We start from the raw sequence: 72,089 nt of genomic DNA, 5'->3' as shown, positions 1-72,089 counted from the left end.
GTGCTGGTAAAATCTCATGTTTTGTGACTGGAGTATTCACTGTGGAGCGACTGTGCAGAATTGCTGTTTTAAGGACAAACAGATGGCCGAGTTGTGAGAAAACTCTTGTTTTTCTCATTTTATTGACTTCTTTGTTCAGATGGAGACTCCTTGTGTGGCTTCGTGGATAGTAAAGATTTTTTTTCTTTCTTTTTCTTTCTTTCTCCACAGAAACACATCTGCAAGGCGTTTGTTTTGCCCACAGCTCCTGGAACCATACTGTGATTAAACCGAAGGATAAATAGTGATGCAAGGGCAAAGTTGTTGTCAGAGAAAATAAATTATTTAGTTTTAACAACCAATAAGCAGATGGCTCATGTCAAGTAATGGCAGTAATACAACATGTTAAAATGAATTTTTGACAAATGATCCATAACCACCTTTCAGAATGGCCAAACCTTAGATGTGATTAGATATCTACTTCACTGTGGACTCATTCAGAATGTACAACTGTACTATATAGCAGTGACCCTGTTTACACATGGAATTAATATGTGTCACACAAATTCCTGCGTCAGTCGAGCGACTGCCGTTGAAATTAATACGAATTGATGGATAGCCTGACAGGTATTATTGACTTTCTTGGTGTCATTTAAGCACTTGTGATCAGATCACCCAAGACGGATGTTAATGCCAGGTGTAAACAGGGCCAGTGATTAGTTTAAGGAATACTATAAGTAGTTATTAAAGAGGATACAAAATTACATCTCTCAAGGTTAAGTATTAATGCTTCATTTACCAACAAACTTTTTTTTTCTTGTTTGATGAATCCCTGGCAGTGTTATTGATTTATTCCAGCACCCCTGAATACACCTGCATCTCCTTCATATTTCATCCTGGGTGCGAGCCATATGATGACTGTGAGCCCCAGTCCAGATCCAGTTGATAAATGGAGGTGCCAGTAATCAATGGGTTAGTACTTTGTCAAATTTCTGGATGAGACATCAACATACCTGGGAAAGAATGCAGGTGGTACAAAAAAAAAACCCACTTCTTAAAGGTGCACTACAGAGTTTTGGCCTCTTTCTTCATGTTTGTTTGAAACAAAAAATTGCAAGATATTTGCGGAGTTGCTTTTCTTTTACAAGTTTGCAGCACTAGTAATATTTTATTTACAATAATTGAGTAATTGAATTATCAAAAGAGATATTTTTGCAATTTCTTTAACAGAAAAAAATCTGTAGTGTCCTACTGTAGCCTACTGTAAACAAATTTTACCTACAATAATATATATCATGACCTCAAAACACTTTTTACCATAGTGCATGATTTGTAAATGAATATATTTTGGAGTTCGCATTACTTAAAGGATTAGTTCACTTTTAAAAAAACTTTTGCTGATAATTTACTCACCCCCATGTCATCCAAGATGTCCATGTCTTTCTTTCTTCAGTCGAAAAGAAATTAATGTTTTTGATGAAAACATTCCAGGATTTTTCTCCATATAATGCACTTTGCTGGGCACCAAACGGTTCAAGGTCTAAATGACCGTTTCAGTGCTGCTTCAAAGGGCTTTAAACGATACCAGACGATGAATAAGGGTCTTATCTAGCGAAACGATCGGTCATTTCAAAAATAAATAAAAAAGTTAAAGTTTTATAGGCACAAATGCTTGCCTTGCGAACTCTCCTGTTCGAACTCGTTCATCAAAATGAACGAGTCAATGACTCGAAAAAAGATTCGTTCATTTTGATGAACGAGTCAATGACTCGAAAAAAGATTCGTTCATTTTGATGAACGAGTTCGAACAGGAGAGTTCGCAAGGCGAGCATTTGTGCCTATACAACTAACTTTTTTATTTATTTTTGAAATGACAGATCGTTTCTCTAGATAAGACCCTTATTCATCGTCTGGTATCGTTTAAAGCCCTTTGAAGCTGAACTGAAACGGTCATTTAGACCTTGAACCGTTTGGCTACCATTGAAGTCCATTATATGGAGAAAAATCCTGGAATGTTTTCATCAAAAACATTAATTTCTTTTCGACTGAAGAAAGAAAGACATGGACATCTTGGATGACATGGGGGTGAGTAAATTATCAGCAAAAGTTTTTTAAAAAGTGAACTACTCCTTTAACCAGCTTCGTATGTTCGGTTTTACAGACATGCTTGCTCGGCAGCTCAGCTCATACAGAATTGCACTTATAATGCAGAGAGCTTGGGTACGAATCCTGTGAAAGACGAGTCACGATAAAAGAGCTCAAAAACAAGCTAAAATGCTTGGTTCCGATTGTGTTTTATGTTTGTTAAAACTATTGGGTAGGTTTTGGGTTTAGTGTAGGTGTACGTAATTTTGAAATGCAGCATTACGCTTTTAGCGTCACTCACTGGACATTTCAATTCAGAACTGCGGTGATACGTACAAACTCCAATGTACTCCATATTCACGTTCATCTGTTCCGGAAAAAAATAAACTAAACACAACGCCACCCACTGGACATTTCACTTTGTCGCGAAACGTGCACGACGTGACGTATTTTGCATTTTGCTAAAATGTTGCCACAGGTAAGTTTTTCTAATGAGTCTGGGCTGGTAGAAAGAGATACTGTATGCGACTGAGAGACATTACAAAAAAGAAAATGTCAGAGGAATATCACTGGAAAAAGGAGCATTATTTTTCTTCGCTTCAGCTATGATAAAGTGACATCCACTCTTGAATTGATTGTTGGTGCATTTTGAGGGTGGAGCAATGAAGGGAGGGGAGTTTGTTTGGGTTAATTTCAAATATCAACAGAGTTTCTCTGAAATCGCATACTTCACCTTTAAATGCACCTTAAACATTCACTTTTAAACACAATGGGCCCTATCATACATCCGGCGCAATGTGGAGCCAGGCGCATACACTCTGCTTATTACACACACAGGGATGCGCAGCAGCACACAAACTAGCCAAATATTAAAAATAAAAGGATTACAGTGTAAAAGATTAATATTGTGTACATAAAGATATGGTGGAATCCGGCTTGTCCCGTAGATAGATGGTCTGCTTGCACGCTTTAAACTTGCGCATGAGCAGATCAGTTTGCTTTCTGGAGACGCGTTCAGTTTTTCCGCTTACAAATTCCGCCATGTAAATAGCGAATCCACCACTGTGCGAGCGCAACTGGCTTTTAAAGGGAATGGGGAATGACACTCTGATTGTTTTTTTGCACGTTACGCCCAAAACACACCCATTCATTAAGAGAATAGGGACAACCCTTTTAGACCACGCCGACCATTTTTCCATTCATTAAACTAGCAAAAGTGGATTCGGACACGCCCTAAGTGCACTTGCGCCGTGCGCTTTAGACCATGCACTTAGATCGTTAAAATAGGGCCCTAGAAGTGAATTTCATAAGCAACTTGCGAAATGTTTATTTTTTGTTTCTATTTTTCTGAAATGAGAATGTTTGAGATGATTGTGTCTTTATGGATTTCATTACCTGAAGTGTGTTAGATGTGTATAATTGATCAGTATTGTACAAGCAAGATTACTGTTTTTACTGAATGGCAGCACACACTTTAGCTATTTAGGACCTAAATAGCTAAAGTGTGTGCTGCCATTCAGTAAAAACAGTAATCTTGCTTGTACAATACTGATCAATTATACACATCTAACACACTTCAGGTAATGAAATCCATAAAGACACAATCATCTCAAACATTCTCATTTCAGAAAAATGGCAAGCATCTGCTACGAATGATCCTGGAGCTAGAAAAACATCAGCATTCTGCTGCATAAATACGTCCATTTTCTGCTTTTCATTTTTGTAGTGAAGACCAATTCCTCTATGTAATTTTTATTGTGGTCAAAAGAAAACATTGCTCTCATAAGAAAGGATTTATTGGAGGTAGCTAAATAAAAAATGAGAACGCTGGGTGTCTGACCGTGTCTCTTTTGCATAATTTCTGTCGTTATAGTAACAGAAACACAGAGGACACTAAAATTTGCAAACAAACATGTTCCTTTACTTTTAATGAGACATCTGACTGTAGCACAGCTCCCTTTAGTCCAAAGTGCATTGTTTGTCTGTTTTGTCATGACTATGAGATCTTAATGCAGCTCTCTGTCACACTTTGTTTGTTCCTCCAGATGCACCACGACAGCATGGATGTGATGTTTAACTGGCACCTGTATTGCTTGCCGTTTGTTCTCTCTCAGTAGGTGAATGACATTCAGTGGGCACATGTTCATAGGGATTATGTCTCAGTGGTCGTACCTGACAAAGGCTTTCCTGACTGACTGACTGACTGACTGACGGGGGGGGGGGACTGTCAACAAAATAACTTAAACCAAACCCTGCTGAATCTGAATGAAGCCAGTCTCACAGTGGGATGCATGTCCTTGCCCATCTAACCAAATGTTGGTATTCCGACTGGTTTGGGGCTTCAAACACCTTTGTTCCTTTGAGTTGCCACTGCCTTTGGTTTTGTTGTGGTGGTTGTTAAGGCAAGCATCAATATTACTACTGCTCATACTTGAGGATAGTGATGTAAACAAACCTCTAACACTAAGTATTAAACTTCAGGGTATCACTCGTCTCGCACTGTTTGTGCTACAGGCATGTATTTTCACCTGGTGGACGATATAGTCAATAAAATAAAATGCCATAGGCTAAGGTCTGCTTATATTATTACATTTATTTGGAAGAGTTTGTATGCTTTAGAGGTGGGCGACGTCGCTGGGGGCCTTGGTGTCGTGTGTGAGACTGATGTCCCACCACGCCTAGGAGCTGGAGGAGCTTTTGGGTTCCCATGCTGGAAATGCTGAAGAGGTCTATGTGCAGATCTTGCACCAACATTGTGATAACGGACACTGGAGGCTGTTGGAGGCGGCCTGGATCCTGAGGCTGTCCCCACATGACGGGAATGAGTTTCAGAGACCGACACATGCCAGTCCAAGGCTTTCTGTGTAGCTGGTCCATAAATTCGACCAAGAACCAATGGCAGATGTCGCAAATTGTTTCGACACAGCCCCTCGGGCAAAGAAGATTAAACCAAACCTTACATCTAGCTTGCACGAGAGTGCTTAAAGCGGGATCGTTGACGCAGAAATTTACGTAAAGACACCTGGATCATTGGAGATCGATAACAACAAATCAGTGGCTGCTGACTATCCCTTCAAGAGGGTATACAGTTTCGCTGTCGTCTCTATTCATACTGGTGTGAGACAAATAATAGTTCACGATCCATGCCAGGCAGAGCCACTTGCGCACGAAGTTCAGGTGTTGCAGTCCAAAGGTGCTATAGAATTAGTTGAGCCTTAAGTTCATCCCGGGGGATTTTTTCCATTAATTTTTTTTGTTATAACTCAATGGCTACTACAAAGGATAGAGACAAGAATACCACAGGCCACGTACACACTGCAAAGTTTCAAGAGTGACAACCACATATAAATGCAGGACTGAATCCCCTAAATTATCGTTCTGTGTGTATGGTAAACAACTCACTCTCGAAACTGCGATGATTGACACCTTCGTAACCATTTCGAAATGTTCTGGCGTCTCGCGCTTTTGGTATCCGATTTTTTTTTAATGAAGTAATATTAGTGACGCCAACATGACATCATGACTTTGCGTAAACATACACGCCACTTTCAAGTCAAGTGGCGTGTTATCTATACGCATTTTGAGCTATCCGCGTGTATGTCCACGCCGAAACGAACCGTCATCTTTTGCGTGTATGTCTACGCCGTTAAACGTCCGAGTGATTCCGCGTGTATGTGTACGCCGTTAAATGTCCGAGCGAAGCGAAGCAAAATTCATATCTACATCTGTGGAGCAATATTTTGTTTCCTACGACTATTTAAGACTCATAAATAGTATTAACCCCAGTGACGGGTAGGTTTAGGGACGGGGTTGGGGTAGGTCATATTTATACAGTAATGTAACGTTAAGTCAACGGCGTTGATAAACACGCTGAAAAGCGATTATGCATGTTGATAGCACGCCAAAAATGGAAATACGAATTGGCGTGTCATACATACGCCATTTCATGAGATCAGTCTGTAGTGACAAATGACTCATTATGTTCTGCAGTTTTTACAAAACCACCGTAGACAGCTGCGCCGTGTTCTGATCATGTTTGGAAGGCTACTTGCAGTGTTGCCATGCCCACTTATTATAAGGGGTTTTGGGCTTGTTGTTTAGGTTTGGCTCAAAGCCATTAAGTTCATGGAGTTATTAAAGTGGGCAGGTATAAGTCTCAATTTTCATCACAGATTTTTCGTGAGTTAATTCGGATGTAGAGTGCAGCTATCACTGCTGTAAATGACTGAACTGTGTGTAAAGAACAGGAAGAAACAGTAAAAGGTGAATTGGCAACTCAGTTTAGCTGCAGCGTGTATGTGGTCTCAGAGACTTCAGACTTTTCAGACGCCCTGGAACACATTAGCAATGACATAGAAAGTGATCTGGCAAACTCCAACATGGGTTTGCTTGGATACGCATTCACATTTTCTTCATAAAATGCAAGCTTTTTTTCTTTTATTTATTTGTTTATGAGATTATTTTGATGAGCTGACAAGCTACAAAAACACTGATGTTCTCTTGGGCCAGTGCTCTCAATTTAATCTGACTGCCTGTATTACTTTGATAAACTTGTTTTATTCAAGCGTAATTTGATGTTAAAATTGACCCTAAGGAACAAACTCCTCGCGATGTGTGACACATTTCAATTTCCAATTACTTGCTCTGTGTTCATGGTTAGATGAACCATCTAATCAACGGTTCAGATATTCAGGTACTCCGTCTGTGACAGCACATGATTAGAATATAAGAGCTTGAATTACTGTAATTCAGTCTGACATGCTCTTAAAATCACTTTCTAATAATTTGACATAGCAGGAGCTGTGCCCTTCAGAAGTAATTAGGGCTTGTGAAAAGAGGGGTCAGTGTATAAGGCCATTTTTCTCGTCTGGACGTTAAAAATTAGCTTTTGATTCAGATCCACTGAACGATGATGCTCTTATTATTTTATTACGCTTCTGAGAGTGACCTAGCATTTCATAATATATTTACGTGTTGAGTTAAAAAAAACACCTTGTATGTTACCACAATGCTGAGACAACTCTGCCCCCTTGTGATACGTGTAAAACGCAAGATCTCAAAGGAGCTTAATGACTCATTCACATGAACTGCTGCGAGTTTGACTACAAATCACATTGCCATCCTTTAAAAAGATCTGATTGTAGGCCTACCTGAGAGTTTTTAATATTAGTTCTGCTTTTTTTTTTATTACCTCTTCTAATTCCCTGAAAAGATGTTGTTGTTCTTCTGCCTCTTCAAACAATATGCTTGAAAATATTTGAATGATCCTATTCGGTTAAACAGACCCTAGAGGTTTCGCTGCGAAATAAGAGAGCGTGGAATATTATGAACAGATATTAATACCTCTGGGAGACACATCAAGAAAACAGAAAGGCACGTCATAAGAAACAAAACAGTTTGCAATAAAAGGATAATAAAAAAGGCATATTAGCATGTGACAGAAATATTATTCTGCCTCATCTACAGTTAATCTGCCGTCATTGGTGAGTGGCTTGATCCATTGTCAGTCCATGCTAAAACATTAGTCCAGTAGGTCCGGAAATACAGTGCATCTCTTTTAGATTGGAAGTTTGTTCTGGATGGAACAGTAAAAAAATTACATACAGAACAGAAAATGTCTTTTTAGGCCTCCCAGGTGTAACATTAAGCATTGTATTGGTCGCATAGCTGTCTGTGTTTCATTAGGCTCAGGGCATTAACAAGAAAAAATATTTGTTGTTCTCGTGGTGAGAAGCTGATATCCAACAACTTTCACAGCAAGCAGTCCGTGTCGTATCATGCAAAAACAACAGTCCAATATGTCCGGAAATACAATGCATCTCTTTTAGATAGGACATTTGTTCTGGATGGAACAGTAAAAAAATGACATAAGGAAGATATAATGTCTTTTTTAGGCCTCTCAGGTGTAACATTGAGGCCATATTGGTCGCATAGCTGTCCATGTTTCATAAGGGCTCAGGGCATTAACAAGAAAAAATATATTTGTTCTTCTCGATATAGGTGGTGAGGAGCCAAAAACTTTCACAGGGAGCACTTTAAACTCTGTATACCTTTCCTATGCAAGTACATTCTGCAAAACTTTTTAAAATGTTAATTATGGGAAACCCATCAATATGTTTATTTGCAGCTCCTCAAAGGGATAGTTGACACACACACACACTCACACACACTCACAAATAATTTTGTTATTTACTCACAATTGAGCCTTAAAAGACAATATTCAGAAAATATTATTGATCTGACTGTACTGACACTGTCGGATGAAAACAAAAACTTAAACTAAACTGCATGATGACACTTGTCTTCTGTAGATCTGCTTTACAGCTGTAATTGAAGTTGTTTCATAATTGATGAATTGTGCAACATTAATACTCTTATTCTCCTGTTTATTACTTTGAAGCTGCTTTGAAACAATCATTATTGTATAAAGTATTATATACATAAGTCTTGCTTCGACTATTCCATGAAATGAAAGTTAATACAGCTGAAATTCTTCATAAATAAGTAAATAATGCTATGGACTTTTATGGCGAGTTAGTGTGTGTGTGTGTGCGTGTGTGTGTGTGAGCGATTGCTTTATGAATTAATAATGCTATAGAATGTTATGGCGAGGTAATAATGAAGTGTGTGTGTGTGATTGATTATGAAGAATTAATCTGAAGCAATTACAGGTAATATTTTGTTTTGTAAAATTACTTTTATTATATTATTATAATTTTTATATAATAATTATAATGAATTATTTTAATGTTTAATACAATTCTTTAATTTTCATTATGTATGCGAGAATCCAAGAAAAAAAGTCCTACTAAATTGTTGTTTGAAAGTATATGCTACAAGTGGTGGGTACTTGTGTTTTGTGTGTAAAATAAAGCAATAAGCCCCTTGAAGCCGTGATATACTGTGAATTTAGAAGTATTTAGACGCGGAGGGGAGTGCCTAAAACCCCCTTAGCTGTTCTAAATTCACTGTAAATCACTGCTTCAAGGGGCTTATTGCTTTTATAAAATGGTTACTCCATAAAAATATTCATTTTAATATTTATTTTATTCATAAAATAAACACCAGCAACAAAAAATACAACGTTATAACACATTTATTCCTCCGCCAAGCAATGTAGTTTCAAAGAGGTTGCCAAGCAACACATGCGGCAACAAAGAATCACAAACGGCAGTTGCGCAGTAATGCTAATGTAATGCGGTCACAGGTGTATATTTGTTAAGTAATTTACAACAGCTTCGAACGCAGCTCAACCAATCAGAATCAAGGACCGGAACTACACGTTTTATAATAAATATTTTGCACCTTTTACTTGTATAAAAAAAAATCCAAATTAAAACTGCTCGAAACAATCGTAAATTAATCTTTGGAGTGGTTTAATTGCACATTCTTTGCAGCTGGGTGGTCATGTGTTTATTTTGTCCTCCAGCTCTGCCCTTGAGCAGTATCATTGAAAAAGTGTTGAGCATCATGAAGGGGAGGGAGGGTTTGTTGACTCTCTTGAGTTTTTAACGCATCCGGAACAGACACCAAACTAACAGGTGCGATTTATCACAAAGTGACGGAAAACATTGTTTCCCGACTAAAATGATCCACACGACCACTCCCATTCTTTGACATCATTCATTTTTCCAAATGAAATATTGTGAAAGGCCACTTAGAGCGTTGCATATCGCAAGACTATAAAAACGAAGTAGAGTTGAAGTGGGCGGGGATACTGATGTCATGTCCTGTCTGGATTAATTATGTTAGCTGTATCATGAGTATCCGTAGAAACATCCATCACATCCATCATTCGTGATGATAAATGGAGTGAAGGAGTAATCAAAACATGCTATGATGATTTAACAGTCCTTATTAATTTCTTAGATGGCATTACAGTCTATGTTTTAAGCATTGGATGGTTTAAATATGTGTGTCTGTGTTCTTCTCACAGAAAACCCCTAATGGCATTATATGCATCCAATGGTAAATTGCAGCGTGGAAAGAAGTGGCATGTCACGGCGGATCAAGCCTCCCTCAGAAGCGGTCAGAGTCGAGCAGGTTCCTGCTATCAGAACAGACCTTTTAAAGCCCTGCCTTAGGGCCCTGAGACGATTCGGCTGAGCAGAGGAGACACGTGGACCAGATCCAAGAGAATCAGCACAGAGTGTGCGCCGCTGCAGTCTGACACATTCTGTGAGCTGAATTCTAAAGCGCCGCCTTTAACGGCTGACAGACTTCAGGGCATCTGCTGCAGAAGCTCTTCCTCTGGAACATCTCCATGGTGGGAAATCTTTGACTGACACACTGTTGATTTATGCTTTCCTCAGCTCTACTCCCCAGAATGACAGGCTTTACATTAGCGAGACTCATGAGCCATGTGACCCTCCACTCTCAAAAAAGTCTTTGTTATGTGATTTGGGAGCTCACATCAGCCCGAGTTAACCCATATTTCCTTCAGTCGGATGAGGATATTTCCATGGCCTCATGCCTCTGTACTTAGGTTCCCTAAGTACCGTTTCATACACCCAGGGCAGAGTCTTTCCACTTTATTTGTGTGTTACTGCTCTCAAACAAGAAATGAGAAAACGGTGCTTAACTAGCATGCTACTTTCTTTTGACCTTGTGGCAAATTTAACAGGCAATTACAACATAAAACGGACAATATTCTCAGTGCTCAATATTCAGACCACTAAACAAATCAGACCCATGTGAATTCTACACAGAATGCTGTATTTTAAAGCAATATGGAGTAGATTAGGAGGATAAACGGTTAGACGGACACGACATTAGAAACAGCCCTGACGAGTAGAAGGAATAACACCGGTGCCATGCACCAACATTAAATTACACACTTTTCAAACCCATTCTCAGCATGATTATGATCACTGTTGGGCTTTACTTACAGTTTCATGTTAAATCTAAAAGGAGAATCTATTACACTGTGGCTGTCATAATGTATCAAATGTGGCTTTGCCGAGCTCAGGGGCTCTGGCCGAGCTGTGATTTAAAGAAAACGCTATTGGCTATTTTACAAAAGGGGAGGAGCTGCTTGATATGTCCCGCCCATCTTCCTGTTTCAGTGAAAATTACGTCAACACTGAATAATGCTGCGCATTTCGAGACACTTTGGTGGGCCTTTAAGTGAAAGAGAAAGGGGTTGATCCTCAACAATTCCAAAAGTTTATATTTAAAACAGGGTAGGTGATTTGTCTCCGAATTTTTTGTTTGTTATGCTGGTTAAAAGTCTCTTCACATCCTGAAAACAATCACTAAGTTAAGTGGTCTAATTGTATTTGTATGTAGTTATACTACGGGTCTGTTGAATGCTTGACTCTGATTGGTTGACGAACATCCTACGGCGTGCAATTATTTTCAGGGAAAAGCACGGCTAAAGTTCCAGGCATGGGTTGTGACCGCAGTACAGTTCCATATCACTTCGCCAAATGATTTCAGCTATTTCAAAGGTCTTTACAGCCCACAGAACTAAAACCCACAACGACAAGCAGTCACCATTAACACAGTGAAGACAGGAAAGGTGAAGATGTCTTTCCTAGCATTCTGTACAGCTTTCACCAATTGACCCCATCCCTATGTCTGTGATTTCATCATGCGGCCAACGCTAGCCCATAATGCACTGCCTCTAGCCTTGTATTGGTGGCTGGAGATAAGAGAGTGGCAGCTGCAAGAATCTTCTGTACTGTTATGGCATAGACGCCATGTCTGGGGTCACACAGGCTAATTGGTTTATGCACAATGGGAACAGATCATTAACCATGTCATCCTCGAGAGAACACTGCTCTCTCATTAATGGGAATTTTCTCTACTATGAAGACAGCTTTAAGTAGACAGGGGGGCTTTTTAAGCTACTGTTTAATACCCATATTTTTTGTTATCTATCAAGGGCCCAGTAGCACCTGAATATGATTCCTTGCATTCCAAGAATGCTCAATGTCATTTTGAAAGCAATTTTGCTATTTAGTGCATTTTAATTATGTACTTGGCACACTGAGTAGTCCTCTCATGTCAGTGTTTTGAAGGTTATTGTGAACTGCTACTTACTTCTACAAATATATATATCTATGTATCGGTCTATCTGTCTCTCTCTGTATATCTGTCTAATCTGTCTTTTCTATCTGTCTGTCTGCCTTTCTATCTGTCTGTCTATTTTTCTATCTGTCTGTCTGGCTAACATTCTTTCAATCTGTTTGTCTCTATTAGACTGTCTGTTGGTTTCTAATATCTATTTTTCAATTTCGATCTATATCTGTCAATCAGACTCTGTCTACCTTTTAAAACCATTCAGGCTTTTTCACACCATTAAAGGTTGACAAACTTTCCTTTTCTGGTTTATTATAAGCACATCTCTACATATTTCACCATTTAATTAATGGTTTGAAATTAAACTGCAGTAAATTAAAGAACCGTAAATGATGATTTGGTTTAATAGCAGTTCAGTCAGAGGTCAATCCAGATGCTGATAATTGAACGTGTTGTTTAGGTGTATATTTATGATGCTGAGTTAAAGTGACACAGTACGTGAAGTAGTTAATTAAGACGGAAATATATCAAATAGGGCAGACTGCTATATTAGTCTTCTTTTCCTCATCATCATTCTAAGCAAGGTTATCAGTGCTGTAGCTCTTCATTTGGGGAGTATAGGGCAAGATAAATTCCACATCATTTCAATCTAATGATGTTGCGTCTAATACCGAAGCGTCCACCGTAGGAATTTATGAGTGTGAGGCTTCGTTAGATCCGGAGGGTTAAAGTTTGTGCGATTATCCAAAGAACAGGATGTGATCTTGTCAACTCGCCTAGTGAGTGTGTTGCTGATCCTGAGTTGATAATGACTAGCTGGCTATTTTTTCTTAAAAGTAGAGGATAGACTGTAGTCGTAGACATTTTTTTTTTTAACCTTAGCTCTAAATCTGTCACCACCGAGTGAGCATTTCATTAGTTTCATTCACACAATCCTTGCCTGCAGCTCCTCTACAAAGGGCAGAATATTTTCAGACAAAACACCCAAGGCATTTTGTCAATGTTTTGGCACCTGTATCAGCTCAATTACTTAGCAGCCTCATCCGTGCATGGGATTGGAATGTGTTCCATGGCAGATTCCCATTTTGCTCCTCATCACGGTGTAATTAGAGGGAGATGGTGGAGATTGAATTTGCGAGGCGCTCTGCGTGGCACCGTCTAAAGATCCCTCGCTGGGGGGAACAGTATCTGGTAATTGAGAGGTGAGCTGGGAAAGAATTGGAGGTTGATGGAACAGCTGTATAAGACTGTTCAGACTCACTTAATGTGGAGGGCTGACAGTGTTGAGGAAGGCAGGGACTGGAAACAGCAGCATGCTACAACAGCATTCATCAATTAGAGGTGCTTTGGCTCCTGTGGCTTTTTCCTGTGGATGTGTCCCCATTTAATATTTCCCCTTTGAACATTGACACTGGCAAAGATCTCAACTAGCTCATAACACGCTCACAACACTGGCAATGTGAGGCAACTGTGTAAAATATGATGAATGGAATTATCGATAGAAGGTTTTTCCAATTACAGAATCTTTAAATGTATGTGTACGAGGAGGGGACATAATAACATTTGGTCATTAATTGATTGGTTAGTTTATGACTGATAATTTAACATTTTAGAGTCTGCAAATACTGTAGCAAATCATATCTCATTACATTCTTGTACTGCAAATGAACATTGTGAGCAAATTAAATTAAAATATTAGTAATTTTGTCTTTTGTTCCATAATAGCTTTGAGTCCAACATTTCAAATTGACTGTAAATTAAGCTGATATGCACATTTGAAAAGAGCAGTCTTTCTCTATTTAGAATAGTCTGAAAGTGTGAAAAGTTACAAACCTCAAATCTGCAGGGAGGAATGGGCAATCAAGCTCTAGTATACCAGGTTATAAGAGTGATTCTTCACTATTTACTCTTTATGACCAATAATTATAAGTTATTTTCTTCCTGACAAATAGCAATTTCTCAGCAATTTCTACCTAAAAATTATAGAAAAACAATTGTAAAAAAAAAAACACCAGAAACATTTACATGAAATTTAGATATTTTTTTTTCATTTCCATGACTTTTCCATATATATATACACACACATTAAATATACATTAAAACGTTTTTGGGAACAAATTAAAATAAGAATATGTCTATTTACAATACATCTTGGTTTTTAGCTGTTTTATTTAAAAACAACAGCAACAAAGCTTTAATCTTGTGAGCCCCTTGGAAGTGTGCTATAGGGCTCCCCTAGTGGGAACCTGATTTTGCTAATATGCACATTAAAAGGGCAGCCTTTATCTCTAAAAGCACATGCCTCTCACTGGCAAAAGCAAGAAGTTCTGCCATCCAGTGTATGAAACTATAGGATAAATTTGACCTTACTAAAACCGGCTAATAAAGTGCCATAATAGGGGTCCCTGCTTCCAACACCTGTGAACATGTTCTGTGAAAATGATCATCAGAAGGATCACAACAGGTCCAGCTGGAGATTTGGAGTTCCACATGGATTACTGTCAATGTTTTTAGTGAGCTGACATTTAATTAAAGTAAAGCCAGGGATTCCTTGTTCATTTCAGTTATGCACTTTGCGTTCACAAGACAGGTAGTTTTCTGTGCAGTACAACACCGGCTGACATTTTCAACATGAATATGGAAGAGCAAACATGCTGTATCTCTCGCTCTTTCCCTCTTTCTCTCTGCATCTGTAATGGTTTTATCGGTGTAATACCAACACTCACTATCCTGCTGTTTTAAATGGATTCCTCACTCCTGTACATTTTGTTTGGCTGCACACTGAACCGTGTTATCAGTAAACAGACATCAGAAACTCGGTTGCACAGTAGATGATTAATTCTGCAGATGTGTTTGAAGTAATGCGATTAGAAAACAAACTCTCAAGTTGCCAAGCTACCACCAGAGGGCATCCCATCATTGTTGTCATGAGCTTCATCAATGTCAAATGAATTTCAGGCTTCAGAGGCATGCAAACGTTGTTCAACACTGGATGCAAAGGTACAGCCATGGAGAAAAAATGTTGCCTTGCTTGACAAATATGTCATTTGTATGCAATTATATTATATTATGTTGTAATTTAACACAAATTTATAACAAAACAAATCATATTTTGTAAATCGTGTTTTTGCCATGGACATTTTTTGGGACATTCAGCATGGTATCCTCTTTTAAAACTACACGTCAACTAGGCTTAAGGAGATGATACACAGGGCAACTTTTGAGCAATCTTGCCGAGCGATTGTTGCTTGGGCACTTTCCCATTGAAAATGGGCAATCAATTTCTATCTGGATACTTTAGATCGGTCATGGGCCCTGTGTCTCATCAGGTTGCCCGTTGATGGCAACATTGCACAGCAACATTGCTCAAAAAAACTAGAAATTTAAAACTACATGTCAACTAATTCTTAATAGAGTGCTAGTTATAGGGTTAGTCGAATAAGTTGACATAATTGCCAACTTACATTCAGTAACTTTGCAAGTACATGTCAACCATCAAATGAAAGTGTTACCAGATATTAAGCAGACCGTCTTCTAATACTCCAATGACTTGTAAATGACATGTAGTTGCAAAGTTAGTAGAATGTCTAAAGTGGACTATCAAAACTGTGTTACCCTCATTACAATGATTAATGTCAAAGTATTATGATCATCTGATTGCATCACTACCATGGTACAAAGGGTGTGATTTGTATTGATTATTTATATTGAAGGGTGTGATTTTTGGTAACACTTTATTTTAATTGTAATTACATGCCCAACCCCTAATCCTACCCTAACCCTATAGGAAATACATGTAGTTACTTAATATTACTCAGTACTTAAATGTATAATTACAGTGTAACAATGACACCTTAAAATAAAGTGTAACCGATTTTTTTTTTTTGTACATGGTACCGTGGTAAAACCTTGTTATTCTTTGAAATAAGTACCATATAATTATCATGACACATTCTTTTGATATAATGGTAGTACAGCATATAGTGTATATTGTGTGTATGTGAGAGATCCTGCAGTAGATCTGAGTCACCTCTGTTGATGGTGTTCAGATCAGTGAGATGTTGTTTTGAGAGCCGGTGGATGTATAGTTGGAACAGGAGAATTCTCAGTGGTGACTGATTGCCTGTTTTTGCTGTTCCTCAGCGCTGTCGTCCCCTCTTGGGCTTATGCTCGGTTTCCTCTGACTTCCTGGAAAAACGTAAAGGTCAGAATAGCTGATGTCTTGAGTGATTATGTGAGTGAAAGCTTTGTGTTTTATTTATGGGCACTTTGGTTGATATTTATTAAAACTAACAGCTTTGAATTTTTTATATTAAGGTCACATTTAAATGATATTTGCACTGTTTAAACTGTCTTCCATGCCTTATTTATTTATTTTTTATATGTTTAACAGTATTTTCTATAACAGTAAATGTTCTTTGGACCTGTAGTTAAAGACGCACCCATTACATCTAATTTTTGTCTTGATCGGTCTAAGTTGAAGGAAGGCCCCTACTCTATAACCACTGAACCTCTTAAGTTCCTTTTACGTGACATTTCAACCAGTTGTGGTTGTTTACCATTACTGCCATTTCCATTTAACCTCAAGCAAAAGCATCTTGAAGAGACGACAGAATTTCAGCTATGATTAAGGACACTTTTAAACATCTGACTTTCCAGGTGGATTGATCTATTGATAGAAAGGAAAGTGTAAGGATTGGGATCTGAACTGGAATAAGGTTCTACTCAGCTTTTGCTAAATAGTTTTACATTTAAAATGATTTGCTTGAGCAAGTTGAAAGTAAGTAGGAAGGCATTCTTGTCTTTGAAATTTTCAAAAGGTCTGCAATTGAACAATTTTGGCCACGGTGTTTGAAAGGACAATTATCCCTGAGTAGTTCTTGGTTTTTTTCATGATTCACATTTTCATAATTTAATTTCAAATTTGCACACTTTAAAGGGATATTTTAGCCAAAAATTTAAATTCTGTCATCCTTTACTCACCTTCATGTCCTTCCAAACCTGTATAATTTTCTTTCTTTTGTGGAACAACAAATGAGAAGTTTCACAGAATGTCTGAGCTGCCCTTTCCATACAATGAAAGTGAATGGAGACCACAGCTGTCATGCTTCAAAAGGACACAAATGCAGCATACATTTTTCATAAAAGTAGTCCAAAGTCCCCTGATTTCATATGATGCCTTTTGTGCATTAAATTAGTTTTTTAATTTTTTTTAAATGTTGCTTGACAGCCATGGTCGCCATTCACTTTCATTGTATTTAGAAGAGCAGCTGCTTTTGTTAAACGGAAGAAAAAGTGACATGAGGGTGAGGAAATGATACAAAAAATGGGCTAAAACTATTAGTTCAGGATTGAGTATGATATTTTTGAAAAATATTTTTACTAACTTGTAATTTCTTGATCTCTTTAAATGCCAGACACAGACAGTGGGAGAAAGAAAAAACATGGCAAACGATCTAAAAACTGACAAGAAAGGTTAGAGGTCAACGGGTGCTTGTGTTGTTGAAAATACTGCAACAACTTAGTTGTGCAAGAGTAGAAGGTCACAGCCATATACACACAGAGATTATGTAAATATGTTTTTTTTTAATAGAATATACACTTGAAATTATTACATTTGTATATTATAGTGTATTTTCTATATACAGTGGGGTTAAATAGTCTTAGCAATTCTTCCTTTTTTCCATATTTTCAAAAGTACAATACATCAGCATTAATTTTACCATTTATTAGTACTAATACTATTAGTACTATTAGTATTAAATCATATTTTTCTGTCATGTTTTTTCTTTTAAAGTCCCTTTTAAAATCTTTCTTTCGCAGAGTCTACACATGTATACACGCATGCGTGCGTGCGTATGTGTGTACGTATACATTCATACATACATACATGCGTTATTTATACACACACTCACTGTCATGGCTTTAAGTATATATATATATATATACACTTAAAACCATGACAGATTTTTAAAGTTGTCAATTACTATTTTAAGTTACATTTGATTTTATTTTATTTTCTGGTCAATTTACAATGAAATAACCAAAAAAAAAGGAGTAGACTGAAGCCGAGGCTTACTATTTTAAGTTACATATTTTGTTTAATATAAGGAACAGTTTGTATTTTAAATGTCTGAGGGAATTGTCTTTGTGCATTCATTACTGACACAGTAGTGATTTTGTAGATGTACACATGCCAGTAATACTTATTTTTGTTTTCCAAAACCAGTTACTGTAGTTGTTATGACTTCAGTAATTTGCCTGATTGCCTTTTTTCCAAGGATGAGTCAAGAGTCTATTTATGAGTGGAAGTGGTTTGTCAAGATAAGGGTACAGTGAAGTGAGTATTTGATAGTCATATCTCACCTGGCTGTTGGCAATGACACCCACACAGTACTGGAAGTTTACAGGTGCTAACACACTACAAACCCCTGGAGAGTTTCTTCACGGCCCACCTTACCTCCCCATGTATGGGCTTAACACATGTTCTCGAACTGGAGGGGGTGAGATAGTAGAGCTGACATGGGGGCTGAGAATGAGCATTGTGGTCTGGGGTGTTCAAGGTGAGAACACAGGAGCAGCGTCACTTTCAAGAATGTGAATTTGTCATAGATCTTGAAAGATTGGCTTTAGCAGTGCTATAGTCTCCTAATTTTATCTTGAGAACTGATATTGACATGACAATGCCTGTCTGTTCTGTTGTTTTGACCTCAGAAGAACTTTCATCAAGTGCGCGAAATGCGCTTCAAAGCCAGCATAGCCTTGCGGGGTTCACAGAGGTACCGCATGCAGCACTTACTCACACGGTGTTGTCGTATTTACAGATGTCAACACTTTGGATGAGTTGTTAATGTAAGTCCCACAGTACTTTCACTGGAAATTGAAAGTAACACATATTAGGGTTCATAACAGTGATCATTAGCGAAAACTCAGAGGAATGCTTTATTGCTCAGAGGTTACTCTTTGGTAGCTCAGGGCACTCAGTTATGTTTCATCTAAGTGTCAACTTGTTGTTTCTCATAGAATTCAAGACATTTTTGACATATGATAGAGTATGTAAAGTGAAATGAGTTTTGGTAGCAGCTAAAATGATTTTGCCTGCGATTTGGATTGAGAAATGGTTGAGTTCATATTGAAATCTTGCAGACTTTGGCTTCTTGGCAAATCTGAGCACAGCTTGAGACGTTATTGAGATCTCTTCCGAAACTACGCAGATTATGTGTGATTACTGGTGTCTTTTTGATAGGAGAAAAATCGAAATCTTTTGCTCTTCATTTAATCTCATGACAATAAACAGTTGAGATATACAGCGATCTCTTGTATTACTAAAGGTAAAACATTTCTGTCAGGTTTTAAAACATTTGCTATATCTTGTCATTGTTTTTATGATCTATTTTCAACGTTGAAGGTATTTGGATCACTTTGTAAATTTTCATCCTTTTCATCAAATCTTGCAGATTTTAAAACGTTTGTCATTTATTTAATGATCATTTTTTTTATATTTAAGGTCTTTAGACCACTTTTTAAATGCTCATCACAGTAATTTCAATCTGAATAAAAGATTGTAGCTTTTGTTATTAACTTTCCAAATGTTTGTATATCTGCAAACAAGCAACAGAGATAAGAACTTCTGAGAATTTCAATACGTGAAACATTTATGTCAATTCACAGTTAAAATCCAAAGAAGCATTTTGCTTCTCGCTTATGCTGATAGTGTAACCGTTATCCTCTCTACCATGAATGGATAGAACAGCATCTTGATCTGTGGCTAACTGAAAGGAGGATCGTGACTCAGTACTGGACTAGCACCGTCAAAACCAAGCGATGAGCCAAACTGTTGAGTTTATTGAGGCCGATTGCTTTTAACACAAAGAAACCCACCTCTATGAACACAATAGGATTTCTGTGAATAGTCTTACAATGAATGCACCAGCTTTCAGGGATTCCTGTAAACTTTTAGCACTCATTAATGACCAAATTGAACGTTGGAAAGTCCATCTGTATAGTGTAATATGTAAGTGTGTGTGTGTTTTTTCCACGACCACGACAGTAAAAAAAAAAGATGTGTTTGAAGTCTAAAGGCATGATGGAGTCAGTTCGCAGAATAGACTGTGACCACTATGAATCATAATGTTTCACATTACTGAAATTAGCTGTAATATGTGCAATTTCAGTCCTTTCCACATTTTCCTCAGCCCGTGGGAGACAAAGATTCACATATAAATGAAAAACAAAACAAAAACATTTACCAGGTTTTCATTCATTTTAACTTTCATTTTCAATTCATTTTTACAAATTTGTGATTTGCGATTCAATCAATGAACAAAGGGAGCAGGTGACAAAGACTAGACTGAAGAAAAAAAACATTTTTATCTCATCAACACCAGTTTCCTGAATTTCACGTGTGTCACAGCTGGACCTGCATTTCATTACTGACTGTAATATCACGAAAAATATGAGTGTCAAGTCTTTCCTTTGGGGTGTGAGACCTTTAGCCTCAATAAATGTACTGACATGGCGCAGAAAGCTTATAATGCTGTTAGTAGGATTAAAATATCATAGCCTCTGTACCACCATAGCTGTACAGCACATTTAAGTAACTTAAAATGCTCTCTTGAACTCACTTTAGGAGTTTTACAGAGAAAGGGAGCACTCATCTTGGAGAAATGCCTTCTTTTGTCATTGCCAGTATACAAAAAAGGAAGAGTGTTGACCTTGAGAAAAGCTGCCCTTGTTTTAAAGATTGTGCCAGTTTACTGAGCACATGTACATTCCCAATAACCCTGAAGGGTGATAATGATGTCATGATTTCAATCACCTTTCGATGTTTTTAATGTTTTAATCATTACCACACACTTAAAGAAATGGTTCAGCCAATGAAAGTGGTCCGTGTGACTTGTGTGCTGAATTCCAAGTCTTAGGGTTGAAAGTTAAGTAATTATTCACTAACAGTCATAACTAGTCCCTCAAGTGAGCTGTTAACCACTGTGACTGATTCAATGAGTCAGTGAGATGAACTTTCTCAGAGAACCAGATCTGTTTAGTGAACAAAAATCAGACATTGCTGATTGTTTTCAGTCAGTTTCTCATACAACATTTTGAAGGAATTATTTCGTAGATGGACCGTCTTTTACCATTTTTGACACAAGTGCATTTAAAGCTTTTATGGAGCTGTTCTTTATATACAATACTTTTTTCTAAGTTCATTTTTACAAAATGTTTGTATTGATTGTATTGAATGTTGAATCATTATCTGCCATGTAAAAGCCTGTGAAGCTGATACATTAAATACAACCAGCACACAAATCTATCATATGGCTTCACAAATTTTAGACTATATTCAAATAGTAGAAGTAATATCTGTTACCTTGCTTCTTTTTTGACGTTTCAGTACCCATTCATTGTGATTAAATGCTTCAGAATTTCAAATTTTGTATTTCATGAAGAAAGTCATGGGCCTATGGGTTTTTAATTACATGAGAGTAAATAATAGTCGTTCTAAGAATGGTAAGGAACGGTTCCAGTTGTTTCCACTTGAGACTGGTACGGCACGACACGATTTTCGGCCCGGAATTCGCGGCACAGTTGGCGAACCGTGCTGGTAGAATGCGTGTAGTAACGTCGCAACTCAAGATTGGTCATTTGTCTGTTGCCTGGCTAGTACCAGTTTCTCTGTAGCTGGCTAAGTGAGCTATTTCAGCGACGTAAACCCTTATAGTTCAATTAATAATTCAATTAAAAGAAATATCCGATCATCTCAAATCGCCTGTAAACGTTTAGGCAAAGACTGACACATTTGTATTACATTCCAAAGAGCTCCATTATCATCCCTGGAGTGAAAAATGAAACCATATCCATGCCGGCTGGCCCTGATCTGCACGGAATGGAACGGTTAAGCGAAGAGAACGGTTTGAACCGACGTTGGAAAAGCGGTTGAATATCGTCACTATTGGGAAACTACTAGTCACATCATATGCAAACCTAAGTGCAATCTTAGTATTTATTTTGTCTGTTGATCATTGTTTATTGCCATTAAATGAGTGGTCTAATTTCGTGCCCTCCATCCTGATGTTGTTTAGCGAGCAGGAAATGATCTTGGTGTAGGTCTCAGGGGCTTTGCTCTAAATGTGGTGTTGATAAAGTCAGCAGGCGATGGTAATCATTTTTTGTGGTCCCAATGACTCAGTGCAGCGCCTGTGGGTCAACTCATGATTTCTACGTATGATCTAATAGAAGTGTAGGTAACCCACTTTAGGCTCATGCTGTGGCAAATGGTTGACTTCATTTTCTCAATAGAATAGTATAAAGAATGGTTTATAATTTTGACACCTTTTATGCAATCAACTCTCTTGTAATAGTAGACTCATGCTCAGAACTGCTCACACCATTTTGGGCTCATTTGCAACAGTAGGAAGAAGTAGTGATGCTGCTAATGTTGTTTTCAAAAGCTTTTCCCTTAAAAAGCTGCTTTATCCAATGAGTAGTGATGGAATGTTGCAAAAAAAACGCTGCTACAACATTGTTTTTCGTCGCATTGTGTTTCATGCACATCTTTACAGAAGAGTGAACTGATTTTATAAGCAAACATGCTCTCTTAAATGGTCTTTTCTCGCTTGTGTAGTGTTGGATTACAGAATTTGTTTGACAAATTCATGTAAATGAACCAATTAAAAATTATTCGCTGCACTTAAGTCTTTGCCCAGCATTTTTTGTTTTGTTACGCTAGCAGATAAATAATAAAATTATATATATATATCTACAGCTGAAATTTCTACAGCCATTACTCAAGTCCTCAGTGGCATATGATCCATCAGAAATCTGTTGAAATGTTGAAAACTGTGCATCTTAATATTTTTTCTAAAAAAAAATTTTCTTTGTTGAAAAGATGTTCTTTGTTGAATAACATTTTAAAAGAACATCATTTATTTGAAATAGAAATCTTTTGTAAAAATGTGAATTTCTTTGCTGTCACTTTTGATCAATTTAGAGCATCCTTGCTGAATAAAAGTATTATTATTTTTTTTTTTTTTATTACTGACCCCAAACTCATACTTCTCCCCGACACTTCTCATTTTTAATGGCATGCACAGAGCACAGCCCCCCCAAAAAACAAAAATGGTTTACTTACATTAATAACCCTGTCATTACCCTGGTCCTCCTGACCATTACGATCAATGAATTTACATTTGCATAAGTTAAAAAGTAAAAAATATTGGCAGCTGTATATATTTGATATTTTGTAACATCCTGTAAATATGTTTTCACTTCCTTTTGCACACATTATGTTCAGCCTCAATCTGTGTCTGCAAGTTGTTGACTGTAAAATCCATCCAGATTGTTCAGTCTCTTACATGCCTTCTGGCATAATGCCAGCCATGATATGAGATATGATTTGGGTTTTTTCAAACCAACTATTTCTTCTTCTTCCCACACTTAAATAGGCCAGGGTGGGGAAGGGGGAGGGGGGGGGGGGTCGCCTTGGTTGAAATCGTGTGCGCATTCTTTATGGTGTTTTGTTTTATTATATGATTTTCAGATACATTCAGCTTTTCCAATCACAGACATATGAATCTTGGGATGGAGGAGACTGCTGGGAAATACATCTAGATCAATAAGGCAGCTATGAGAATGTGCACGTCAGGACACATGGCAGTCATGAGCAAATATCACTGTGAATTACAGTGCTCCCTAAATTATTTTAAAAATATAAATTTTTTGAGCTTTTTGATACCTGGATTCTGCTTTAAATTTGTGAAACGATGAGGGGAAAAGTGTTTATTTCATCAGCATGTGTTGGATCTATAGTTCTCTGCCTCGGGCAAAATGACAGAAAACATTCAACATTCATCTAACGTAAAATTGAGCAAGTTTTGTGCTATATTTAACAAATTGAGAGTGCAAACATGAGTTTAATATTAATGTTAATGTTTTTTTGTCGTCATATCTATGGTTCAGTCGTGTTTTAAGAGAGGGTCAATTAATTAAGTTATTTATCTGATGAAATCTTTAAGATGTGAGGAGATTGAGTTTGGAAAACAGGCTTATTGCTAAACATGATGTGTGAATATTGAATTTTGTTCAGCTGGAAGATCTGGAAGACCAATAGTGCCATCTAGTAGCTACCAAAAGCTACATATCCTTGTCCTAAAGGAAATGACAGTGGATGTAAGGAGTCTACACACCCCTGTTAAATCAGTTAGGTTATTTTAAGTTTTTATTTTTATTTATTTTTTCTGAAATGTGTCACTTTAGTTTTCAGTGGCATTGCATATGTTGTAATTTTACATTACAAATCAAATGTGGTTATATTATTTAACTTTGTTTAATTGTTTTACATCACACAAAAAAGGGGTGTGGTTATTTTGTGAATTTTATATATATACACTGTAGACAGAGTGTAAATGCTGCCTCAAATTCTCAAGATTTGCAATGCTTTAGCTATTTTCCTACAGTCACGTTCTATTTTGTGAAGCTCAAAAATATTTTGCTGCACATCATGTCATGATTCTGCCATCAGGTCTGTGAGTTCTAGTATTTTGGCAGGATCATGACAGACCCATGTTCTGTGTGCAAGCACATGGCCTTGTGTTTTGGTCATGTGCTTGTGTTGTCTCGTCTCGTTACCCCGCCCCCTTGTTATCCTGATTCTGTCATTAGTGTTTCACCCGTGTCACCTGTTATGTTTGATTAGTCTTCCTATTTAATCCCATTGTGTTTGCTGTCTTGTGTCGGTTCATTGTTATACGTTGATCGTGAGTACATCTAGTCATTGTCAGCATCTCTTGAAGTCTTGTTTGTTTTCTTGTTCATTTGTTTCCCAGTTTAGTCTAGTCAGTCTGGTATTCTGTGTTCCATCTGTTTAGCCCTCTCATGGGTTTTGTTTTCCTGTTTTTGTCATTAAACCGTGTCTTATTTTATACTGTCTGCGTTTGGGTTCATCTCCGTGTCTCACCGTGACAGAATGAACCGACCCATTCTGAACCCAGCGGACAGTATGTCATCCCCACTAAGACAACAATCAGCTGACCAGGAACTATGGTGGCAGTCAGCTATCAACGACAGCAAGTTGGGCAAGCTTCCTTTCCCTCCCCAGGGAGAGAGGTCCCTAAGAGGATATGCTCAGGCCGTGGAGGCAAAATTTTTTACCGGAGAGCCTGGTTAACCGTTACCTCATCGCGGGTCTCAAAGTTCCTCCACCTCTGGCGGAACGGGAGAGGCTGGCCCACCGCCCGTTCCGGGACATGGTGGACTGCTTGGTTCGTCGGGAGTCACAGGGTCCCATGGTGTCGTCACCTCCTGCCTGTCTGCCGGTGATCCCGGAGGATCTGAGGTTAGGCTTCGTGAGGCTTGGAGAATAGACTCGTCCCAGTTCGACTCCCGAGGCATCATCGGCTCCGCGAATCAGGAGGAAGAAGAGGAGGAGACCTGCGTCTGCCCAGCCAGAGCCAGTTCACGTCCCGTCTGTCCAGCTAGAGACTGTTCACGCCCCGTCTGTCCAGCTAGAGACTGTTCACGCCCCGTCTGCCTTCCTGAGCTGGGACTATCTGGAGCGTCTGGCTCGGATCTTAGAGAGGCCGGTGTTCGGTGTTTCGGAGCTGAACCAGTGCCCGTTCCAGAGCCCGCTACGGCAAGCGCTGTTCCAGAGCCCGCTACGGCAAGCGCTGTTCCAGAGCCCGCTACGGCAAGCGCTGTTCCAGAGCCCGCTACGGCAAGCGCTGTTCCAGAGCCCGCTACGGCAAGCGCTGTTCCAGAGCCCGCTACGGCAAGCGCTGTTCCAGAGCCCGCTACGGCAAGCGCTGTTCCAGAGCCCGCTACGGCAAGCGCTGTTCCAGAGGCCGCTACGGCAAGCGCTGTTCCAGAGGCCGCTACGGCAAGCGCTGTTCCAGAGGCCGCTACGGCAAGCGCTGTTCCAGAGGCCGCTACGGCAAGCGCTGTTCCAGAGGCCGCTACGGCAAGCGCTGTTCCAGAGGCCGCTACGGCAAGCGCTGTTCCAGAGGCCGCTACGGCAAGCGCTGTTCCAGAGGCCGCTACGGCAAGCGCTGTTCCAGAGCCCGCTACTGCAAACGCTGTTCCAGAGTCGGTCGCCGTGAGCGCGGCACCCAGTCCTGTCCCGTCACCAACCATGTTCCCCGTCAGAAGTCCCCGGACTGTCTCCTCGTGTGTCCCTGTCTCTACTGCCCCCGGACTCCCGTTTGTTTCCCCCGTCATGGTTCAACCTAGGACTGTTTCTCCGTCTACTCACACCACTCCACCCAAGTCCGTTCGGGTCCCCCGTTCTAAGCCTACACCCTGTAGTTCCAAGATCACCGTCCCGCCCAACCACCCTGGATTCTCGCTCAAAGACTCTGTTGTCCCTCCGCCTCCCCTTCCTTGTTTATTTTTTCTGATGTTTCACCCCAACCCGGTCATTGTTCACGCTTGTATGCCCCTGTTATTATTTGTCATGTTTTGTTGGGTCTGGTCTATGTCTCTGTCAGTCTTGTCCCGCGTTTAATGTCTCCTTGGGGAGCGTCTGGTAGCCGCTCTTTAAGGAGGGGGTACTGTCATGATTCTGCCATCAGGTCTGTGAGTTCTAGTATTTTGGCAGGATCATGACAGACCCATGTTCTGTGTGCAAGCACATGGCCTTGTGTTTTGGTCATGTGCTTGTGTTGTCTCGTCTCGTTACCCCGCCCCCTTGTTATCCTGATTCTGTCATTAGTGTTTCACCCGTGTCACCTGTTATGTTTGATTAGTCTTCCTATTTAATCCCATTGTTTGCTGTCTTGTGTCGGTTCATTGTTATACGTTGATCGTGAGTACCCTGTGTACATCTAGTCATTGTCAGCATCTCTTGAAGTCTTGTTTGTTTTCTTGTTCATTTGTTTCCCAGTTTAGTCTAGTCAGTCTGGTATTCTGTGTTCCATCTGTTTAGCCCTCTCATGGGTTTTGTTTTCCTGTTTTTGTCATTAAACCGTGTCTTATTTTATACTGTCTGCGTTTGGGTTCATCTCCGTGTCTCACCGTGACACATCAGAACTATATTATTTAGTTTTATTCATTGTGATGGTTGATTGAGGGAATTTGGCCTTTGTGTTTCCTTATATTTACTGCTGTGAAACAATAAGTCATAGCTAGACAATTTCATGTTCCTAGTCACCCTGGTGTGCTAAAAAAAATTTAATATTAATGGGAGTATACTTCAGAGATATTTTACTCATAAAAAAATTCTAGGGGTGCCAATAATTGTGGCAAACTTTCTTTTACTTCAATGAAAGGTTAGATTTTTGTGAATTTTTGAAACATCAAAAGGATAAACAATTCAGATTTATTTTTACAGCCATCTTTGATCATATTTATCAGTGGTGCCAATAGTTCTGACCACAACTATATCAGTCAGACTATTCTCAGTTCAGTGTATTGTGGGACTAACTGGAGTTCTGAATGAGTTGGCAAAAAACGGCATCATATAGGATCATATACTCAGGGATATTGGCTCATTTTGAGAAGGAATGTCTGTCAGGCACGTCTGAATGTGAGTTTAGATTAAGTAACTTGCATGTAGATCAGTGCTGACTCAAGCCGTGAACTGTTTCCGATGGTTCAGTCCGATTTGGTAAATTGGTTCAACCAGTTCACTAAAAAATAACCAGTTCAAAAGAACGATTTGTTTGTGAACTAGAGAAATCAAGTGCTGGAGGAAAGAATGCTTCCATCCACAAGAACACTATTGCTGCATCCGAAATCGAATACTTCCCTATATAGCATGTAAAAACACTACGCCAAAAGTATTATGTCCGAATACATAGTGTTCAGAAAAACAGTAGCTACTACTACTTCCGAGATTCTGAATTGCGCATTTGATGGACACTTTTCTATCTCATGAGGCCATGGGAGAGGATTTATGAATGGAAGTGAAGCGATACAACTGACGCTGGTGGGTCAAGTGACAGTAAGAACATGGCGGATGTAGTACATCAGAATTTCATTCATCACACATTCATACTATGTGGAGCATACTTTTTTAACGATCGCAAAGTAAATTCAAGTTTAAATGTAGGCCTACCTACTCAGACAGTGCATGGTTTCGGACGCAGAATATGACTCTTTAAGTACGATTTATGTTCCAACAGGGCAATGACCTAGCCTGGATGCCAGCCCGAACCCCGCCCACAACATTTTTTGGTCGGGAAGTTCGGTCTGGACTCGATCCATTGAGGAGTAATTATGATCGGTTCAGAATTAGTCGGCCCAATCAAACTGCCAGGGCGGGCTTTATACGATGATGGACAGATGATCTGCAGTTACGTAAACATCACGTTATCAAAGAGTGCTTGGGTTGAACTGGTTTCCCTCAAAGATGACAGCAGCTGGAGAATTGAGATGTATAGATTCCGCTATCGCGTCTGTTGTAAAAGAAATCGACAGCGCATTCATTTTAAAAGACGAACAGAGAACTGCAATCAAGGCATTTTCGATCGGAAAGATGTGTTTGCCGTCCTGCCTACGGGATTCGGCAAAAGTTTATTTTATCAGCTGGCTCCGATGGTCACTATGAAGATGGGATGCAATGAAAACCCTGTGGTCGTTGTGGTTTCTCCTTTGGTCGCACACTCGCACTCATGGAGGACCAAGTAAAAGAAGCAACACTCATTATTTTACTACTTCTTCCAGTGTAGTTCTGTTGACTTTGCGTAGCTCATAAAAAAAAAAACACTTACTGCGTTGCTCTGATTGGTTGTAGGTCTATCCAATTGAGTGCAGAGGGTTTTTTTTTCCCCTGGTTCGGTTAAGACACGCCTTATAATCAAAGCCCTATGGAGCAGTATCAGACTCACATTCTGACTAGAATATGAGTATGACGAAGTCAGGCTAGCAATGACCTTAAACATACAGCAAAAAAACACACTTGGAGTGGCTTAAAACCAAAAAGCTTAACGTTCTGCAGTCACTCATGAAAAGCCTAGTACACAATTCAACTAAACATCTGTGGTAATAGTTTTTGAAATGGTTTCTTTTGAAATTGATGTTTAGGAAACACAGGAATAGGGACTCACCCGAAGTGATAGAACTCGCCAGAGGTACTATGAGAGGGTATGTGGATGTATTTGGCTTAAGATATTTAATTTAAAATCAATTAGAAAAATTTCTGGATTTTATAACCTCTAACAACCTTGAACCTGCTTGAATGAGAAGCAGTTGCTGACTAAAGTCATTCCACAGATGCTAAATTGGATTGAGAGCTTTGACTGGGCCACTCCAGGACAGACATATATTGTATATTGTAGGTAATTGTCCCATTGGATGATGACTCATCCTCTAAATCCCAGTGACTTGAGGATTTCAGCAGGATTTTAGTTGTCTTTCAGTATTTTTTCTGTGCTCTTATTCATTCTTTCTTCCATCTTTATGAGTTTTCCAGGCCCCTTCTGAAGAGAAACACTCCTAAAGAATAATGATCAGCAGCACAACTGTTTTCAACATTGATATCAATAAGAAATGTTTTTCCGCACCAAAACGGCAAGAATGATTTCTGAAGGATCTTGTGAAACTGAAGACTGGAGTTATGACTGCTGAAAATGCATCTTTGCCTTCACGGGAATAAGCTGCAGTTTGTCTTTTTGATCAAATAAACACCGCCTTAGTGAGCATAAGAGACTTCTTTCAATTTAAAAAAAAAAAAATTCGTACTGACCCTAAACTTTTGAACGGTAATGTATATTTATTACTCAATGTACAACATAAGAAACAGTGTAGGCATTTTGTTTGCATGCTGTCAGTTGGTGAAATGCTTCTTATGTGAAACATAATATGCTCGAGGTGTCTCATTTAGTCAAAAGCAGGAAATGGCTTTCTCCTGTGAAAGACCTTGGGTTGTTTCCAGTGATGGGTATGAAGATGTTTCCTGTTTTAAAGTGCATCAGCTGCTGTGAGAGAAGCCAATGTGCAAAAGCCATCCATCCTCACAGCAGGGCTGTGCAGATATCCAACCTATGTGATCTCAGTGTGGGTGTCTGAAACTTAAGCCTATCTGAGGTTGCTTTGGTTCTCTCTCTGTGTGTAGAGAGCATAAGTCTGGTGACACACGTATCTGTGGTGAATTAATACATGTTGATTATGTGTGTGTGCTTGCTAAATTTGACAAAAAACTCATTTTGGCCCTTTTCAATACCGGTAATATAAAACATCTATTTTTTTTTTTAATAGAAATACAAACATAACATATTTAAGAGGTAGTGTACAGTATGTGTGCTTGTGTTTACATACTGTAGATGTGCGTGAGTCCATCAGACTCACGCCTCAATGACAAAAAAATAATTTTGGACCTTTTCAATTATATAAAACATCTATTTTTTTATTATAGAAATACAAACATAACATATTTAAGAGGTAGTGTAGTATGTGTGCTTGTGTATACATAGATGTGCCTGAGTCCATCAGACTCACGCCTCATTGACAAAAAAATTATTTTGGACCTTTTCAATTATATAAAACATCTATTTTCTTTTATTATAGAAATACAAACATAAAATATTTAAGAGGTAGTGTAGTACAGTATGTGTGCTTGTGTATACATCGATGTGCGTGAGTCCATCAGAACAAGAAACTGGTGCAAAAGAGTATCAAATATAAAGATCAGAAATAGTGTGCAAAACATTAGAAAGAGTGCACTGACTGTTGTTGTACATGTGTTCGTGCATGTCAGTATGTCTCTTTTTTTATGTGTGCGCACTTTGGGGTACAAAGGGGTGAAACTGGGGGAGGTTAATGCAGAAAAAAAGAAAAAAGATAAACATTTTCTTTTCGATTATGAGGAAAATGAGGCCTGTGGTTTAGGCTGTTTTTCTAATCAGTGGTTTTGTAAGCTTGAATATGTGTTGCATGTTATACGTGAGTGCACAAGCTAAGCCAGATGAAGGTGAAACATATTCCTTCGTTTCGGTTTAGAGGTAATGAGACTCGCTTCTCTTCTCGACTGAAACTAAGACACGTTTTTGCAAACATGATTGTCAAAACTCAATCATATGATCCACACTTTGCCAGATTTTCTTGTTTACAGACTTAGTTCCGGTGTAGTATCCTCCCCAATTTTTTTAATCATAAAGAGTCATACCCAAATAATCATTCTGAGTATAAAAAAACAGAAGACGTTCATATGGAAATCGCTCACCATAACTCAGTGAATAGAGGAATCATACATCTGTGAGATTATTTTGAATCATATTGAATTTATATGAGACGATTGTTCTGGTGAAATAGTTCATCCCTATCCAGACATATTTTGGCTCTATATTTTCTTTGTAAAATCCTTATCCTGTCTTCTTACCCTGATTGACAGAGACGTTATTGATAATAAGTTATATATAACTTGAGTTTAATTGAGTAAAATAAAGGGTACCCAAGAGTAACCGTACTGAAAGAAGTGAGATGAACTACAAGCGTAAAATGCTCCCACAAAGATGGCAAGTGATGCTAAGTGATGCTTTTTTTGAAAATGTAAAATTGCAGAAAGTATGTGATGGGTAGGTTTAGGGGATATAATATACAATTTGTACAGTATAAAAGACATTATGGAAAGTCCTCATAAAACATGAAAGTGTGTGTGTGTGTGTGTGTGCGTGTGTGCGTGCGTGCGTGTGTGCGTGCGTGTGTGCGTGTGTGAGTGAGCGAGCGAGCGAGCGAGTGAGTGAGTGAGTGAGTGAAGTGAGTGAAAACACTAATAAGCAACAGCATTTTCCTAAATGCCTGCTGTTGCTATTTGCAAAAAAAATTGTATGAATCCATTGGAGAGAAAGAACAAAATATCAATTTTGTGGTCTACATTGATCTACATTTATGTAGCAAATTACAATCCCTGAAATTATCACATATATTTTCAGACATTGCACTTAATGATTTTCAGTTTTCAGTGAATAAATCAAAAACAATTCCCGGTAACTGGTGAATTATTGAAAGCATTTGAGCACCCAGACCCTATATAAAATACATTTTTATTCATAACAAACTTATTTCATAATTTCTTTTCAGAAAAATCGTGCTTGATATAGGCTAGATCTTCATACACTTTGGGAGCAAAAACATGCACGTTTTCTTTATGGAGGTCTTTTAGCCCCATTATACCCAAATGAAAGTAAAAGCATGCAATGTTTATTAAAATCCTCACAAATACAGAATATAATGAAAAGGTGGAAATTCAGCCCATGTAATTATAAGACATTATTTGAGGTTCTGCAGAACATTTACAACACTTTACATTCATTAGATGAACCCGGTTACCCATGATTAAACCAGCACAGGATGTACAATGAACTTCATGCTTCAGTTATAGCAGATTTTGCTTTCTATTGTCAAAAGTGCATGTACCCTTGCTACTGACTGAGTGTATTTCATGTCATCCATCAAATCCGTTTGAATCTCGTTTTCAAATTGCAAACTTAATTTATTCATTTATTTTACTTATATTCTTTTAATGTTTTATTAGGTGACTGATTTGCAAGTTAAAGTTAACTTGTTTCTGACAACAATTTTGTTGGATTTTTTGATGTGCAACTAACAGTTTGTCAAAATCTGTCCATCATGACCATGGTGAGCCATAAATTAAGTCCGTTAAATTTAAACTTTGGGTCCAGTTATACCCTAATCTGTTTACTAAAATGAAATTATGCTGACACTCACCTGAGAATCCTTGTTTAGGACTGGGCTTAAATCTACATCTGGGAGACTGTCCATTTACTGGCACTAAATAAGATCATGCAAGGACTGTGGAAACCATTACAGAATGAATGAGGTAATTCATGGATGGTTGAAACCTTAAAAAGGGGAGGAAAGTAGACAGTAATGTAAAAATAAATTAAAGAAAGATAGGGGAGAGGATGGCAGAGGAGGGGGCGTCTAACGGTTTCCCCTCTACTTCAAACAGTGCTCTTTAAACCATGGAAAGTTAACCAGCAGCCTCTGAACAAAAGCAACTGATTGTTATCTGAGGATACTTCTACAAATCAGAGAGTTGATGGCAGAGTAAACAAACAATGCGGCCTCAAAGAACACAGGTGAACATGCAAACGGTGACCTTATTACATTGTTCAAAGAAAATCAACTTTAGTTTATTTTCCACAAGATCACTTTTATAAATAATAAATAAATAAAATAATAAATAAATTATTCATTGATCAAATTATTGATTAAACGTGTAATGTAATGTGTAATGGATCATGTTACTAACTACAATTTTCGTCATGTAATCTGGAATCCGTATGGACTATCCAAAACTGTGTGTGTGTATATATACACACACATTATATATATATATATATATATATATATATATATATATATATATATATATATATATATATATATATAATCTATTATATATTACGTACAAATTAAAGTCCATTACTGATTCCAAATTACATGTGATCCATTACATTACACGTTTTTTTTGGTAATATAATCTGACTACTTTTAGAATACAAAGAGAAAGAAAATATATTCTATTCTTTATCATCAGCAACATGAAGTACATTAAACATTACAGGGCTTCCCAAACTGGGGTTTGTGAAGGAACTTAGTTTTTTTTTGTATTTTTTTTGTATAACAAAATCCTTTTTAGAAAAGAAAATGTAAAATTTGACAAAGAAGAATTAGGGAGAATCAATAAATTATGAATATTTATTGCCATTGTGTGAATAATATTTAATCATGTAATCAACAAAAAAGTAACTGTAGTCTGATAATGAGTTTTAAAACATAAAATAAACTAATTACAAGTACTTAATTTTTGGATTTTGACTACTTAATCCAATTACATTTAATCAATTATTACCCAGCACTATGTGTGTGTGTGTGTGTGTATATTATATATATATATATATATATATATATATATATAACACAATAACAATAGCACACAATTTCTTTAACTATTTTAAACCTTTGTTAAAGTAAACTTTTTAGATTTATCCAGGTGTTGAACAGGCAGGTTTCAGTTCACATTGTCAATCTAATAGTCAAGGAAAGAGTGCTTAGTGAAATTGAAAAGCTGTTATCCTGTTTTTTTTTTTATGTAACCCTCTTAAAGCACCTCACTTACAGTAATACATTTTAATATCCGCATCTTCAATTTACTGTAAAAGAAACAATGAAAAAAATGGAAATGCACAACCTTTCATGACTAACATGACCTGCTTCAGTTCCTCATTCATCTCAGTGTAACATCTCAGTAACACTTATTCTTATTCAGAACCTAATGACAGCTTATTCAGTCTCCAAGGATGATAAACAAATGTCAAGATCATTAGTGCCTGCATGGTTTCTCTGATTGTATAGTTACTCGCAGTTTTTATATATATATAAATATTAACATTGTTTTGAATTAACATTGCATTGTATCTGATATGTATAGCAGGGCCTACTGTAATAAAATGAATTTAATAAATTGTGATTATTTGCAAAAAATGACTTTTGTTTCACTGACATCACCACCAGCTCTCCACAGTTCTGACAGGATTCCAACTAGGTCAGTGGTGTATTTCTCTCGTCGACCAGTAGAGGGGGTCCAAGATAAATGTGACTGATGCTAACCCTGAATCTTTTTTTATATGTATAAATCATTTTGCCTATTATAATTGATTCATTCTCTCTTTCTTCCTCCACATTATAAATGTGATTGAAAATATATATATATATATATATATATATATATATATATATATATATATATATATATATATATATATATATATATATATATATATATATATATATATATTTAATAACGAAATAACGAAAACGGTATAGCCTAAGATAGGCTACCATTCATGAGGATAAGGACCGCAGCCCACATAGTGGTCATTACTAAAATCATAATGAATAGATATTCGTAACAAAGGCTTATAATACTGATAATTATATTAATCAGTTAAAATATAGGATGTGAATGTATTATAAAACGCCATGCACATGGTTTAGAATAGCAGCTTTAATTCAAGTTTCTCCTCCCTGTGTTCTTATAGACACTATAGCCTGCTGGAGATCACGCCAAACGCATTTTAAATGCAGTGATAATGCGTCTAACGTTAATCGATTACCGAGCGGCACTGATAGATCCGTTTCTCTGAGTCAGACGGTCGCTGAAGATGGAGGAAGCAGGCGAAGGGAATCACTATTGCTGCGTTTCTATCGCACTGCAGTGGATACACAGTATTTAGACGCTGTCTGTAACTCCATATCAGATGAGATGGAAGTGTGTCACTTCGTGCATCGCTAAAGGTAAGCTAAAATGTCCGTTTCGAATGTTAAGGTTTTCCTTTCTTTGTTTAAAGGCTTTATGCATCTGTATGTTCTGTGTTTTGACAGGTCCAGGAAGCGTCTGGGTCAGGGTGCGAATTATGGGGAGTTTGACCCCACCTACCCCTAAAAACAGGTCAAAGAAAAAGGTGTGGGTCTCAAAGTTGTGTTAAATGTAAGTGTATTTGCTTTTCGTCAGCGTTTTCGAACACTGTTTCAGTAACTAATAAAGTTATATTACAAGTAAGTCCGAGTGTGCTAAACAGATCGCTCGCGAACATAATTTGAGGTTACCATAGCAACAGGTGTCTGCTTGTTCGCGTAAAACATAGTCTACTGTCATTATCTATCACTTGAATAATTCGTACAATGGCCTTGGCCACTTTTTGTGATTGTGAAATTATTTTCCCCTAACAGTGTGCGAATTGGTAAAGGAATTTAAAAGGAATCAACTTTTGATTTCATAAAATGTCTGTAGGGGCAATCGGGTGAGATTGTTTTGGCGCCCCTAGCGCGCGCATAACTAATCTTAAACTTTATATGTTAAAGAGGTTTTAAACACCACTAAGTTAGATATTTTTTTGTGATTTATCTGTGATGGTTAAATCTGTATTAACGTGATATTACGCCAGTAGGCCTACGAATGTTTTGTTAGCAATAGCAGCTCCTCAGGTAAAAGCAATTCGCAAGCGCAATCTAACTTTTAATCTATGTTAACAAAACGTTTGAAAGTGCCTTTTAAGAAAACAATGTATGAAAACAATGATATACTTTTAAGACCCCCATTTCTCCCCCCCACCCCCCCATAATTCGCACTCTTATCAATATGTCTCGTGTTTGTACATTTCCGTATATTGCGCATTATGAGAATTCAATGACGCGTCTGCAAAGAGCTTGCATTTAAATGCATGTGAATTAGCCTACTGTCGGCGTATGTGTCACATGAATACTGAGCTGCACATGAAGCATAAAGAAAACACGCACACACTCATCCCACAACCTTTGATGGACTGTCAGACAGGTGGAATTATTGGGCTCTAAGCCTGTTGTAGGCAGTTCCCATCATTTCCTTATTTATGGCTTAATTCCCTTGGAACCGGTGGATCCAGTTGAGTATTCGCCCCAGCCTGACATCGATTGACCCAGGTGTTGAACAGGCACAGGTTTCACTTCACTATGTCAAAGCAGTTTCAGATCAGAGGAAGAAATCTAATAGTCGGGGGGAAAGCGCTTAGACGCGTGTGAAATGGAAAAGCTGACGGGCTTGTTCGGCGCAAAGGAAGTCACCAAACGATAGAAACCCAAGAAGCAGCTTGCTTCCTAAGTTTTTTTTTTTCTTCTTTTTTTTTTTCATTTGGGGCAAGATCGTCCCCTGTTTGTGACCAATATGAACTCCAGTTGAACATGTCAGTCATCAGAGGACTTCATCATCACAGTAGACTCTGAAAAGCCTCTGTCATTGGAAATAATTTCACGCGTTTCTTTTTCTTTTTTTTTTGCGCAAGGATTTCTTTGGACACTTACTTGCGTTTTCACAGGGGGGAGACCAAACAAAAAGGTAAAAGTTTCATGCAATCATCTTTAATGGTTAACATCTCGTAGAGTCTTGTAGTTCAATTAAAGTCCAGAAAGACTTTTTTTCTAGATTATAATGCTGGTAGGCTATTAAATGCTTTTTTGTCATTATGTATTAATACTGCTATACATACCTCAAGTGACATAGCCCAAATACAGTATAATATCATTAACATCCGTTTATGGTGATGCTAATTTTTGTCCGAATCTAATAACTTGTTCAACATTTCTTGAGTACGTATCCTCTATGATATATATATATATATATATATATATATATATATATATATATATATATATATATATATCATAGAGGATACGTACTCAAGAAATGTTGAACAAGTTATATATATATATAATTGTGAGGCTTAAAGTAAAAAAAAGAAGACATTGTAACTGTCCGATATGTATAGTCTAAGTCATTAAGGTTAATGTTCTTGAAAATGTTGGTGCAATTAGTTTGATACAATCTATAGGATCTATAAAAAAAATAAAAAAAAACCATTAAATCAATTTTGAGATATTATTGATAAAATGTTTTAATATTATTAATATTTTAAAAACAATTAAGTCAGTTTGGCATAAGCATGCAAGACGCCATTTTGTTTTCATGTGACAACCATAAAACAGAGACCCCTGTAGACCCTCATTACTGTCATGATTTTCATGTATTCTGACTTTTTTATTCAAATATTTTTGTTCAGGTCAAATAGAGTTACCCTAAGAAAACCTTTTTGATATTCCTCAATCAAAAATCATTTAAAAATAATTATTAAATGTTAACTTGAAAATGTGTTTAAATAACCTGATGATGATGATATGGTGTAGGTACTTGAAAACTATTTTTTTTTTTACGTGAGGGTTACACCACACACACCACATTTTTTGTTTTCCTGTTTAAATGGTCCCCCCCTCCAAACATTAACCCAATGATTACATTTCTAAGGACATGTTACATGTGTTTTGCATTCGATTTTTAACAATTCTCTTTTTCCCCCCCGGACATCCTTATTCATCATTGACCTCTATAATGCATGTAACAACCATTGCATCTCAAAGGGGTTTAATTAGATGAAAGTAGTCTACTGATATTCAGGAATTGATCCGGGACGATAGTGTTTTGTTGTAGTGCTGGATGGTTAAGGTTGTGCACACGCGTGCCGTGATCGGTCTGTATGTTAGGTCCCCTGGAGAAGCGCAGCGCCATACACCATACATAGGGCCAACTTCACTCCTATTGCTTTTTAATTTGAGATATAATTTCTTGTTCTAATTTGGTTGTATTTCCATATCAAGGAGCTGTAATTTGTGTCTTGTTTATTTCAGAAACTTTGATCAGGGTCAGAGTATCCAGGTGCACTCTTGTGTAATTTCAGAGTATTCCTCATCATTTATGGGATATCAGGAAAGATGGTTCATGATATTGTGTAGTTCCTGATTTGATGAGGGCTTAAAAGTTAACTTTATATTTTACTGATTTATTATTGTTTAATGTACTGTATACGTGTGCACATTATAGTTATTAATGTTTTAAGGACCGTGCATTGCCACATATCGATATGGAAGAGTAGAGATATATATATATATATATTATTACTCTATTAATAAAACAGTTATTTTCTTTCTAGTGCATTTAGCATCTGCGATTTATTAAAGCATAAGAGTGTTTATTTATTAAGCTGCTTAATTGGTTTACGTGATATTTACTTAATGGGTTTAGAAATACTGGGTACTCATAAATCCTAAAACTAGTAATTATACATTTTAAAGTTGAAATAGAAAAAATATCACATTTATCTTTACAAACCTGACCCAGTGCTTATAGATACCCTAATATCTGTTATAAGTGAGGTTCAATAAGGATAATTTGGGACCAAGCCAAGAGAATATATTTCCACACATGTACATGGAGCCATTTTTGTACTTTCCGTCCGGCAAAACATAAACAGCATACAGTAGCTCGTATTTGTGGTATTTCGTAAACGTCACGGAATTGCTAATTTTATGTCATCACAAGTGAAAATTACATTCCTCCCAGTCCGTTCTAGAATATTAAACCAGTAAAAGCATATTAATGCTGTGCTTGTTTTTCTGTGTAAAATTGTGTGATGACTTCATCTGATTGTGCTCTAAAATAAGCCTTAGATTTATTGTTTTAGTTTAAATGAATTAAACCTGTATAGCTTATAGAATCAGTTATATCGTGGCTAAACCAGCAATGCAGCAATGAGGTCAGCTTTATATGATCTGATGGACGATATGCTGTACATCAGAAGAAGCATCGTTGATTTTTACAGCTCACTTGCTCTGTCCAAACATTTAATTTTAGACTTGTTTTAGAAGGACCTGAAACTCAATGAAAACATGTCAATTTTCACGCTTTGCATGTATCTTTTTTTGACTAACCAGGAAGTTGTCACTTTATATGTTACTTCCCTAATACTTCACAAGACAATTTAGATGTTTTATATAAAACATGTTTTATTTTTAAGATTATACATGGCAGTGCTGTAGACAGTTGCATTAGTGTCTTTTTTTCACGGCAGTTCGTTTATGTGCCAGATGTACTGATTTTGAAATGAAAAATGTATTACAAATGAACTGTCGACATTGAACGTCTAGTGAATGTACCTTGGTGTTGCATATTTTGGAGGAAAAACAGAACGTTTAATTCCGTGGTTAATCATTTTTAAAGACTAAAAAAATACTGCAAATATTTAAAGAAACCTGTGCCAGTAATGCTTGTTAAATGACTTTTTTTCATTATAGAATAATGCAAAATCCTACATCTAATTTATAACTCCTCTTCATTTCACAGCTCTGCCCCCTGAATATGGACATGGAGGCGTCGAATGGCTATATTGCGAGTAAGTCAAGTATTTGCATACACTTTAATGGCCACTTTCAAAAAACAATATGAGCATCTTTTATTTAGCACATAAAAGCATGTTAAATTGCCTTTTTTATGTCTGTCAGGTTCATTCCAAAATGTTTTTTAACCTTTATAGTGAATTATTGAATGCATTTAAAGTTCATTTGCCAACTGTATAATTCTGTTCTACTAGACAAAAGCTAATTGGAGACAATGAAAGATTAATAGGAACATAATAGCACAGTAATGGTTCTACTGTAATCAATCAGAACACATACAGACCTAAAATAGTCAAGCAGTTCCGTCATCACAATGTTTTTAACATGTCACCTGCTTCTTTGTTTCTCTCATGCTGCGTGTGTATGTGGCACACACTTCATTAGGTTTAGACTTAAGCCTATTGATAATTGTCTTTTTACCCCTGACTTCTTAAAATGAGCGACACATTTTTGGACCAAGGTTTATCGAGGAACGCTTTCTGTAAATCAAATTGGAAGACCTGGTCAAAAAAAGCTTATCTATTACTTTTCTTTTTTTTCTTTTTTTCCATTGTAAAAATATTTTGTTGCTTTTTTTTTTTCCTTTTTTTTTTACACGTGTTGATTTATTTTAGATATGCTATCTAATTCCGAGAGCACTGTGGGAGTTTGTCTGCAGCTGTTAAGCCAGTTCTGCTTTATGAATATGTGCAGTAGTCAAGCACACTAGCTGCCCCCAAGATCCAGTTGAAAAGCATCGACTCTTGGCTCCCCTCGAGATTTGTTATCTGGACGGGGCTTCAGTACCAGGTGCACAGTGGTACCTTCAAGCCCGTTAACTCCCCCGGCAGATTCCCTCAGATGGAACATGCTGATAAAACGTCCCTCATCTAAAAATTCTTGCAGGTGTCTTGGAAAATGAAAAGTTTACAGTTTAACTTGGTTCCATAGACTCTTGAAGGCATTTTTCCTTTCTTAAAGGGCTCGTTATATTTTAAAAGCATGAATGAATGTCGAACAGCACCTGGTTTTTGAATAGCTTTATCACGTTTCAGAAAACGTAACTCTTTATAGTTCAAGATAATGAAGTTGTTAATGACTTGAATCTGTGCTTAGATGTGTCAAAGTGTCTTCACAGCAATATTTTGCGTTTTTCACATCATTTATACATCTTTTTCCTTCAGGTTTATTCTTTTCTGGTTTAAAACCACTTGCTGATAGTTTCCCTCAAAACTAGGTATAGTCAAACAGCTTGCTTTCCTAAAAAGACAGTTTTAAGTTTGTCTATCTCAGATCACAGGCTAATACTTCAACCTTTTGTACAGTAAACTGCTATTGATATGCTAAAAAGACCTCGTCCCCCTTTTAAAGAGCAGTTCAGCGGTGGCAGGTGGCAAGGAGCGTGAGTGGGAATGTGTTTTGTGTTTGATGTGGAAGGATGGCTTGGAGAGGTGTGTGGACGGACAGGATAAACCTGATCCACGCTCGAACTTTACACACTCGAACATGCCACAACCAATCACTCTCTTTCCTGGGAGAACCGATCCTGTTAAAAACTTTTCTTTTTCTTGTCTAGTATCGCCACTCTGGCACAGAACCTGCCTTCAGGCTCCACCCCCACTAATGTAATACAGCCGACGGCAACCATGCTGCACAAATCACTTCAACGTTCTAGAAGTCGTTGAGTTTAGTGAAAATATTTGTAGACGAACACAGTCCTTTTTTGTAACCACGGTGATTCCACAGTCAACATGAAATCCAGATTGACCAATGTATCATTTATCAAATGCTTCATGTTATTTCAATAATAAAAAAAATGAAATACAATTTTTATAACTTTTTTTATCCACTTTTTATGATTCAATCAATATCTCATGAATAAAAATCATTTTTTCCCCTCATTGAATATCCCATTTTGCTCTGAAAACATATTACAGAAGTCATAGGTGTTGCTATTTACGTTGATTTTAACCCGTGGGCCACTATTAAAAACACCCCCAATTAGTTTCCTCATTGATCCACTAAAAAAGTGCATGGAACAGTCCATTCTGTAGGTTGCTGTTTGATTTGTATACACAGTCTCAGCGAATGAGTGAATCGGGATCTGATTCTGACTCAGCACTGTCATAGGCCAGACCTGTAGTCACTCCAGTAGTCTCCAAAGGGCCTACGGATTTTCAGCATGCATCACTGCATGGGGGCAGATGGTAGCCTTATTAATATAAACCGTATGCTGTAGGCCGTCATTACAATAGAGCTCTAGGGCCATCAACAATCATATGTGTGGGAATTTCAATGTGATTTATAGAACAAATTAAACAACGTGGAATCATTCTAAAACTGAGAAAACCACATATTAAAGTGCATCAGAGATTGTTCAAATGATAACAATGCCAAGTGCACACTGCAAGACTGCGTAGTTGGGAAGAAAGACCTATAAAGGAAACGAATAGAAAGAATTTTTGCATAATTTATAATATACCACCATTCAAAAGTTTAGGGTCAGCAAGATATTTTGTTTTATTTTATTATTATGTTTTTTAAATTAATTTAATATTTTTATTCAGCAAGGATGTGCTTAATTGATTAAACGTGACAGTGAAGACATGTATAGTGTAACAATCTATTATACTATTTATAATATATAAATACTATATACATTTCTTTATAAATCCTGTTCTTTTGAATTTTCTAGAATCCGGAAATAAATGTATCATGGTTTTCACACCTCAACCATTTTAAACAGAGCAAATATTCTTTAGCAGCAAATCAGCATATTAGAATGATTTCTGAAGGATCATGTGACACTGAAGACTGGAGTAATGATGCTGAAAATTCAGCTTTGTCATCAGAGGAATAAATGACATTAAAAATATATATTAAACAGAAAACAGGTATTTTAAACTGTATATTACTGTTTTTACTGTATTTTTGATCAAGTAAATGCAACATTGGTGAACATAAGAGACTTCTTTCAAAAACATTAAAACATCCTACCCTAAACTTTTGAACAGTAGAGTGTGTGTGTGTGTGTGTGTATAGATGGGGAAGAGAAACATCTAATTGACTTTAAAGTCAAGCTGTGAGTCTTTAAATGTGCTGACAAGCTTCAGTCTTGTTGTATGCGCTTGGCATTAGATATATTTATCGCGGTTCTGTTTAGACGTGGGATAAGAGAGCTCTTTCAGCCGCTACTGTACAAGAGTTTAGTTTGCTCTCACAGATCTTTTTTCCTGAGAACCTCTCTCATGCCGGGAGGCCATCAGACACAGCACTCTGCTATGGAAAATCCTCCCCTCGGCCGTCACTCAAATCGAAGTGGCTGCTTATTTCCCGTTGCCAAGGGACTGCCGGTTACCTGAGATTTCCCTCAACCCCGGCACCGTAACCGGAGACGGGCTTTGGGATTGTGTCATTGGCTTCGTCTCCCCGAGTTGCTCTCCCTGTCAGAATGACAGTGTCTGTCTGCCAGCTTGACAGCACAGATATCTGTCGCCTGCTATACCTCAAAGGCCCTCATTTACTGATTCATTTTACTTATCACAAATGTAATGTTTTCAATCTTTTTAAAACCTGTATACTGTAGTTCATGAAGGGTGGTGTTGTTTGTTGTAGTATAGTAGTTTAAGGATTGAACAAGGACCTGTTGATTCACAAGAAGAACACAGACAAATGAATCATTAAAAATGCCATGAATACTGTTTTAGAGCCCTTTGGCAGACTCACTCTGCTACCTAACAAACCTGTTTAAAGGAGGGACTGACTAGATTTAGTGGATTGGTTAGAGATGTAACAGCCAGCTAAACGGTGACATCCAAGGTACTTTCCAGTCATAAACGTGGAGTTCAAGGAATGATCTAAGCCGTAATACTGCCCTTGGAGGTTGTGTGTATGCATAATGCAAGCATTAAGAGCTGTCTAATGTCGTTGCCGTTGTATTGAGTGTTTGGCTCTGAAGGGGTCAGTGGGTAACGGGATCAGGGAGCAGGAATCGCTCCCCCAGAGTGAAGCCATATTATTTCCCAAAGCCAGTGCGTGGAGAGATGAGGAAATCCAATCTGAATCTTAAGGATGTGGCTGAAAGCTTAACAACCCCTCCACAAATGAGTTGATGGCTCACCGTCTCTGTAAGCTGAAGTGTTGAGATGGTCATTGACCCTAGAGAAATTTCAGCTCTGGTAACAGAGACGGTGGTATTAAAAGCAGTGTGTACAGTACCTGAAAACCGTGGGATATGTTGCTCTCCTTTACCAGGGCATCAGTGACTGTTATAGAGGATCATAGCACATTTTAAATGGACAACAGTAGGGTTCAGTACTGTGCAAAGTGAATACAAGCAGTTGTTGTGTAATCTAACCAGTCAGATTAATTCAGTCATTTTATTATATTATATAAATATTATTTTAATTGTTAAATAATATTCTGAGATAAATACAAATATTTATTTATTTTATGTATATATATATATATATATATATATATATATACTGTGTGTGTGCATGTGTAAATATTATATAATGTAAATATACATAACATAATTTTTTTAATACATTTTTGGATACCTGACACAACATATTATTACATTGTAGGGAGTATATTTGACTTTAAAACAGTATGATTAAGTATAGAAAATAAAGAGTATTAATTAATAAGAAGGCTACATTAGGAAGTAGATTTGAGATTTAAACAGAAGGCTACATGATTGTATTAAGCAAGTTCATATTTACTCTAAACTAGAATATAGTCCCTGTTGTGTAAGAAATAACATTATTTTATGAGTCATATGCAGTATTTAGTAAATGTGAACATGCGTTTTACTTCATATATGTTACTATAGGGTAGCCTGGGAAAACCCAGACAACTTCCGGCAAATTTAGATTTGCTCTGAAAGTTAGTCTGGCAAAGAGCTCATTCAAGCCCATTTCCAATCCGTCGAAATCGCGGCACCAATCAGAAACGTTGGGGCGGGCTTTACACGATGACGACAGCGCTGGGATTTTGAAGCAGATTTTGTAGCCTACATTACAAAGATGGATGCCGCTGTCGAACATCACTCGTTCGAATCAGCTATCGCGTCAGTTATAAGCGATTTGAACGTTTCCTTTTTGTTAAAAACCGAGCAAAGAACAACACTCGGAGATGTTTTTCCGCCGCTCTGCATGCGTCATCTCCTTCATCGCTCTGATTGGGTTTAGGTCTATCCGCGACGTCCGTTGGTGACGCCCCTCTGGAAATGATTTGTCTATGATGCTTTGCCAGACCATAACGCCATAACTCAGTTACAACTGAGAATGGTCTGGTTTTAACCAGGCTAACTATAGGGTGTATCATGGCTAGAACACTGTATTAACCAATCAGCATCTCAGACCTTTTAAACAGCGGTTTTAAACAGTAGATTGCAGTAAAAAGGTGTAATGAACTATTCAGTACAAAGCATTAAATAGTAGAGCACGGTTGAACGTATATTAGAGTAGAAATCACAGTATGAAATAAATCTTTTTGTTGCAGTTATCCTTTATTCTGTTTTTATCTTTGAGTGATAATCAAAAAGCGTGGCTTTTATAAGAGAGTTGGTCCTTGAACTGTCTGCTCATATAGATTTGAGTTCAGAGCTGCATTTAGCCACAATAGCTGTGCTGCCTGGAGCAAGGCAATGTCCTCAGTGCACTTGTTTCTGTCTGTCTCCTAGGTAACGGCGACTGCTCTCCCAGGAAGGAGAACTCGAGAATGCTGGTGGACCTGTCGACCAGCACACCCAATGGCCAGCGTTCCAAAAGTCCTGATTCCCCTGCTGGTAAGTAGGCCTGTCTTCTATCAAGTCCACTCCCCTCAATGCCTGTTCCCATTTGACTTTCTTAGATGTGATGCATCATTGATCAGCTTAAAGGGATAGTTCAGCCAACAATGAAATTTCTATCATCATGTACTCACCCTCATATTGTTCCAACCCTGCATTTATTTCATTCTTAGAATGGAAGAAGAGACATTTTAAAATAATGGGTAAAACTTTGTTTTGAAAGTCCACTTTAGATACTCTACTGACTGTAAGTAACTTTGCAACTACTTGTCAATTTCCAGTCATTAGAGTATTAGTAGACTGTCTGCTTAATATCGGCACACTTTAATTTGATGGTCCACCAACAGATATTCTTCTGGCTATAAAATGTATATAAAATTAACCAATGATTAACATTTTTGTGTATCCGTGTTTGAATATATGTATTATAATTAGCATAGAAATGCATTAGAATTCCGTAATATAATCAAAGCCCTTCAGCAGTTTCAAATGTATGCTAACTTTTCAAATACATGTCAATTTCCAGTCAGTAAAGTATTAGTAGACTGTCTGCTTAATATCCGCTTGCACTTTATTTTGATGGTTCTCCAACAGACGTTCTACTGGCTATAAGTAACTTTGCAAGTACATTTCAACTTATGACATAACCCTAACCTAACAGTCTACTAATGCTGCGTTCCAGGCAGGTTTTTGAGCACGTAAAACCACGACTTCAAACCACGACTCACGACTTTGTAGCGTTCCAGGCCAGTCACGCCAAACTACCTGAGCGCAATATACAGTACATACTTATTGTTTCAGACACATAACATTGTAATACATATTCGTGTGTGTATTATTATCATTATTATTATATTATTATTAATTTGACTGCAACATTAATTTATATAGTCCTAAAGTGCAGAAACACTGCATCCGTAGGGGCTGCCATTGTTGTTTTGTCTAGTACGAGTTCACGGGTGGGAAGTCACGGGTTTGACTGCCGTTCCAGTGCACTTTCACGGGTATAAGGTTGGAAAAACACGGGTTACAGGTTGCCTGGAACGCGGCATAATACTTTAGTCTAATAAGAGGTAGTTGACATGTAAATTATCTAACGGTATATTTGAAAATATACAGAATAATATATTGTGTTAATTAAATAAAATATATTGAATAATACATAAGGAATTGCCACTTTTCATATATTGAAAAATATGTGACAATATATTTACTAATATATCATAATGTAATTTTATATTCAGTAATACACTTTATAATATATGTATGTACATGTGATAAGATATGGTACTGCATATGTATAAATATTTTGAACATATATTTACTCATGCAGTATAAACACATAAACTGTATATATAGATAGATATATATTTCTTATATTTTATAATTATTTACATTATAAATGTTTTATATCTTCAAGCTAGTTGACAATAGCACAAGCACACTTGCATGTACTAAAGTAGTTAGCAAAGAGACTATCACTGTGATGAGGAGTGCAAAGCCATTACTTTTAGTATATAGTAACATAGGCTATAGTCTTGATGGTGCTCGGCCAATCGTCAATCTAACCACAGGCTCTACTCTTTAGGATAATGGTAACCCCAAAAACTCAGCATGCTGCATGCTGGAAACTATATGCATGTCTTACTCATTCTGTGAATGTGTGTGTGTGTAATGCTATTTTTGTCTTAATTTCTAAATACTTTATATTTAACTATACAGTCATACATGTTCAATGCATTTATTGCAGTATATTGGAAAATATAAGCACTAGTTTCCCATATATGGAAATTTATTATGTAATATATCTCATTATATTTTGCAGTATATTCCCATATATTTTTGTTCCAAAAGGAGGATGTCTAAAGTGTACTATCGAAATAAAGTGTAACCAAATAATGTGTTGGTCAGTCTTTTTCATAACTAGAGCTTTCAAGCTTCAAAAAGGATGCAAAAGCACCATACAAGTGTCATAAATGTGGTTCATATGACTGTATCTAAAGTCTTAAGGCCTGACAAAGACCTTGATTGGTCAAAACGATGTACTGTAATTTATTGATATATAAATGTTTTATGGGAGCAGATAACACAGTGTGTTGGTTTTTTTTCCCTTTTTTGGACCGAGCACTTCCCCAATTTTGAATTGATATGTATCTAAATTCTTCCAAAATTATATAGTATCCTTATATGATGAAAATAACAAAATTTCAGTCGCTATTCAATGAAAACATCTCTCACAAATGCGCCAATGAGAGCTTGGGCAGAAGTAGCGATGTCTGGTTCACAAATTATTCTTTGAGTCAGATTTTTAAATGAATCTCTTGATTTGGTTCTTAAAACTTGTTTTAAAAGATTTTTTCATTTGAATCAACTCACTGACTAAATGATTACATTGCAGCAGCAACAGTTGTCACATTAAAATCTTACTGGTGGAGAGGAAGATTAGATTAATAATAATGAATTGATCTGTTTTTCACACAAAGCTTTCATATGGCTTCAGAACATTAGCACATGCATCGTATTTACAGTATTACTAATTTTACAATATTTTACAATATTTAACTGTGCTTTTGTTTCCTTTTCTAAGCTTGAAAGAGTTTTAAAGCTTGAAACAAGGGTGAGTAAATGATGATAGAATTGTTATTTTTGGGTGAACTATCCCTCTAACATGAGAATATGAAATACAATCTCTCACTTTCCAATGCAAAATATATGAAAAAGGAGAAATTAGTCAGCATCAGCTCGCAAGGGACAGAGGAAGGACCTTTATCTCGCAGTATAAAAAAAAAAAAAGAAGTTACAGCTTTATCTACGATTTGACGGGATAGGCCCACTGTGACATCTCCCTTCCTCAAAATCAACTACTGGTTAAGATGGAGGGCTTGTCAGTTGTCAGCATGAGCGTGCATACTGAGAATAGGGAAGCGCTCGCCGCCGAAGGATGGAGGCACAGACCATGATCCCAGATGGAGATTGGTCTTCTAGATAATTTATTGGTCATGTTGCACAGGATGTTGAGAAACATGTTACTGGGTAAAGAGAAGTCTAACCTGCACATATACAGTTTAGTTAACCCCATGCTTGTATGCAGAGATGGAGGGATGCACAGATGCACATGCATACAGTACATAATGTATCATTCTTTATAGAACTTATTCAAAGGAGACGTCAGTGCAAGCCATAATTTAATATTCAAGGGTTAGACATTTTGCAAAGGTGAAATTTGAATAGAAAGAGACCTTCGAGTTAGACTGGGACATCATTTATGCATCCGACTATGTTGGTTTACTCTGCTTTTGTACTGTGCCTAGTCGATGACTCGGGTGTATGGATCCCCAGCAATGAGTGCGTTTTGTTCTCATTCATCTCCTTTGATCAGGATTCTGTATGTTGTCCCGGCAACCATTTCAAGTTCACTCAGCTGCAGCCATCATAGATACTCCATAACGTGTACGCTATAGATAGTTAAACCGCAAGCAGCTGTTTTCTGATGTCATGATTGACAGAATGGACAGAGAAATAGGAAGAAACATACAGTACGTCTCGACACATTGAGGTAATGCCGTTCGACTGTGATGTGTTGACAGGATTGCACCGTGTTTTCTGTGGGTACAATTTTGTAATCGCCGAAGCTTGCGATTGTTCTTGCGAGTCATAAGTGTTTCTTTGAAAGCGAAGATCTCTTGTGCAATATTAAGCAAGTACGCCTGTAATACTTCGTTGGAAGTGCCAGCGAGTGAAGTGAGGGTTATCTTGTGGCACTGCCACACAGCACTTATCTTTCAAAAGCTCTGTGAACCTGCATGTCACCGTGTGTAAACAGTCTCTTAATCGAAATGGGACGTTTTTAAAGAGATGTTTGAATGCAATTTTACTGTAACATACTTATGCTAATCTGTGTTTCTGTATGTATAGCACTATTTAGAGGGGATCTTCTAAACGACTATACGAAAATAACACCCTACTGCAATTATTTTTTAAATAAAACCATTTTGATTACCTTTTTATTATTTACCATTTTTATATGCCAATTATTATCCATTATTAATTATATATATATATATATATATATATATATATATATATATATATAACAGGGTTCCTCAAATCTGGTCCTAAAGGGCTCAGCCCTACAGAGTTTATTTCCAACCAACCAACCCTATTGAAACACACCTGAACAAGCTAATAAAGGTCTTCAAAGTTCCTAGAGAATTGCAGATAGGTGAATTTGATCAGGGTCTGAACTAAGCTCTGCAGGACAGTGGGCCAGATTTGAGGAGCCCTGGTATCTATGTATGTATGCCAATATTATATGTGAATATAATAATGTATGGATTAATGAAGGTTACCTCACTCAGACTGATCAGACTTTACTTGATTTAAGCCATCAACTGTTTTACCCAGAACTACAAGTTGGCAAAAAGGTCCAAATCCATAATGAGGGTGCACGAAGGAGTGCAACGATAGCTACAATATTCAAAGGTCAATATAAATTAGGATAAGTCGAAAAACGGTGGGTAGTTTGATTCAGCGTTTTTACGAAGATTGCGTGAGGAGAAAAACAATTTCAACAAGATTAAAATCACAAAGTATGTTTGTGAAATACACATTTACCTCCTCAGGGAAAACTAGTCCCATTCGAGTAGTGTTTATAAGTGACATCGCACTGGTTTTAGAGTCCGCAAACAGTAGGAACTACTGAGCTTTGTTTAAGGGGGATCAGAGAGATTTTAGTCATACTTTCAGACTGTGACTCAAATCTAGCGAAACAGCAAAGAGGTTTGCCTAAGGGACAACACTCATACTGTACGGATGGGAAAGACGGACGTGACTCAAAGCTTAGTCTCAAGCTCTCGCCCAGAGATTAAACTCACAGTAAAATTACAAACAGGTTTGTCTGGATGGCATAGAGAGCTGCCTGCTCTTTTTCCATCTGTCGTGAAACCTGGAGCGTGTGCGTGGTTGAGACGGAAAACTTGCGGGCCGGGCTGTCGCGTGTTTACGTGTCGTTTTGTGTTTATACGTCCCTTTGCATGTCTATTTTTGTCACGCTCTGTGTGTCTCTGCGTGTGGGGGTGGCCTCCCTGGAGGTGCTCGACAGCCTGCGCGCTGAGATAATGGAGAGACCCGCTCAGTCCAGACCAAAGCACTGGCCCGCCTCCTCTTCTCTGTCTCCCACTGTCAGTCATGTAGAACTCCACCTGCCCACAGTTTGCCTCCCTTCTCTAGGGACTACAGCTGCATCGGCCTTTTTTTTCCTGTTTGTTGACATCCCAATGCTGTTTTCATGTTGGAGAACAGATTTCTTGGTCAGTGTGCTGTCATAGTAACGAGTGACTTCAAAAGAGTCTTGTCACAGTCTTAATTCACACGTTAGTGCTTGATCATGTCTATGGAAACTACTGTAGTGTGCAGTGGGTGATGTTTGGCTTTTGTGTTTTGTTCTGTTTGAAAAAGCCTTGAGTTTTTTTTCTTACAGCACGCACAATCAAACAAGAGGAAGGTACTGAGGAGGAGACGGAGAGAAGGCCCAGTGGTCCAGATGAGGCGGGTCACAGCGGGGAGGAAGGTTCTGGATTGGAGGAGCACATGATTGACAGTCCAAACAACTTACAAGATGCTGGGCCAGGAACAGAAGTGCAGAGTGACACGGGAATAAGACTGCCAAATGGTAAATATATTGGTAAATATTAAGATTATAAGATTAAGATAAAAAAAATTAAAAAAAGTCTAAATATCAGGAAAAATATATACATTTATTTATATTTTTTTAAAGATATAGTCTAGAAAATCTTAAAACCTCATGGAGAAGTCATGGAACCTTCTAAAGGAAATCTATGTCTTCTAGTTTTGCTCTGGTCTAAAAATGTCATCAGCTAGGTATTGGTCTTTGTGAGAGCTTGAGTAAAACTTGAGGTTGAGCTAGAATAAAACTTGCTTGGAAGTCAGCATACATTTGCATAAAAAATGACCAAAGAAAAGGTTATGGAAAAGTAACCCTAAATAAAATGGAAGTTTAAAAGATAAGATATTTTAAAAGATACATTTAGGCTATGTGTATTATATAATATAATCAGAAAAAAACAACATTTATTTTAATTATATCATGTCCATTTTATGCAAGGCATCGTAATCTAGCAATTCAAAGTGCAAATGATTTGCCTAAATTTATTGTGACACATCTCAAGTAAGTTTCAACAGAGAACATTTCAATGACTTCCCATTAAAATAACAAAACCCTTTCGTGACCAAGGCTTGTCACTCATGCGTTCTTCCTTTTTTCAGTGTTAAAAGGGTGTGGAGCTCGTAGCTGTTCTATAAGAAAACAATGGTTAAGACTAGGAGTTATTCTCAGGGAAAGCATCCCAGGAATCCTCCACAACCTGTTCCCAAGCCCTGGGCTGACGCTGATAGTGCCAGACAACACGCTAGCATTAAAGGGTCATATTTCACTTTTCCAGGTTTTCATCTCTGCCCACAATGATAAAACATTCACCTTATCAAGCCACGGCAGCACCCCTACGCTCAACCTGGGGTTAAAGAAACTAATGATTTAAATTTCTGTGTGTCCATCAAATGTGTTTTAGAGTCACAGGCTAAATTTAGAGCAGGTGCTCACGTGGCAGGTCTGATGTATGACTAATCCAATTAATTCAACATAATTAGGTTCCCAATCAACAAATTGTATCAAAGAGGCTTAGCGTAGTTTTCATAGCTGTGAAAGGTATTTTTTGAGATAAAAAGACAATCCTTAGTGCTCATAAATGGCAAAAATGGCAATGATGGAGGTCACATGGTATAATTTACATGATACTATAGTTGTGTACCAAATGACGCGCTATAGACTATGCACTTATAAAATAAGCATGTATGCACTATATAGTCAACTGTGTAGTGTATGAACTTTATATGGTTATTTTGTCATTCAGCGCCAGAGTCCTCCTCCGCTGCGTAATTAAAGCTGTGACAGTTGAGTACATGAAGTGTCCAACATAACATGAAAAATATGAGGCCACACTGAGACTTCCACAAACATTTCAGATTATGGCACAAATGAGTCCTTTATATGGACTGATAGACTGGCAAATATATTTGACAAATCTTACACCATTTTTTCTATCTATATCAAGGCTGCTATTCAAACGTCTTGTTGCTTCATTTTATATTTTTTATATTCAATATATCAGCCAACCATGAGTGGACAAAGCAATCCCTGCACGTGCTGTGTGGTAAACAGTCTATATAAAAACTGCTGCATTGAAAACACTGCAGTATTTATGTTTATTTACATTAGCTAAACCGGTGATAAGTATGTGTCTCTTGTTCGTGACTCTGTCCATCAGGTGAACGGCCGTTCCAGTGTAACCAGTGTGGGGTTTCATTCACTCAGAAGGGCAACCTGCTGAGGCACATCAAACTCCACACGGGAGAGAAGCCCTTCAAATGCCCGTTCTGCAGCTACGCTTGTCGCCGTCGTGACGCCCTGACTGGACATCTGCGCACACACTCAGGTCAGGCCACCACAACACTGCACATGCTATATAGAAGACACATGTATGGGCGGTAGTGGGGCATTAATGTGTGCCATAGCCTAAAAAAATATTGCTATTCTGTGGCCACAGCTAACATGTTCTGGAAAAACTGAGCAGATCTGTTCTGTCCTGAGGGACGTGTACAGACAGCCTAGCAAACACTGCGGTTAGGCCACCTAGGACATGCTGTTGTGTTGCCTGCAAGTCTTGCGCTCCACCAAAGGAAATGCTCTCTGTCAACCAAAGGGAAGTGTCGCTTTGGTGAAGCATCACACTCTAACCCACTTTCATATCAGCCCACCATCAGTTGTCTAGTCCTCATCATTGAAGATCCGGGTCATACGATACCATCAGCGCTCAGCTCGGGACTTCACAAGCTGTCACTCAGGGACAGGCTTGTTGAAATGCACAGGGAGAGCAGGAGCGGCCTATCACTCTCATCGTGTTTTTCTGCCTCTCTTCGTCTTTTGTCATTTCCTGTTTTGCAGCTCTAATCACAGCGCAGGGATAGTGCAGTTTTATAGGCCAGGCAGCTGATGTCTGTGGTGTCCTGTTTTTGTGGGCAGAATTTATGAAATAATTCTTTAAGACATAGCTACATTTTGGTTTCATATATGCGCTGATGGTCGTGGTGGGAGAGCTATTTTAGTCTTCAAAACAATATAATTTTATATTAAATACGCTACCATTTAAGAGTTTGGGTTCTTTATGATTTTTTTTTTATTGTTCTTGAGTCTCACCAAGGCTGCATTTATTTGATCAAAAACGTAGTAAAGCTGAACAATTGTGAAATATATTTTTCCATTTGTATATATTTTAAAATGTAATTTATTTTTGTGATGGCAAAGCTGAATTTTCAGCATCATTACTCCAGTCTTTAGTGTCACATTATCCTTCAGAAATCATTCTAATATGCTGATTTGCTGCTCAGGAAACATTTCTTATTATTAGCAATGTTAAAAACAGTTGTGTTGCTTAATATTTTTGTTTGTAATTATTTTTTAGGAGTGTTTGATGATTAGACAGTTGAAAAAAAACTTTTTGAACATCACTTTTGATCAATTTAATGCATCCTTAAATGCGTCCCTGAATAATAAAAGTATTAATTTCTTTTAAAAAAAATCTTGCCGACACCAAACTTTTAAACGCTAGTGTAAATTGCCTATGCTTGAATTTATTTTCAAAGCTTACATTTCTATGGAAAAAGAGATGGTTGGCATTTTGTGGTCTGTAATCTAGACAAATGATAGAAACTTCGAAGGAGCTAAAATAGGCTACCAGTTTTTATTTTACTTTATTTTATTATTATAGTTTCTTTTTAACCATTTTTTGGTCACTAAGTACTTCCATTTGTCTTATTTAACAGTTTTGATGACTATACTATTCTTCAAAAACGTCATGGTCATGAGACAGTAGGAGTTAGTGTATCCATACTAGTAGTATAGATTCTCCAACATTTAATCAACAAACTATGCAAAATATGTGGTGTGTGTGTCTGTGTGTTGTGGTCTATCATATTGATATCAAATGTCAGTGCGAACTTTTACCACCAAAGCCTACGCACCCAACTACCTCAGCGTATAAACGTCTGTGGCCGATGAGAGTCATTAAATTATTTGCATATCCATTTCTATAGGCATTATTAAGGAGATGCCACAAGAAAGGTTTGTTCTACCACAGTGTGAGACACTGTACTTAAGCAGCAGTGTCACCTGGGGTGGTCTCGCCCTTTTTGCCACAAGTCCTTCCCCACTCCTTGGTGTCCCGTCCGCCTTCCCGGCAGCCACTTCAGCTGGAGCGGAATGCAAGGAACTCAGCAGGTTTGACGACTTCTTGTGCAACGAGCGCCACATGAAAGGACTCATCCTCTTCCGGCCCCTGGCAACAGGAGGATTGGTGGCAAACAGGCCAGGAAAGTTACGTTGAGAGGGAGTTAAAACATTCAAACACGTTGGCTATCCAATCGTTGACAAACGGCTGTCGCTGAAATCCATATGCATGCACAGGGACCACAGACATTCTCTAAAAGATGAAACTGAAACGGCATATATTGTACCACAGTTTTAGGCGTGATTCATAATGTCGGTGACTTTTCTTTGGGTTGCTTTGGCTGTCTTTGGCAGCTTAGTAAAATAAGAAACGTGAGGTGAGGGGCTAACACTTGATTCAGGGAAAGGATGCTTTGAGCCGGGTGCGTGTTTAACTACCAGTTGAGTAAGTTGAGCACTTTTGCTGATGCTCTACAATTGATAGGCATTTACTTGAAATGAAATGTCATCCTCATCTCACTGTTTCCTGTTTTCAACCCGAATGGATGCGGTTTAGAGGGCTTTAATGCATCACTATGTGCATGAATTTGCATTTGAATAAGTGCTTAGACAGGGATTTTTTTCTAAATGGTCCAAACTCTGCTACAGGAACTCATAGGGTTTTGAATGGCTGGTAGTAATCGATAAAACCATTGCATTTCTTTTGTCCCGTAACAGTTCGCATTTTTGTCTCATCGCATAATTAGCATGATTGCCTGTTCCAGACTTTGCAGCTTGCAGGTGTTTTGACAGTTCATTGAACCAAACAGTTCAGTTCTGTTTTTCCATTTATAGGCTATATTTGTCTGTGTGGATGCACTGTATCCTCTAAAATGTCTGCGCCAAACCATTTCTAATGTGCTGTCATGCACACACCCATTTATTAGAGATATTGAAAGTGTGACAAAAAATGTCACTTTCAGAGCCTTCTCATCAGTTGAAACTGTTTCCAATACAGTCACCCACTGACATATAAAGACCACAAACCTATTAACATGTAAGAGTCTGCACTAGATCCCTTGATTACCTGACCTTTACAGAGTAAGACCAAGTTCATGAAAGACTATTTAATGTAACTATGTACATATATCGTTTTCTATTTAAATTAGACCTAAGCTACAATGTAGACCATTTCAACACACTTCAATGATTTAATTATTTTATGCGACATTGTATTCCAAGCAAACCAAAGCAAATTTTTTTTTTTTTTGCTCTAATCCATCCTTTCCCACAGAAGTGACAGGGCCTCCGATGTTTGACATGCGTTCTACATGTGAAAGGTCACCTCACAGTGTCTCAGTCAGTAGCTGTCTCACTTTCACTGTTTGCTTCAGACGGAAAGCACTATGGCGCTTTGAAGAGGGTTACCGAAAAGTGTAGGGGGTATTTTTTACAATTGGCACACTTACAGGTAATCCCACAGGCTTGCTAGTAACAGGTGTGAATTATCATTATTTTCTCACGTGCAGTAAGAGACTGGTTAACTGAGTTCATACAGTATGACTCAATTCGCTAGGCTGTTTTGTTTCACTGCCGCACACTTTATGAATAATTCTGAAAGTCCCTTACACCAAGGATTGACCACAGTGCTGACAGCAGCCCCTGTCTCAAATTTAATTATGTTTTTAGCTGACATAACAGAACAGCGCAAACGTAATGGTGGGCTATGTTCCGAATTGATACCGATGAGTGAATGAGAAACAAACATGACAGATAAATGAATGACTCAACCAATTGATGAATGAAACTCGGAATGAATCAATAAACGAATTGTTCCCTTAGCTACTGGAAAACTCACATCTGTTTCTGGAGGCTAAGCATCGTCCTCCTCCTACTCTTCTCTGCCCACGACGGAAGGACAAGATGCTTGTTTCTATTACATCTTTCTTGGGAGGTTTTGTCCCGCATTATCGCCCTTGCACTGACCTAATCTTAGTGGAACTGACTGTGAATCACTTCACACCTTATCCGGCTGAGGAGAAACACTCACTCGGTTTCTGTTTATTGTTCAAAGAGACTTTCCAAGTCATCACTCATGGTGCCAATTACAGATCGATGACGATAAAACGACATCATATATAACTACTATAGTACGTAATTCTATCCTCTTCTGGAGCAAACCCCCTCACCACGTTGTAGTGGTTGCATCATCACGAAATCTGATTTTGCCCACTTTCTCGCTTACTCAGTTGGAGACTGAAACTCAGTTGTGTGAGCGGTCTGAATGAGTTATTTTACGACTTAATACTTATTTTACTACTCTTTGATGTCTTTTAGTGGGCAAACCACACAAGTGCAACTACTGTGGGCGGAGCTACAAGCAGCGCACGTCATTGGAGGAGCACAAAGAACGGTGTCATAATTACTTGCAGAGCGTCGGAATGGACTCCGCCTCCAATCCTGGCCCATATCCTGGTGAGTGGCTCATGACTTCATTGAGATTGTAAGATGACAGTTTTCCACATCAGTGATCAAGAGTTATTGTGACTTATTGTGAAATCATTTTGGTGTTGGATGACACAACGGTGTTCCATGAGCTGGAATGTTTCATGGAAACAAAACAATAGCAATTACTAACAGATTTGCTACACTACACTATCATTTGTGGGGTACATTTTATTGACACCAAGGGTACAAAGTTTTGCTGGTTAGCATGGTTAACCCCTGCTGGTAGACGTACAAACTACAAGCCTTTGGAACATTATCATTCTAGCTAAAACCAGTGTTGTCTTGACATTACTGTTGTGTTTGTCCAGAGAAATTAGTTACATCATGGCATTTTTATTTACATACAAGGACCTCATTTACGTACGATCGGATTTGATTCTAAATACCATGGATTTTATCCTCCATCAAAAAGTGAGGAACAAATCAGCTTTTTCAATGTTTTCAATACTATTTAACTTTTTCAATGTTAAATATATCAGTAATTAATTCATTCAACATGTTAATGGAAATAAATAAGCAATCACAGTAAGCATAAATATAATTTAATGCACAAATGAGCAACATTTAAACTGCCTTTTACTAATTAAATCACTGAAATTAATTTATATATATATTAATGCTTTCCTGAAAATAATGATAAATGCCTACACACAGACGTTGTACAGAAACCAGGCCATGCCTATTGCGCATATGTTTACTTGGATTTCCTTGCCATTGATAATGAGTGGCATACTTCTTCTAAACCATGAAGAGTTATTTGTGTGCATTCTGTAGATAAACCGCAATTTATAAAGAGAGATGCATTTAGGAAAAGTTTTATAAATCGTTTATAAAAACATTTCAGAAACTGTAGTTCATTCACATTTATGATCACGTCTTTATAAATGAGGACTCAGGTGATTGGCTCAAAACAACCTGGCTGCAAAACTTTGAGATGAATAGAAATGCTAATGAATAGTTTTCTTCATGTATAATGGACCAGCTTGGTTGATATGCTGAATCATTTGATCACTTTCTCAGGGGAGATTCCAAAGGAGCAGAGGTCGCTGGAGTCCGCTGGCATGGCGGCTTTTGACCGGCCTCCTGTAATTGAAAGACTGGGGAATGTGGGTAAACGGAAGAGCACCACGCCACAGAAGTTTGTGGGTAAGTGTCACCTCAGCAGTAAATGTGGTTGAATCTACAGTATGCAACACACTGATCTTCAAAGTTCTAGCGGTGCTAATGAATGTAAGGCAGGTCACATGGCGGAATAAACATTTTCAACCTCACACATACAGTCCCTGTTGCAAAATGCAAATTCTGTCTGCTCTGTTTTAAGTCAGGTACTGGTGCATACACTGCCAAAAATATGTTTTTGGCCACCTGAGTTCAGTCTTACTGAAAGGGAGCTTGTCTAGGACGCAGGTCAAGACATATACCTGATAATAACTTTTCCATCATTTAATCATCATTTCATTAATTACTTCTACCATAATCATTACAAATGAACACAAAAACCTCTTTTTAATAATAAAAATGAGTACCTCCTTCTTTCTGTAGAAGCAAAAGCAAATAGAGCTGGATGGATAAGACACAAGCCATAATGTCTCATTTCAAAAGGTGCTCACAAATAAAGACAGTTACTTATTTAAATGCAGCACAGTGCTATTTCAGAGCATTTAGCGCCTGGTTAAACTGGATTGCGGGTGGTTAGTGAGTAATACGCAGGTTTTTGAGCTGAAATACCACATGCAACTGCTTAGTGAATGCTGAGTTTCCACATGAAGGAACAGAGTGCAGAACTCACTTTAAAAATATAAAGACATAAATACAATTAAATTGTAATGCAACATATTATTTGAAAGGAAACTCATTACTTGCCTATTGACAATATATGCGGAAATCAAACTAAGTATTAAAGTGAAAGAGAGAGAGAGAGAGAAAAGGTTTGAGTGGGAGTTTTTTTTTTTTTTCATTCTGTGGTTTTTGCACACCTGTAGCTTTGCCATTGCTTTTACTGACTACGCCAGTGCATATTCTGCAGGGGTTAAATTTTCTCACTTCAGTCTCCAAATGGGACTTTCCATCATTAATGCAATGAAAACATAGTAGCAGATTCTTTAAATGCATCTTTTACTGCAAATTGCAAGGTTAGTATATTTTTGGATCATAATGGAAAGTACTTTGAGGCTATTGTTAATGCATCTTTTATTGCATTTTCTATTAAGGTGAGAAAATGGTTCGCTATTCGTACCCTGACATGAACTATGAGATGGGCCTGAAGTATGAAAAGGAAGCTGAGTTGATGCAGGCCCAAATGATGGACCATGCCATTAGCAATGCCATCAACTACCTGGGCTCTGACTCCTTAAGGCCTGTGGTCCATCACCCATCCCTCTCCATGGCCGAGGTGGTACCAATGGTGAACCCGCTATTCCATCCGGTGTACCCGCTCGGCCCGCGCATGGACAGGCCCAGCAGTCGCGAGGCTCCTCCAATGCCCCACCCAAACCCAGAGTTCCCGCACCCAACCAATGGCGCCATTTCCTTGGTCAGGCCCAAGAATCCTCAATTGGCCCGAGACGGGTCGCCGTGCAACAGTGGACCGGATTCGGCCGATTCGGCACGGAGCAGCCCTCGGGACAAGCTCAGCGCTGCCGGGCACAGGTCGCGATCCAGCCCGGGGTTTGGCCGGCCAGAGGAAGGCAGGGCGATCGACGCCAGCCGGGTCACCGCGAGGGATGGCATCCGCGTCTTCAGCCGAGAGGGCCAGGAGCTGAGGGTGTTCCAGTGCGAGCACTGCCGTGTTCTGTTCCTGGACCACGTCATGTACACCATCCACATGGGTTGCCATGGTTACAGAGACCCGCTGGAGTGCAACATCTGCGGCCACCGCAGCAAAGATCGCTACGAGTTCTCCTCGCACATTGTTCGTGGAGAACACACCTTTCGTTAGCACTCTTGCAGTCAATTTACTGCAGACGGCACGAGTTTACTGCCGAAGCATTACGTGAGCACCAATCGGCAGATATATGAAGGTTTGGGTCCAATAGAAAGTTTTTCATTTTGGAGCTGTTTGAAGATTTTTGTTCTGGGTGAGGGGATGAGTAGTTTATTTTGTGAATGTTTCGTTTGACTTTCTTTTCCCCCAATTTTTTTTTTCAAAACACATTTTATTGTAGTGTATGTACTGAACCTTCCAGCAGAGCAGCTATGTGTTATCTAAAGTTGTGAAGTTCTTTTTTGTCATCTTTATTACCTCGATGCATGCTGTCATTCCTGTTTCATGGACCAGGTAAACCGAGAAACCAGAGGACCACTAGAGAACTAAACCGTTTAGTTTTGTGTAAAAAAAAAAAAAAAGACTAATTCATAGCTTCATGCTGCTGTGGCTTCTTAGTGCCTTGCTGATGTTTTGAACGGCACGATTTTGCCTTTTACAGAGTGGTTTGTATCTTTTAGCGTCTTTTCTCATCACTCGCTCCATTTCGATGAAGTTCTCGGGGCGTGTGGGCCGAAGCTTTGGTTTTCGTGCTAATTTCCTGTTCCTCATGCCGGTGCTATGCTAGTTTCACAAAAGCAGTCCTGTAGTTGACACGGTCTTTCGGACACATTACAATGAAGTGTTGATGACAATCCCCTCGTGTCTCGTAGATTTTAACGGGAGACCGAAATATTTTTGCCATGCTAAGGACAGATGAGTTTTCCGTGCTGTTTTGCTTCTGTTGCACACTTACTATCATCTCTTGCGTTCTTATGCACTTCGCTGAAAACAGCACTGCGACATGCCTTGATAAACCTGTTTTTTGCACTATTAGCTTGAGGCCTTGGGCAAAAATATGCTATTTCCATGCTATTGATAAAGGGAACAAAGATCATTGTTCAGTTTAGCTAGTCACAGTGCAGTAGTTTGAACAAGTCTGCAGATATATTAACATGCTTTACCAACAGGGTTGCCATAATTTTGATTGAAATCTGTGAATTTCACTCTGCCTTTCAGACCGAATGCCTCATTATTAATGCCTTGTTTAATAAATCTCCTCTGACTGTCTTCAGTGTTACAGCACAAACTCTTTAGATCAGTAAAGAGTCTAGATTTTCTTTTTCAATCCACAAATGTTGTCTTTTTAGCCCTCACATGGACCAATGTATTCGTTATTGAGCTTTCTAAGAGCTTACATATGCACCTACATGCGCGGCATATGCGTTTTTCGTTCGACTCTAGTTAGCTAATATATTTTATCATAGAGAGACCAATAGATAACATATGCGCAGTTACAAATGACAAAAGGAATCTGTCTGATACTGGAACAATGTAGATCTTATAAACCTAACAACAACTTCTATAGATGCTAGAAGATTGCTGTCGAGATTTCATCGCTAACCCGGACTGCACGAGAGCTTTACAAGATAAAGCGCGGTTTATTAATCAAACAATGTTTCACCCCCTCCAACACTTTAGAATTTTCCCATGCTTGATGCAGAGACCTTTTCTCATTATTTTCAGGGCGTTAAAATCAGTCGTGAAAATTTAGACTATTTGTTTTATAATGTTCACAGTCGTTTATTTTCCCTTCCTGTTTCTCTTCCCTTTTTACTTGCTCTTTCTTTCATACACTCTTTTTTTATTTCTTCGATGTAGTTGAATATTTACATGAAGCGTTCTGTAGCACAACCATAAATCAAGCTTCAATCAACGCATTTGTCTCAACGTGTACAACTGTTCAGAACCTCCCTTGCATATTTGTTGGGCTTTTATGTCAGCGCTACAAGAGCTTAACATCACAATCAGACTCTGTTGTACCTATTGTTTTAAAGCTTTGCTTTTGTCTTCTCTGCTTTGAGGAAAAGTCCACAAAAAAAAAAACTGTGAATATGCCCTTTAAACGTTATGAGGAAAAAGACTTAAAAGGCAACAGATAGAAATGCATTTTATTGTTCTTTAAAAAATAGCTTTGCCTTTTTTTTTTACACCTCCAAAAAAATGACAACGCGCACACATATCACCTCTTAAATCCTGAAACATTTTGAAGAATTTTATTTGTTCTTGTGAAGCATGAATATCTTTATGCATTTTAGATGCTTTTTTTTTTTGTTTTGTTTTTTTGGATTGGTGTCACAAGCAGGCATGAAATTGAATGTGCTCCACAATTCCAGGGCATTTTATAGAATTATTATCAAAGCTTATTGTATATTATACATTGTATTTGTTTAGTTTCAAAAAAGAAACAAGGTGAAGGAAACATTGATGTAAGACTATGTTTACAACTGAATGAACAAGAGCACATGAACAAAACGTGTTCTTACGATGAGTCCACACTTATGGGAGTGGAGAGTACTTGAACTTACAAGAAAGGCACTCTAGAGTCAGGTTTCACTTTTTACCTTAAAGTGTATGGGACTGCTATTTTCTCATCTGTGTAAATATATATTTTTTTGTGAGAGAAAGGTGTTTTTTTAACTGTTCTTATTCACTGTGGACCTTACAAACAGTAAGACAAGGGTTTGCAGTGTATTTTTATACAAGTGAATAAATGTATGTATGAATTATATACAGTATATTTTGGTAAAAATGTTGAAAGGGGTTATCTTTTGCTGTGTGTCGGTTCACTTTTTTGGGTTTTCTCAGGTACAGTGTTGTCAAAAATCTTCTTATAAGGCATTTGTATGGAACTGTAGGAGAGATTTGAATTAATATTGAATTGTTTAGCACTATTTGACAAAGTAAAATATCCAAATAAATATATATTTTTTATTTTTAAAGATAGAAATCTTAAGACCAAGGTTTACTGTTTCTAAGGTTGACTTCTGTAACCTTGGCATCTTTAAGGAAAGTGTGTCGTTCTATGTTGGTTTTTAAAGCATGGGCTTTTCTGCATTAAATACTGTCATCATATGAACCTGATGCTGTCTGTTCCCCTCCTTTCCTCCTCATTTTCACACTGTTGTGTGGTGCTTATATTGTTGCTTGTGTGAATCTTTCGATCTTGTATACTGAGAATAGATATGTGGTCTCATAGAACGAGGCAGCCCTTTTTTTCAGGGACTTGTGGTTTTAGTCAAAGGCCATCTCTTTTGTTTCCGCTGTCCTTTTCCGGTTCGCAAATATGCTCAGCAGCCTGAGAGAGCGTGTGTCGAAGTCAGATCAACAAACACATGCAGTGTTACAGGAACAACAAGCAAGAGATTGATACTACTATACTATTACTGGGTGATGAAGAGGGCAAAAGAATAAGAAAATAAAGTGTTTATTTTATTTTATTTTGAATGTGAGCTTTGTCAGTGTGTCATTAGTAATTTCTTTATTTCACATTCATAATTTGCATCTAATATACACTGCCATTCAAAACTTTGGGGTCAGTAAGATTTTATGCAAGGACGCCTTAAATGGATCAAAAGTAACAATATATTTACAATGCATGTTACAAAAGATTTATATTTCAGATAAAATGTTATTTTGAACTTGAATATTTTGAAAATGTATCATGGTTTACACAAAAATATTAAGCAGCACAACAGTTTTCAACATTGAGATATTTCTTAAGCAGCAAATCAGTATATTAGAATAATTTGTGAAGGATCATGTGACACTGAAGACTCGTGGCATTCAGCTGTCCCATCAGGGATAAATTGCATATTAAAGTAGAATTTTTTTTAATAATATTTCACAGTATCAATGTTTTACTGTGTTTTTGATCAAATAAATGCAGGTTTGGTGAGCATAAGAGACTATATAAAAAAAAAAAAAACTTGTGACCCCAAACTCTTGATTGGTAGTGTATATATACAGTATGTATGTGTGTGTATTTCTATAGAATCATATGTTCAACTAAATAACATAATAATAAATAGTTTAAGTAGAAGTCTGTAAGTTATTAAGTTTACAATTTGTCTGCGATCCACTGTATACTCACCTGGTTTTTACAGTGCCTCGGCAGGGGACCAACCCTCCTCCTTTCTCATCCGGGCTTGGGACCGGCATTGGTCCCAAAAAGCAGACTTACATTTTTTTCCCATTTTCACAGACAAGGTTTAAGCTTAGTCCCAGACTAAAAGGCATGTTTGAGCTGTTTTAACTGAAAGCAACTTGCATTGACATATCTTAAAATAAGTTAGTGCCATTGTTTTGTCTCAAGATGCACACCAGTAATGTTTTTTTCTAAAGCACGTTTATAAAAAGCTACTAAATGTCCTAATTGAACTAAGGCCTGATCCTGGCTCAATCTAAGCCCTGTCTGAAACCAGGCCAAAGTGTTTCAAATGCGGTGCCTGCAGCGAATACTAGATGCCACTCTGTGCGACCGGCTTCGAAATAACACCATCAGACCGAGGTGCAAAAATCAACCAACAGTCGAAGTAATCCAGAAGCGCTTGTTACAGTGGTTCGGCCAACTGTGCCAAGTGAACGAACAACACCTATCTTACAGACACTCTGGTGGCAGCGGCCTGCGAAATGGAAGGTCCAACTAATGGTGCCCAAGATAACCTGGGCAAAACAGGTCGAAGCTGACCTAAAAAAAAAACAAAGGCTTAGCCTTCCTGATGCCAAAATTTCAAAATGATATATTTATCTCAGATCAGTCAGATGTGTGATCAAAATTTGCAATGTGTTTTAGATTGTGTTTTTATCTATGGACAATATAGCGTTGCCATTTTTACTGATTCATTTTTAAATCAATATTTTTCAAAAGTTATTATAAATCAGATAAATCTGGTGCTGATTGGTCAATGCGCTTCAGTTATGCTACAATGCACGATAGCAGAAGCATGCCAAATTTACTTAATAAAAATGGTTTTAAAGAAAATTTGTCCCTAATATTTCTATCAGCAAAGCAACAAGGCCCTCAAGTCTGTAATGTCTAATCAGACTTGCTTTTCAACCTTATTGCTTCATTTTAATTGCTTTACCGCCTTTGAATACAAACTATTTTAAATACACGTTTGACTGACAGGTAAAGGCAGGTATTATCTGCAGGCGTCTGCTGGAGCGGGACGTTTAAATGTTTGATCTGGACACAGACATGCGATCCTGTTTATTTTACACTGAATGTGTTCTGAGAAGCCCTCGAGGGACCTCTAACAGCACTGAACCCGCCGGGTCTCCACCAGCACTGCAAAAAAAGCCTCTTCTTGTCACAGTCTGTGACCTTTGCTTTGGCTCGTGTGTTTCTTGGGTGATGCTCCAAATGCCAGGAGGCGGTGGGTACCTCCTTGTCTGTGGCTTTCTTTGCAGAAACGCTGGCATCCCCTCTACCTCTCAAAGTCCACATGCATCAAAGTCCTGGCCCGATTCGCGCGCCCGCAATGTCAAAGCCCCTCTGAGATGCGTGCAGTTGCACAGAGATGACAGAGATAAGTTTGCGTTGAAGGGGCTGTGTTGGTTAAGACATGATTGCAACAGAATATCTCTAAACCTCTACTCAGCCCTCCCTATTGTTTGGGGTTTTGTCAGTTTGCTACTCTCTCTCTCTCTCTCTCTCTCTCTCTCTCTCTCTCTCTCTCTCTCTCTCTCTCTCTCTCTCTCTCTCTCTCTCTCTCTCTCTCTCTCTCTCTCTCTCTCTTTGTGATATGTTGTTGGCCTGATCTTGTCTGAACATGACTCATATCCTTAACGGTGGAGGTGAGCTTTATCTCTTCAACTGTCTTTTTTGCTTAGCTTTGATTTTAGGAGTGCTGCCAATGCATTGGCTCATACAGGCCAATAATCTTTTAAAGATATACAGTAGCATGCGAGAATCTGTGTGTGTTACTCTGGAAGGTATTGAATCAGAGTATTATTTTGCTTTTATAATGTGTTTATATACTAGAAAAAGACAAACTTCAATTCCGTGGACTGTTAAGTGCCAGTGTTAGGGAAGCTCCTGCTTCACAAGCTAATCTTTTAGCTTGTTAGCTAGAAGCTACAAACAAAAAGTAGCTAACAACTTTGAAGCTACTTATGGTGGCGATATATTTTTTAAATATATAAATATCTAATTATATAATTTTTAGTTTAATCAGGGCAACATTTGTGAAAAAGTGAACAATTAAGGGAACAGCGTTGGACAGATTCATTTTACACTATAATACAGCTAAAAAAAGCTAGAATACACCGTAATTTAGATAACTGAATGAAAAACATAGTGACATAGTATACAATAAACATAGTATAAAACAGGCTGGTCTTTGTTATTCAGCCTCAGCAACTGAGCTATAGTGTTCAGCTGGTCTGCTAGCCTAACCAGCTAGTGGTCAAAGCCCCTATAAAAGTAGCTAGCTAAACCAGGCTGGAAGACCATGCAGCTCAGGCTTTAGCTGTTTGATTCAGCAGGGAAAAATAACAATTTAAAGCCCAAAAAAAGAACATTTGTAGAATGTCCCAATGAAATAACCCAACAGGAACCATGCACTATTGTCAGAGGAACATTTGACGCCGGCTGTTGTGATACCTCCACTCTGTGACTTGAAACAAACAGCTTAAACCAGCTTAAGCTGGTTGGTTGGTCTTAGCTGGTTTTCATTCTGGTTACAGCTGGTTTAGCAGGCTGGTTTTAGGTTTTAACCACTTCTTTAGCTGGTCAGGCTGGGAGACCAATTGACAACAGCTAAACACCAGCTCCGCCCAGTTTAAACCAGCTTTTAAACCAGCAAGATCAGCCAACCAGCTTTAGCAGCATTAACTGTGCTATAAAATTACAAGTACAAACACAGTAAATCTACACAGTGTGACATTAAAATAGCAATGTAGTATTTTGTGACATTAAATGGTTGGAAGAAGTAGATTGTTAGTGGAAAACTATGCTGTTTTCAAAATAGCTTGAGCTACTGCCTGTTGAAAATGTAGGTAAGGGTTCACCCAAAAATGAAAATTCTGTCATCATTTAGGCCTACTCACCTTCATGTTGACTTTCTTTCATCTGTGAAACACAAAAGAAAATATTTTAAAGAATGTTGGAAACCAAATAGTTTTTTGACCATTGACCATTGCTCCACAGAAAAGAGAAAGAAAGTCACAGGTTTGGAACAACATAAAGGTGAGTAAATGATGACAGCACTTTCATTTTTGGCTGGACTAGTGGCATTGGTTAATGCTGAAGGCTGCCAGTACATTAACAAGTGAGGACGTTCATGTCTCACATTTTATCTGCAAAGTCTTAGGGAAGCTGCAGACCAGAATCCACCACAGTGTGAAGGGGGGCTAAAACTGGCGTGCGACTTGTGCCATAGAATGTTTTTGGCCTTTAGCCCTCATGCTGTGGCAAATGTACAATGAGCCCTCAGATAGGTGTGAACTTACTCTGTGGCATTTTGTTGCTTCCTTATTTCAATATTCTCACACATTTGCAGCGTCAGAATGGAAAGAACTGTATAACTTTCTTGTAAGTTGCAGTTTTAATTTGGCATGCATAGATTTTGACGAGTTTTAATGTTTTGAATGAATTGTTCTAAATATATATTATAAACCACCATTCAAAGGGGTTTGGCATGCAAAGATTTAAAAAAAAAAAGAAATTAATACTTTTATTCAGCAAGGATGCATTAAAAAAGATTTCTATTTCAGATAAATGCGGATCTTTTGAACTTTCTATTCATCAAAGAATCGTGGGAATTTGTTTTATCTGTATGTTAAGCGGCACAACCGTTTCTGTTCTACTGTATTTTTATCGAATAAATGCAGCCTTGATGAGCACAAGACTGCTTTCAAAAAAAGATTACTTCTCATTTTTCAGTTTATAAATGGATCATAGGCGTCATTTACGGGGGGGACGGGTGGGACATGTCCCCACCACTTTTTGCCAGGGTCGATATTGTCCTAGTCTCAGCCTCAGACGTCACGCCCACGGAACGTTGGCTAAACGTCTGATGCATATGGTACACTTAACTGGAAACACTTCAGGAATGTCGAAGTCGTCATCTGATTGGTTGAATTTTATCGGATTTCCGGGGGGCGCGAGTGTCGCGTTTATTTTCGGTCCGTCGGGAAACAAAGCGCAGACGTGTGATTGCGGAAGAAAAACTGTTGTGTTTACATAAGTGACAATGAGCATTTATCAAGATCAGCTAAACGTAGGATTCTCAAAAGTATGCGAGGTTCACGGCATAGACTCTTGAAGTTTTCTTCTCCTTCTTTGATTTTCTATGCTGACTGACTTGTTGCACGCCGGTCTGTTGTTGTGGGGACATTTCCACGCCCCGAAACGTGACGCTGAACGAAACGAACTGTAATAGGTTGTTTGACATGTCGGTCAAACGGCCTTATGGGTGGGCCTTGGCCAAAGAAAGCTGCTATGAATTCCAGACCTTCAGCCGTCAGTCTGAAGGTCTGGCTACGCGAGACTAATATTGTCCCCACCACTTTTGAAACATCTCGCGGCACGGATGTACCAATACAAATAAAACATATCCAGTTAACTAGCAGCATTCGTTTCATTCATTTGTTAAATAAGAGGCGATCTAGCGCTGAAATGTGTTGTCTTCACTCGGACGCGCGCTTCAATCCGTTGCGGAGATTCTATTCGTTCCGGTGAAATTACAAATCAAAATGCACACAAACGTGTCCCTGCTTCTCTGGGTTCTAATCCGCACTCGTATAGGTTTTTTTTTCCTCATCAAAACCGATAATGTTTATCAGTGATAAAGTTTATCAAGATTCTTGATATACAACCGCTGATAAACATTATCGGTTTTGATGAGGGAAAAAAACGATACGAGTGCGGATTAGAACCCAGAACCTCCGACACGCTTGGCAAAAATTCTGCCACTTGACCATTACATACGCAACACAGGCGGATCTATGTATTTATTCACGTAAAAATTCACGATACTAACAACATATATTAAATCTCATTGTACGACCAATTAAACCCAAAGTACCATCACATTTTTGGTCGGACATCATCACATCTTTGTATACATTTTTATTTATTTACATCAGTAAGCTACAGGACATCGTCTTTCAAAACATGACCTGCGCGAAAGAGACAAAAGAATGAATGCGTCATTGTACCCAGCACTTTTGAAAATACCCTTCCGAATGCGTCTGTGTCCCCACCACATTTCAAACCAAACTGACGCCCATGAAATGGATGTCACTCATCACTTGAAACTTCCAGTGGAATTCAACAGAGGAATTATATTTTGGAACATTCAACCTCATTTTATGCTTTCCCTCTTCTCTCTAATGATCACAACCAATCAGACGAATCAGCTTTTATGAGGGCTCCAGTGAAGCATGCTAATTTTTGGACGATTAGTGTTGTGTTGGTAGGTAAGAACTGATCACTGTGACCCAGAAATATCTTCAGGATTGTTGTGCAATCATCACAGGTGACTCCTATTCCAGTTTTTCCAGCCCGGCAGTGTGGGGGTTGTCTTAGCTGGCCTTTGTGCCATCCATTGCACTGGAGAACACACCCTATTAAAACGCATGCCTTTATTTACGCCTCTACAGTCAGAGGTCAGGATGTAGTGACAGAACATCCGAAAAATGTGCGGAGTTCAAATCTTAAGCGTCATGACTGTCACGGTGTCTATTAGCTATAAAGAGAGTTATGAAAATGATGTGGGAAAAACAGAGCAATTGCCATGCTGTTTTTAGCACTGGGAGTGTCAGGAGAATCCAGCTCCACTGGTGTGGGCGGTTTGCTGCCACTGTCATGAAGTCCCAACAGCCAGTATCCTTTCTTACAAAGCCTCAGGAAAGCAAGGCCTGTATCTTACTTGCCTGAAGCTATTGTTGAAATCCTACACAGACTCATGAGAGGTGAATATCTGTGAGAGAGGAAAAATACTGTCAACATTGTGCCTGAAGTCACTTTCGTGAAAACTATATATATAAAAAGCTTGGGTGTGATCTACTGTCTCAATTAAAAAATAGCTCACCAAGAAAATAAGCATTTTATCATTACTTTCATGTCCAATATTACTTGGTCATTTATACTGTGACACTGTTGGTTACCCAGCATGCTTTGCGGCCGGGAACAAATTACACAGAGTTATTTGCTAAGACTACAAAATTGTGTGATCTGGTTTTAGGAGGTTATTCATAGCATGTTGTAGGTTTACATTTCACTGTCATATTACATGTTGTGAATGTGTGTTACCAACGAGCACACCCGGGCCCTTAAGAGAACAGCCAGAAAAACTAGAGGTATTTCGGATTTCATGGAAGGAGAGCTCGATTGCTTACAGAGAGGCCTTAAAAGCTGCTAGATCTGCTTATTTTTCAACCCTATTAGAAGAAAATAAACATAATCCTATAGGTATTTATTTGAAACAGTGGCTAAACTAACGAAAAAGAAAGCTTCAAGCCCAGAAGTGTCCAAGCAACACAGCAGTAATGACTTTATGAACTTCTTCACTTATGAGATGGAAATGGATAAATACTCTAAATGTTCCGATCCAATCTGACTTGTAATGCTGCCCGAATCATACACTGTTCCTTCGTTGGCCAGAGGAGAACTGGCCCCCCGACTGAGTCTGGTTTCTCCCAAGGTTTTTTTCTCCATTCTGTCACCTGATGGAGTTTTGGTTCCTTGCCACTGTTGCTTTGGCTTTTGGCTTGCTTAGTTGGGGAATTTAATATTCAACAATATTATTGATCTGCCTTACTTAAGGTGGACGTTGACGCAATTTTCTTCTAGAAACAAACTTTGTTGTATTATTTTCATGTTATCACTGTGAAGCTGCTTTGATACAATATGTATTGTAAAAAGCGCTATATAAATAAAGGTGACTTGTTGAGCTGTATAGTCCCAGTGTGCCTGTCTATCGGCTGATTGTTTTAAAGGGATGATTCACCTATAAATTAAAGTTCTGTCTTATGTGGTTCATGTGAATGACTTTCCTCTATGGAACACAAAAACGGGTGTTTTTGAAGACCATTGGACCCTGTTGAATTTCATTGTGTAAATGAAAAACAAAAACACTAAGACTGGTATAAATATATATATATATATATATATATATATATATATATATATATATATATATATATTTGTGTATTGTATTCCATAAATCAGTGACATGGTTAACGACAAATGGCATTGGTTTTCAAATGTCATGTGACCAACAAAAATAAAGTTTAAAAATTGCGCAAGAAAACAGCTTAAATTTTGGTCTGATCCTCACACAAAGCTGTATTGTAGTGGTATGGACCTACAGAACACCTAATGGTGATTGAAAAAAAAAAAATCAATGCTTTTACGTTACCTCAAGAAACTTTATGCTTGCTCGCAAAACGTTTGTGTTCCCCTGAAAAACTTTCCAAATTAGCTTCGGTTAAACATGCATATAATAATCGGGGTAAATGTGTAAGCTTTATGCCTATTTTTCAAATTGTCATGGACACAACAATGATTTCCCTCGTGTTTTAATATTTTTCCTTATAATAATATATCATTTGCAAAAAGTAAAATGCATCTGTGTAGATGAAAGAATCAATCATCTACAGTGTTTGCGCGTTGTTCACACTCTGTATTATGGCCAAACATGCGCGCTTAAAATAGCATCTGAATGTACGCGCAACGCGCCACTGACTTTAGACTAGGTTTTTTCTGGTCAGTGGCGCAATCGTTTTCTGGAACTGCAAAATAGCACTAGGGAATGTTTGCGCCGAAACACGCCTCCTTTTTGCGCTGAATCGCCCAGGGAGCGCAAGTTCATTTACTAGTTTACCGACGTGCGTCTGTGGAGGGAAAAGCCCGCTTTGCGCGGGTGCAAAATAGGAATGATAAATGCATCAGTGTACAAAGTCATTTGCGC

At 38.1% G+C, this 72,089-nt stretch overlaps 1 protein-coding gene across 4 annotated transcripts; it reads left to right on the top strand.

Moving 5' to 3' along the window:
* Positions 1–35,107: 35,107 nt before the first annotated feature.
* Positions 35,108–63,252, top strand: ikzf2 (IKAROS family zinc finger 2). Of its 4 annotated transcripts, XM_056237730.1 has the most exons (9): positions 35,108–35,337; positions 35,425–35,530; positions 39,749–39,797; positions 45,470–45,574; positions 51,057–51,260; positions 52,921–53,088; positions 57,195–57,332; positions 58,386–58,511; positions 59,576–63,252. In XM_056237730.1, the coding sequence occupies exons 3-9, from the start codon at positions 39,764–39,766 to the stop codon at positions 60,301–60,303; spliced, it is 1,503 nt and encodes a 500-aa protein (XP_056093705.1). In that variant the 5' UTR covers positions 35,108–35,337; positions 35,425–35,530; positions 39,749–39,763; the 3' UTR covers positions 60,304–63,252. The 4 variants fall into 4 exon arrangements, with proteins under 4 accessions (XP_056093705.1, XP_056093704.1, XP_056093706.1 ...); XM_056237729.1 differs by lacking the exons at positions 35,108–35,337; positions 35,425–35,530 and adding an exon at positions 36,345–36,913; XM_056237731.1 differs by lacking the exons at positions 35,108–35,337; positions 35,425–35,530 and adding an exon at positions 36,347–36,913 and having other exon boundaries at positions 51,057–51,248.
* Positions 63,253–72,089: the final 8,837 nt, after the last annotated feature.

The sequence above is a fragment of the Rhinichthys klamathensis genome, unplaced genomic scaffold (assembly GCF_029890125.1).
Source record: "Rhinichthys klamathensis goyatoka isolate OS25496 unplaced genomic scaffold, OSU_Roscu_1.1 h1tg000497l_1, whole genome shotgun sequence".
NCBI classification, from domain to species: domain Eukaryota; kingdom Metazoa; phylum Chordata; class Actinopteri; order Cypriniformes; family Leuciscidae; genus Rhinichthys; species Rhinichthys klamathensis.
Note: the sequence above shows the minus strand (reverse complement) of the source record. Positions and strands in the feature narration are given on the sequence as shown.

Coding starts and splice junctions, on each gene's coding strand:
- ikzf2 (XM_056237730.1), top strand. CDS start 39,764: ATGGACATGGAGGCGTCGAATGGCTATATTGCGA. Junction 51,261..52,920: donor GCCAAATGGTAAATATATTG/GTAAATATTAAG, acceptor TCTGTCCATCAG/GTGAACGGCCGTTCCAGTGT. Junction 58,512..59,575: donor CACGCCACAGAAGTTTGTGG/GTAAGTGTCACC, acceptor TTTTCTATTAAG/GTGAGAAAATGGTTCGCTAT.